The 60,948-nt window shown below is 36.7% G+C and overlaps 2 protein-coding genes across 3 annotated transcripts; one reads left to right on the top strand and one right to left on the bottom strand.

The window, feature by feature from the left end:
* The first annotated feature begins 1,276 nt into the window (after positions 1 to 1,276).
* Positions 1,277 to 9,334, top strand: b (glutamate decarboxylase-like protein black). The gene is made up of 4 exons (XM_074091348.1): positions 1,277 to 1,682; positions 1,802 to 2,095; positions 6,719 to 7,086; positions 8,492 to 9,334. The coding sequence occupies exons 1-4, from the start codon at positions 1,413 to 1,415 to the stop codon at positions 9,093 to 9,095; spliced, it is 1,536 nt and encodes a 511-aa protein (XP_073947449.1). The 5' UTR covers positions 1,277 to 1,412; the 3' UTR covers positions 9,096 to 9,334.
* A 3,042-nt stretch (positions 9,335 to 12,376) lies between these two features.
* Positions 12,377 to 26,509, bottom strand: LOC141430574 (multiple C2 and transmembrane domain-containing protein-like). Of its 2 annotated transcripts, XM_074091346.1 has the most exons (14): positions 26,017 to 26,509; positions 25,800 to 25,944; positions 25,294 to 25,442; positions 24,966 to 25,106; positions 24,666 to 24,855; positions 22,004 to 22,182; positions 21,456 to 21,660; positions 20,524 to 20,669; positions 18,336 to 18,487; positions 14,978 to 15,033; positions 14,733 to 14,839; positions 13,647 to 13,756; positions 12,905 to 13,002; positions 12,377 to 12,752 (listed from the first exon to the last, which is right to left on the bottom strand). In XM_074091346.1, the coding sequence occupies exons 1-14, from the start codon at positions 26,415 to 26,417 to the stop codon at positions 12,696 to 12,698; spliced, it is 2,136 nt and encodes a 711-aa protein (XP_073947447.1). In that variant the 5' UTR covers positions 26,418 to 26,509; the 3' UTR covers positions 12,377 to 12,695. The 2 variants fall into 2 exon arrangements, with proteins under 2 accessions (XP_073947447.1, XP_073947448.1); XM_074091347.1 differs by lacking the exons at positions 12,377 to 12,752; positions 12,905 to 13,002; positions 13,647 to 13,756; positions 14,978 to 15,033 and having other exon boundaries at positions 14,751 to 14,839.
* Between the last annotated feature and the right edge of the window lie 34,439 nt (positions 26,510 to 60,948).

The following is a 60,948-nucleotide window of genomic DNA, read 5'->3' as shown; positions in this document are numbered from 1 at the left end:
TTATTTATTTGTTGAACTGCCTTTGTAATTAATTAATATCCATACTAATATTATAAATCCGAAAGTGTGTGTGTTTGTGTGTTTGAATATTTGTCCGTCTTTCACGTCGAAACGGAGCGACGGATCGACGTGATTTTTGGCATAGAGATAGTTTATTTTATGTGCCAGAAGAAGTACTTTTTATCCCGGAAAAATGGACAGTTCCCAAAGGAACAGCGTGCTATAAGCGAATTCCACGCGGGCGAAGCCGCGGGCAAAATCAAGTATAATTATATTAGAATAGATATATGGCGTGCCTGACACTAGATATTGACAGACTCAACAAATGAGCAACGTAATGAATTTACTTTTAAATGGCATTCTTCTCAGAGTAGAAACTTTTTTGTTTTTTATTGGAAACTTCTCTTTTTGGTCTCTGTTCTGAATTCAAAGATGGTTACATTAATTTGGAACATTGAATGAATATTTTTTTTAAATTAAGGTTGTCAGTATACATTTCAGAGAAAATGTAGGGGGATACGTAAATATTGCACATAAGAGGCATATATGTTTCTGTCAGGTTTGGTGGATACCATGCTTGTCACATTCTATAGCTAATTAATTATGGCATCCGCAGGGATACATCATTTTGTAAGATTAACTTGGATACATCTCTTTGTAGTTGACTGTACCTTACATCATCCATAATAGGTTCGTAGCAACAAACTCGCGGATCATAAAAATAATTATAGTTTTAATTGTAATCCAATGCTAGTTACAAAGTTTTTACTATACGTTTGCAGTTGATCAGCCAAGTAATAAAGGTCAGGTCTGACCTCCGAACGGTACTAATTAGTGGTACGCAGGTAGGTACGGAAAAAGTAGGTAACTTTGTCAAGGCAAGAAAAAACGTAATTGAATTGATAAGGAACAAAATATAAGCATGTAATTTTAACCTTTCAAAAAAAGTGAATTTTCCGTTACCATTTGGCGAAACCATTTGTTTGGGATCCGAAAAAAATTATGGTAGATAATAATATTATATAAACGTTATGATGCTGTTATAATAACGACCTTTTATTAAAATTAGCGATATAATTACCTCCCAATAAAATTTCCATTTCAATTATTCATGCTTCGCCCGATTATGGCAAACATCTGAGTTGTTCCATTCGTAATCGTACTCCATGGTTTGGAATAGATCCTAATTTGTATAGATTTTAATAGAGCTAATAAAACATTTTAACCTTACAAAGTGAATTGATGCCGGTCAGTATTTAAGAAGGCTACGCAATGAGCGACGGGCTAAAACCGCTCAGCATTCGCGGCCACTCGTAACGTCGACCGACTCAAAAGTACTAAATGGTTTTATTTTAACTTTAATTTCCGTGAATGAAACGATTGAAAGTGAAGTGAAAGATAGACCGTGCACGATGCCTGCCGATTCGACCATCATCGTGGTTGGTGGTGAAGACAGAGGGAAAGATGATTCCTCGTTCCAGAGTATCGCAGACAGAACGAAGCACGAGGACTTTATTCGGCGCGCCGTGGATCTGTTGGTAGACAGAGTTGTCTTTGGAAGGTCTCAAAGGAGTTCTAAGGTGGTGGAATGGGCTGCTCCGGAGCAAATCAAGCAAGCTATAGATCTGAAGCCTCGAGAAGGACCGCTGTCTCACGACCATCTCCTTGGGATTATTGCTGATGTGAGTGTGCTAGTGATTTGGAAGAAACTGTCTGGTTAAATAATGATATAATATTATCTGGTGCTGCTCTAATTAGGTACTAATGATATTTAAATAATATATTATTTGTCTTAAAACAGGTTGCACGTTATTCGGTCAACACAGCCCATCCATATTTTGTGAATCAGCTGTTCTCCTCGGTGGACCCTTATGGTCTGATTGGACAGTGGTTGACGGATGCGCTCAACCCAAGCGTCTACACGTATGAAGTGGCACCAGTCTTTACTCTGATGGAAGAAGATGTTCTTCGTGAGATGAGGCGGTTTGTCGGCTGGTCCGATGGAGAGGGCGATGGAATATTCTGTCCTGGAGGATCAATTGCCAACGGATATGCTATCAGCTGCGCTCGTTATTACTTCTATCCTGAAGTTAAGGTTAGTAATTAGATGAGGTATATCGTACGAGTATTTTGTATAGTTATACGATTTGGTAAAGGTATTCTGTTAGTTTTTCTTTGTTGCATAGACGTATTTTATCATCAAGTATGTCCTAGAGTTTAATTAATTGCTGATTTCATATGAAAAAATCCCTACTATATATTTACTTGGCGTTTGAGCGAACTGGACATGTTATTTTAAGGGAACCTTACTTACATACTTACAGACATCTGAACGGCTACTTAATCAAACTTTTCATTAATGACAGGCAGTTGTAATCTTCTCCAGCTCTTGCGCAATTTTTATCTACATGCAATATGAATGTTCTGAACCAATTCACTAAATATGCATGAGTGTAGTGTTTAGATTGCTATATCTACATAAAGTCTCGACATCCATTTTCAGTCAGGGTAGTTTAGAAAACGGGGTTTCAGGAAAAAATTGGCTGATCGGATGAGTGTAAGTTTCCCATTATAGACTGACGAGAGTTCTGCAGGTACGGTTTAAAATCGGCCGTTGTTAAAATGAATCGTGTCGTGCCGTCGTTTGTTAAAAACTATGTTAGTTCCAAGACAATCTAGACTTTCTAGGCCATTGAAATAACTCAAATTAACCTATAATTTAATTAGGCGCGGGTATTATCTCAGGTAATCTGCAATTATTATACCAACTGAGATTGGTTGATTGTGGTTAGTGCAGGAAACATAGCATTCGGTAGTCACCTTAACCTCGATACACGATTGCGTGCAAGTTCTTTGAATAAACCTTGGTATACTCTATTATTTTCTTAGTTTAAATCTACTTTAAGATAATTAATATTTAAGTATTCTGTTAACTTCCTTAATATAACATTTTTATTCCGTGTCAATCGTTACAGTAGTTCCATATTTCAATATAGCCTCCAGCAGGGCTTGGTACTACGAAACTCGAAGTTCGTATCGTACCGTCCCTCTCGCTCTCGTATTAAATAGTATAAAGTGTCAGAGGGACCGCACGACACGAACTTCGAGTTTCGAGTTTCGTAGTAGCCCTGCTGGGTAACCCGGTCAAGTGAGGACATAAAACAATAATAATTTGAACTTTACTTGATTGATGTTCGGTTCAATTTGTGAAAACAGAAATTTTACGTCGGGTCTCAGGAGGATAGTTCCGTTAAGTTAAACCTTTTCGGAACTTTAACCGTTACTTCAATTAGCGGAAACTAATATCACGAGTTAAAAAACGAATGTTTGTAAACGACTGTTTGTTTCTGAATTAAATAAATAAATAAATATCACCTATTAATTGCCAGTATAAATAAGATGTCAATAAATAGGTTTAAGCCGTGATGGCCTAGCTAGTGGTTTGACATATGGCCTCTCAAGCAGAGGATCATGGGTTCGAACCCCGACTCACACCTCTGAGTTTTTCGAAATTCATGTACAAAATTACGTTTGAAAAACCACGAGCTTTACGGTGAAGGAATACATCGTGAGGAATCCTGCAAAAAAATCTTGAACTACAAAACCCAAAGTTACAGATAAGCTAATTACTTAAAATAAGTAGTAGACGATATACGTTTTACAAAATATACTTGGAATTATATCTAGACTAATATTAAAATTTCAAGCAATTTTAATCAGATATCCTGATAACGTTACCGTAAATGAAATGCAGAAGAAAATTAGCACTGAGCCACAAGCATATTGGAAGAACGTACCTATACCAATGTCAACGATTAAAAATATGTCCTAAGACATCTGTAGACTGTGAACGAACTTTTTCGACTGCCCTAAATTTACGTCGTTATGCACTCACAATTGAAAATTTGGAAACAATTTTAATCCTTCTTTTTAAATCGTGAAAGTGATTTTGCCCATAACCTAATTATATAAATTATGGCAAGATAAATAAAAAAAAATTTTTTTTATTAAAAATATAAGGAAGTCTCTATTGTACGGTACAGGGTTATGTTTTCAAAATGACGGGCGCTATTACTATATCAATTCTGCAGGTTGTCTGCTATTTTTCATAACACACGGTCAATGTTAGCTGTGGATTCCCTGAGGCCCCTGAGCAAAAACAGCGCCGGCCCTAGGGTTAGGGTAGCCAACTTTTTTTACAAGAAATAAAGTATATTTAGATCTGAGAAGGGAAATAAACTGTATTGTAGAAAAATGACCAGTATTTTTTTCATTTCATGTTTTAAAGACAAATTTTTGGATGTTTCTTGCACTACTTATCAATTTAGTATCATTTTTAAAAGCCTCATAGATCTCGTCAAACCAAACTAAAACTAAGATAAATTGACAGATTCGTTCTGAAACACCGCTATTCTGACTATGCGGCACTGACTTAGTGTGATGCTGAAAACAGTATTTTGCATGCTTTACTTTAGTTCAACAGTAAAAAGTATACTGTAGTGAAAACAGTATAATACTGTTTTTAACAGTATAGTTGGCAACCCTACCTAGGGTAGAGCAATGGGAGCGGTCGCTTTAGCCGCCAGATGGCAAGGAGCGCCAATCTCCAGTTTCCATGAAGATAAAATTATCATGGCGCCTTCTGAGAGGCGCGAAAGCGGTGAAGACAATCTCGCTCTATTTTCATCTAGGGCTGAGTTGGCGGTGCTTTTAAATTAACATTGCTTGTAATTCAGCAGAATTAGAAGCTATAATCTCACTATAACACAAATCACACAAACACACACACACACACACACACACACACACACACACACACACACACACATGCATACCCATCTATGCTTCGGTTAACCCCCCCCCAACTACTTTTATTAAAAAAAAATTGATATTTATAAAAATAATAATATTATGATTAATTTGTCTTTAGTTTTACATGCTGAAATAAAAATAATTAGGAGTAGGTACTTTAAATTCATGTTAAATAAAATGAATATTGTGGCAGCTACGAAAAAAAAATAAGATGTGATGTAAGCTTATATAGCAACTAAAGAGCAGAGGCTCAAAATAGCGTCGTAGCGGTCTTCGTTACAGTATTATGGTATTTAAAACGTGGAATCCCTTCAGTGACGTGATATAGTCATATAAGGTTGAAGACCAAAAAGTTGCACACCTGTTAAAGCTGCGTTAGCAGGTATTTATAATTACTGTTAATTTTTTCCATTGTGTCACGAAAATTATCCATACAAATGTATTATTAATTTATGTGTCACAATGGAAAAAGTTCATGGTAACTTAACTACCTGCTAACGCAGCTTTAACAGGTGTGCAACTATTTGGTCTTCACCCATAAACGTTAACGTTGTATATTACCAGCGAAATTTTGGTATTTTTTTTCTTTAGGTTTAGCCGTAAGAGACAATATATCGCTCAAACGTTTCTCTTCGCTCGTAGGCATTTTGTCTGCGAGAACATTCCATGATAAAAAGCTACCTGATTGTTAGTTAAATACGGATTGCATCTGTGGGACAGTTTTCGCGAAAAATTAACTGACGAAAATTAAAACATAATAATAATTCTAAGGTATAAGTATTATATGACGACCGTATAGCCAAGTGGTTAGAGAATCTGACCATGACGCTTGAGGTCCATGGTTCGATCGGGTATGAATAAAACGAATGTTAACCTGACCGAATGTGACCTGAATCTTGGATTTTTAATTATGTATTTATGTATTATTTATCTATATAAGTATATATGTTTATCCGTTGCCTAGTAGGTACCATTAGTACAAGCTTTGCTTCGTTTGGAACTAGGTCAATTGGTGTAAATTGTCTAAGGATATTTATTTATGTACATTTTTTAAATACATTCACTAGTAGCTACATATGCAGTAAAATTATATTGAAATTGTTAATTTGTCACAAGGACACAAAATAACATAGTTGTCGCTAATTACTGGCAATGAGACCAATACTTTCGTGACACTAATAATGATTTCTTGATCATAATACTTGGCACAATTTGACACCAAACATTATATTCCGTAGTACTTAAATGTAAGCCATCAATGGAATTAACCTCGCGATTTTTCTAGAATGTTCAAGCTGCTGTAGCCAACAGATTGTCTTAATAACTGGATAATTTGCGCAATCGTGACTGACCTCGTCTGGAAAATAAGACCTAGAAACACAAACAATAATCTGCTTTACTCGAGTTCGTTGATCTTGATGTCGCAGTGCATTTTCTTGCTGGGGTCAATGCCATAATTGCATAATTGTAGATGATACGTGCAGATTATTGAGATAATGTATCAATCCATGCCGTTATTACCATTTATCTCTTATTTTCTTACTTTATCAAGATAATTAATTAATTCCTCTAAAATTTAGTCGTATTTTTAATATTATACAGGGTGGACGTCACCAATCATGGACATGTTAAGCACAGTAGTATCCAGTAATGGACAGCAAGGATTCAATGCCTTATAGCTCACCATTCATGAACTTTACCAGTTATGATCATCAGTTATCTGCACATAAGTGTTATTAGTTTTAGAAAAAGTAGCGTCCGTTTCTTAATATTGGGTTAGCGGAAAAAATATTCCATTATTGGTTCCTGTCCATGACTGGTGCCCTCACCCCACATGTTTTTAATTTTGGAGTACGGAATGAAATTCGCATATTTTCTAAATTAAGCCTTGATTGAACGTTTTCAGAGCAAAGGTGTATATGCCGTGCCACGTCTGGTTTTATTTACATCGGAACTGGCCCACTACTCCACTAAGAAGCTAGCTGCATTCATGGGAATCGGAAACGACAACTGCATCTTAGTAAAAACTGACAAGCTTGGCAAGATCGACGTGGATGACCTAGAGAAAAAAATTGAAGAGTCCATTGAAGATGGAGCAACTCCGTTCCTGGTTACGGCAACTGCTGGAACCACAGTTTACGGTGCTTTTGATCCTATAGTCCCGATATCTGCGTTGTGTAAGAAATACAACGTTTGGTTGCATGTGGACGCTGCGTGGGGAGGCGGTGCTTTAATGTCTAAGAAGCACAGACATTTATTGAATGGAATTGAGCTGTGAGTGCTTTTACTTTAAACAATATTTCTGCTTATTATATATCCTGTATTAATGTTCAGTCTCAGTCGTAAATATACTTTAACAATGAAGTACGTCTCGTTCGTTTCTCGTCTGTCGGTCTAGGCTTTGGAAATCGAAAAGCGACAGAAAGGGAATTGATAGGAATAATATTCAGAGCTCTCACAATGCACTAAAAGCACTGCGAAGTCCGGACGTAGACAAACGACTGGCGGAGCGGATGAAAATTGACGGCATTGCCCGAATGCGGACTACCACTTCATGCGCAATCAATTCCTGTGAAAACGATTACAACGCGTTTCACAGGCTGCTGTTAGTCAGATTTTTCAAATCTTTTTTTTGTTTTGCTGCTACGAGTTTGGCGGCTCCATGGGTTGACATATTTCTTCAAATTAAACCCGGATTTTTAATTCCACGGAAAAAATTTAAACAAAGTTTCGTCATTGTCAAAGTGACATTTCAGGAGATTTCAGGGTATGGGCCCGCTATAAATATTATATAAAGTGCTGTTGTTGCCATGTTTTCTTCTATTTTCGATAAAAGAGCCGTTTTTATGAGAGACAACTAACAAATCGTCTATTGACCAAGAAGTACACGGACCGGAGTCCGTCCTTTCATACAAAAATGAACGAAAAACATCGGAAAACGTAACAATGAAGAACTCAACTACAATAAAAATATAATAACAGTGTCGCCAGTAAAAAAAAAAAACCAAAACAAGAGTCACTGGAAAACGATTACGAATTCAGTCTTGAATGTTAGTGCATTGAGTGACGTCTCGCGTCAAGCGGCCCACAGCTTAAAAACCCGGATAATACCAGGCCAATAAATAAATTATGCATACGAAAACAGTACTCTCTTTGTATATTAATATATCAAAGCGTAGTAAATACCAAGGTAAAGATTTTCATCAGTAAATTAAAATATTTTATCTTGATTAAGAAATACAGTTTTTTAATGGGAAGTCGATTTCTGGCAAATGTAGAAAGAATAAAATATCTTGAACTCTGCAAATGTTTTTTGATAACGGCAACACCTTTGTTTACATTTTTCCCATGGTATTAAAAATCCGGGTTTAGTAGAATTTACATGATCTAAAATCAATTATCACATTTATTTCTACAGGGTCATGCGGTGGGTCACGGTATCGGGGTGACATTTACGGTACCGCTTGAGCCAACATCGCGCTAAATCTTAAACGCTAATTTGAATTGTAAAAAATATTCATTTATGTATTCAATAGCGTCATCAAATAATGAAACATTGGTCAATATGCCCTTGGATTTAAATTAAATATAAATTGGATTTAAATCAGCAATTTATTTGAATACTTAACAAAGAGTTGTGATGACGAGATAATTTTAAGCGAATGTTTTCAAATTTCAGGGCGGATTCTGTGACGTGGAACCCCCATAAGCTCTTGGCAGCCCCGCAACAATGCTCCACGTTTCTAATTCGACACAAGAACGTACTCAAGGAGGGACACTCTTGCAATGCCAAGTACCTCTTTCAGAAGGACAAATTCTACGACACTTCATACGACACAGGCGACAAACACATCCAGTGCGGTCGAAGGGCGGACGTCCTTAAATTCTGGTTCATGTGGAAAGCAAAAGGCACCGAAGGTTTCGAAAGACACATCGATAAGATTTTTGATAACGCCGCGTTCTTCTTAGAACATATCCGTCAGCGCGACGGCTTCCGGCTGGTGCTCGACCAACCTGAGTGCACCAACGTCATGTTTTGGTACGTACCAATTTGCCTTCGCGGCCGCGAAAACGACACGGATTATAAAGAAAGATTGCATAAGGTTGCACCAAAAATAAAGGAACGTATGATAAAGGAAGGAAGTATGATGGTCACTTACCAGCCGCAAGGTGATCTGGTCAACTTTTTCCGCATCGTTTTCCAGAACTCTGCCTTAGACCATAAGGATATGGTTTACTTCGCCAACGAATTTGAAAGACTCGGAAAAGATATCGCGGTTTGAATTAATTATACGATTAAATTAATTTCACTGTCTTGTGATGAAATATTGTACAAGTAGTGTGTCATGGCCTGTGATTAAATAAAAAATATAATTTATATCAATGTATAAACCTAAAAATGTAATAGTTGCAGTGTTGTAGAATAGTATGTATGAATAAAACGTGATGTAGTTTGTAAGGTTTATTTAGTCGTTTTATTTATTTCTGATATTTACTTACGAATTAATAAACATTTTTTTTTTTGAATTTTATTTTGATATTATATATTGTTGTATATATTGTTGATATTCACCTTCAAATTAAGGACTCATAATTACGTAACAAAAACTATAACATTTTAAAGAAATCAAACATTATAATTGTTTGATATTTGGTTTTATCAGAATTGCTAATGATTATCTGATAATAATTTACGTCTTTGCATTGCCTATTCAGAGTATTTTGATAAAATAAAGATTAAAGTTAATGTTTCAAAATGACAGCATTTGACACAAAATTGTTCAGAACAGTGGTACTTATCTCTACGTCCAGTACTCATATTGGCTTATATAAAATACATATATATTGGATGACAATACAAATACATCTTGGGTTCGATTCCCAGCGCTGGTCTCTTTTTCTGGTTTTTCTGTGCATCCATGTCTCAGTTTGTATTTTCAATACAAATACAGTCAACAAATAACTAAGTACAGTCAGCAAAAAACTTAAAAACTAAGTTTACTTGCATTTTGTCGAATTATAACCTAAGCAACAAAAAGTTTGTCACTTCAAAGTTCAATATTTAAAAAACCGCTAAACCGATTTTGATAAAAAATGTCTAAGAACCATCGCTAGAAAACCTGCTTTCAATTGAAAAAACCGTATTCAAATCGGTTCACCCGTTTAAGAGCTACGGTGCCGCAGACAGACACATACAGACACACATAGCGGTCAAACTTATAACACCCCTCTTTTATCGTCAGGGGTTAAAAAATAAACCAGTGTGTATGTATATAACAATAAAGGTATGGTATGTTTTTAGACTCTTCGTTGCACATAATATTTTCAATTTAAGAATACAAACAGAACAAAAAGTAGTAGGTACCTACAAAGGAAAATCGAAAGTAAAGAACTCAAATCTAGTGATGCATTGTTCACAGCTTGTTCTTCGACTCTGGTTTATCACTGATACTAAATGAAATAGAGGCGCAGTCAGTCGACAAATAATTCAGTGATATATATTGTCGTGTACCTAGGTACACCCAACGGTTAGCATATTGTCCTAGTTCACGTCGAATTGACATATGGATGGTTCCCTTGTTAACATGCAGTACTTGCAAATTAGCCACAAGCGTAGCATTATAGATGAACAGGAGACCTAAGTAAGACTACTTAAATTAATCTTTGACACTAAGTAGGTATGTATTACTTTTAATTGAAATTCCGCAATTTTACATAATTCCCATGACACTTCCCAACAATTACATCTTAATCTTCATATTAGTCGTATAAAGAACACTACTAGAATTTTAATGTGTCTTCTCTTAGCGGTTAAGGTTTTGAGATTCTATCCCGTGGGGATATCGGGATACAAAATAGCCTACGAGGTTCAAGCATACATAGTGTCATCGACATACCAATTTTCATGCAAACCCGATCAACAAAAGTAAAAAAGTAACAACACACACACACGCACGCACGCATGCACGCACGCACGCGCGCACGCACGCACGCACGCTGGCACGCAGGCACGCACACACACTCATACACATATGCACGCACGCACGTAAGCGCGCACGCACGTGGTAAGTAAGATTTATATGATAAACAATTTATTGCTATTAAACGCGTTAAGCTATTTTTAACCGACTTCAAAAAAGGAGGACGTTATGATTTATGTTTGTTACCTCAGAAATCCGTCGTTTATAAACCGATTTGTAAAAAAATGTTTCGTTCGTAGGTCGGTAGGACCTTGTGCAAGGTCCGCCTGCATTGCTACGACCATCTTGCTCGCTAATCCTGCCGTGAAGCAGCAGTGCTTGCACTGTTGTGTTTCGGCGTGGAGAGTAAGCCAGCCGGTGAAATAACTGGCACTTGAGGTATCCCATCTTAGGCCTCTAGGTTGGCAACGCATCTGCAATACCCCTGGTGTTGCAGATGTTTATGGGCGGTGATGATCTCTTACCATCAGGAGACCCACTTGCTCGTTATATAGGAATGCCTTGAATTAGGTCCCATAAGCACCAAATCAGGATCTGATGATTGGATCCTAAGGAAATCGAGGGAACTCTTCAAATATTATAGGGACACCTATGGTAATTTGGATACATTTAGTAGTAACTCGCGCATTAGTAAGAGTACTTGAAAAAAAAATCATTTGATGAAAAAAATATACTGATGATGAAGACCACATTTGACCAACGTAGCCGCTACTCAATAACAAGTACTTCACGGGCTGAATTTCAATTACTTTAACACAGTTGCTAAGCAATTTATGCTCGTCATAATGTATATAGTGAAATGGAACGGGTGGTGAAGTACCAGGACTCCTCAATAATGAATGTCTCTGCATCGGAAAAAGCAATCTTTCGTAAAAGGTGACGAGCAGTTGACATTAAACTATTGTATCTTAGATTATTTACACTTAAAAGCGCGAAAAAAAATATAACAAAAAATTTAACCGACTACAAAAAACCATGAAAATATTTGTCTACCAGTCTGAACTCGGTGCATAAGCATGAGCCGGTAAGAGTGATTGAAACCCAATATATAAGTACCTAGTATGTAGGTGAGGTAGACGACTATAGGTCTACTCCTGCTGGCTCGTGCTGAGGCACCGACTTCAGACTGTTAGAAAATTATTTTCGTGGTTTTTTTTTAGTTGGTTAAATTTCATGTTATAAATTTTTTTACGCTACTCGTGGGGTGTATCATTGACATTATTTTAATGGTAAGAAAAATATCTAAATGGTAGGTTTTATTCGTTTCTCCGAAGAAAAGGATCCATTATCAATAAACTGAACTAATTTACCTAGCTAAACCAAAAATTTTTTAGCGGAAAGAGGTTTTTAGCAGAAAACAAGATAAGTACATTAATGTAGTTCATGTGTGGTTTTATCTTTAATGACGAAGACGATGGATGCATTACTGGACAACGATCATGTCAGGGGGAAAAATTAGAAAACTAATTATTTATAAACAGTTCACATGTTGATGACAAGTACCTAGTAAGGACAGCGGAGCTGTTAAGTTAATCGCCATACTCGTAGCTGTTGTTCTAATTAAAACAATAATTGGTAATTATAAAGTATTATTTATTACTAAACATTTAATTTAACTAAATAATTAGTATTCATCCAACAGTTTTCATCGCTAATAGGTACAACCATCACCCAAAGTGGTCTATCAATTTTTAAACAATTTCCTATCAAATTAATATGTCGCTAAGTCGAACTTTCAAGTTAACAGACACGTCTATTGGCGTTATTGTTTTATGGCATGCAAACAATTATCAACTTTAGGGTGGTAGACCACATATTTGGCTGATGATGGTACAAGTATCTTTCGGTTAATGTAATATTAGGGCTCGTACTTTAAATAATCGTAAAAAGAACCAGATCATTTTAAAACTTAACATTGTCATCCGAAGTTTCTTCTAAGGGTAACTCTCGACAGTCAAGCTGGAAAAGAAAATAACATTTAAATAAATAAATTATTATTATTGAACTTGTTTCTGTGATGATATATTTAATCGATGGTTAGCGGTCGTTTAAAAACTTTGTCATGATGTAATTTTTAGCTGCTTGCAGTGAAATTAATTAAAATTCCTTACCAAAATTTCGTCATCAGGCACTCGAGAGAGCAAATCTAATATCTCGTTATTCGGTATTCTGTTCGGACGAAGAATTTTTCGCGTGAACTTGTGGATACCTGGAAAGGATAAATAAACTTAAATAAAGGTAATTAAAGGTTAAGGTACTTAATTGTTAATTAAAATTAAGTGGGTTTCGTAAAACCGATTAAACTAAGAGACCTGTGCGAGTGAGTCAGTAGCGCTTTTTAGTGTTAACTACGGACATTGGACTCCAGCTCTATGGTGCGGAAGGCAAAGGGCAACCTCCAAATTATTTTCTTAAGAAAGTTATCAAGAAGGTTAGTGACTATTCCTTAACCAACGGCCACAACCAACCGCTCTGTTAAGAATTAAGATTGGTTTTTGGAATCTTTTTGTATTTTTTATTTTAATTCCAATTTTTTTGTTTTTTTTAGTGGTGTAGCGGTATAGCACGCGGTACGGAATACCGAGGACCTGGGTTCAATTCCCAGTGCTGGTCTTATTTTTCTGGTTTTTCTGTGCATCTATATTTCAGTTTGTATTTTCAATTTCTGTTAAGAATGTTGCGATTAAGAATAAATATTGAAACCAAACTATTAAAACAGTTATTGTCGCAAAGTGATAGAGCGTATGTACATGTAAAAAAAAACTCTTTTTCGGTAGTTTCTGTGAGCGCGCTATGACGAAGTTATCGGAAATGAGTAAAACACGGTTACGATAACTATTTTTAGGAACTTACCCCAGAACATGAAAATATATTTGACTGGAATGAGATACATCACCAACGAAATAACGAGGAGAATGGCGATGGTGAGGCAGCTAAGGAACGGTACAGTAAAGTTGAATAAGCTGGAAAACATAAGAAAATTTCATATGTTAGTTGTTAATTTCCTTTTTCATAGGTACAGTCACCTGCATCAATATCTGCCTCAGCGGAACGTGCAAATATATCGGAGACGTCCTAACGGTCTTAGAAATAGAGTCGTTCTGATATTTATGCACGCTTGGTTATGTCATATATTGGCGCTGGTGATTGTACACCTCTATTGATGATGTCAACATGGCATTAGTAGCACAAACGTTCCAACCTGGGTCATGATTCAATTTGTTCGAATACTTCCGGAATTCGCAAAGTAACTTAATAATTCGAAATTCTTTTTTTGATTAAATCATAACAGAAGCAATAAATAATACAGTCGAGTGGAAACATTCGGGGTCACTACTTTTATGTCCTCCACTTTTCTCGAAGACGGCTAGACCACAGACCTATACTTGACCGATTTTGAAAATTCATTTTTTGCTATTTTTTTGTTGTTTCTTTAGTTTGACCCATTGTCGTCAAATCAGGGTGTGATGATCCCTGAAGAAATTGAAGGAATTCTTAAAATATTAGTGACACGCACGCCTATCGAAATTTGAGTTTTTTTTAGACTCCCGTGCAGTTGCTCTCGGAAAACATTATTTAGTAACGTGTATCTTCAATAAAGCCGATAGTTTTATGGTCAAAAGTTAAATTTTCAGTAGTTATCGATTTTGTAAATGATTTTTCGCAATCTTTCGAATGAGTTAACTGCCTTAGTTTTCATTTTAGATATGTTAGTGACCTGTAGTATAAGTAATTGCTCTTGAGTGTACGTGTTTACCTTTTTATGCTTAAACATGTTCATTTTAAAATCAGGAAAATAGTAATTTATCTACTAAAATTCAAAATCGGAAATATTACTACATGTATTATACTTGTCATATACCTGCTAAAGTAGGTAGTTTGGCTATAATTACAAGAAGCTTAATTTCATTTGTTTAACTCAATAGGCTATGGACTTACTTCTTAATATTTTCACCGTAGCTAGCAAATTGTCCAATGAAATTCTGCACGTACTGAACCATTTCTTGTAGACTGTTTATTTTTTGTCTCAATGATGTCTTTTCTTCCTAGAAATAGCAACAATAAATCTTTATAAGCTGCTTTCACTTATTCCTTTCATTTTCATATAATAGATAGAACCATTTTATAGTTAAATTACGTTTTTGCGTTTAAGTACAGTTCTTTAAAAAGCGAGTTTTATACACCTTTTCGTTTTTTTGTTCTGCCAGTGCTGTTTCGTCTTCTACGAAGTATTTTCTCCCTAAAATGTAACAAAAAACATACTTAACGCATTCACTGCCACCTGACTTCCACAGGTGCCACCGACGCACATGTGCGTTCAAAATGTATGACTAATTATGACAGCGGCACTGGGCGAAGTTCTGAAAACGCATATATGCGTCGGAGGCAGTGAATGCGTTAAGCACATTTATAATTTCACATAAAAGCCGAACAAAGTAAAAAGTATAATTTTCCTTTGATTCTACTAATAATAAATAAATATCATGGGACACTTGACACCATTGACCAAGTTCCAAACTAAGCAAAGCTTGTACTATGGGTACTAGGAAACGGATAAACATACTTATATAGATAAATACATACTTAAGTACATATTACACACCCAAGACCTGAGAACAAACATTCGTATTATTCATATACAAAATATCTGCTCCTGCCGGGAATCGAACCCGGGACTTCAAGCCTCGTAGTCAGGTTAACCACTTAGCCATCCGGTTGTCAATAATAATAATAACAGTAATGCGAGATTTTGTGTATGCGTACACTTCCCCGCAAAACGGCTTGACGGTTTTGTATGAAATTTGGTGTACGACACTTAAAAAAAAATCTTCGATTTGGTTGAGCAAACGTTTTGCTAATAAAGAACGTTAAAAAACAAGTTCTACATAATTTCTCACGTCACTCTAATGCATTCTGAAGGAGTCGTGACCGTTAAATTCCAAAATCCTGACCGTAACTTTTTTTTTTTTTATTCGACTGGATGGCAAACGAGCAAGGAATGAAATTTCGCATGCATACGAGTATATTTCATGTAGGTAATGTAACTAAAGGCCATGATGTAATTGTTGTAAATTTTATAAAACTCCGAAATTTAAGTTGAAATGCCACAGGTAAAGGATATTTTGTTCATAAATACCCCCATAAATAATAGATTTGCGTATTGTAAAGATAAATAACGTAGTTTAGATGTTAGAGAGCAGATGTCATTTCCGCAGCGGACGGATTTATCAAAATAGACGTACAATGGGGCCATTTGCGGCGAATTCGCTGAATGAATAATTTCATCTGATCATTGAAAATTTGCAACGCTCCGTAAATTGCCGAGTTTATTGGTTTATTTAGAGAGCTAATAAACAATGGGGATTTGTTTGAAGTGCGACGGACGAGTGGAATTATGAAAGTTTTGTTGAAAAGGTTATCAACGTTATTGTGGTAGGTAATAACTTGAATGTAAATTTATGTATGTGAAAAGTATTGCAAACGCGATAGGAATGTTTACGAGTACTGCCTTTTCGCAATGTAACGTTTGGCAACCTGTTTCATTTCGCAACTTTTCATTTCGAAAACTCTAAAACTGTAAATATTTCATGATTTATTTCAGGGCCATCGTGTAGAACCCTTTAGGTTAGGTTAGGTTAGTTTTATAAAAATCCTGAAATATTTACAGTTTCAGATATATTAAACAGTTGGGAAATGAAAAGTTGCGAAATGAAACAGGTTGCCAAACGTTATTCGCCGAAACATTAGTAAACCGAATGTTTAAGACCCTTCCGAAATATTATCTTTTTTTTTATCGACTGGATGGCAAACGAGCAAGTGGGTCTCCTGGTCAGAAAAAATCAAGTACAGAAATTAAGGTAAAAACAACAGTAAAATTAGAACTAGCTGATTCGCTTAAAAGTCGCCGAACTAATGTCGTTCAGCTTGACGAGTACGATCTATGTTTTAATTATTTGCTCCTGTTAAAGGGCCCACCCGTTATGTAGGCAAATATAGTTTTTTTTTTAGATTTCGAAGAAGTTAGTTTTAATTTTCCTTTTGTCATAATTTACTTATTTGTGGCCTTATTTACTTAAAAGTGGTCATTAGTTCATTTTTTTTTTTTTTTTTATACGACTGGATGGCAAACGAGCAAGTGGGTTGATGGTAAGAGATCACTAAACATAAAAGTTTGCGTTAGTAAGAAGTGCATATTAGCGAGCGCATTTGCACAAAGTATTTTTTAATAGCATATCACGCATTCACAAAGTATTCCACATTGTTTAATTTTTAAACCTCTCGTGAGCGTTTTGTGCAGCCACCGATATATGAAATAATGCAGTATAGTGCCGCTCCGTGATTTATCATCTGTTGGAATGTATACAATTAAAATAGTTGCGTTGAAACACGCAATCCGGCAAATTGCCGCACTAATACCTACTATATCAGGTTTCAGAGACATAGGTACAATATAACTTGGCAAATAGTAAGTAGATATACTTCGTTTTTTAGCATTAGAAAGAAGGTAAGCGATCTTGAAGTGTCTTTTTATTGAAAAACACACACATACACAAACATCACGCCTGTATTCTCAAATGGGGTAGGCAGAGCACACATAACGTTATCGCTTTCAGTAATTTAAGGTTTTAATTTTGACAAAAACGGTACCTACAATAGTGACCTCTATATCCCCAGTCGCCTCTTACGATATCCACACGGAAGATATGGAATGGAATGGATGGATGGATTGAAAAACATTTTTGAAAAATAAGTCACTGCAAATATGTAGCAATTAGCAAGTACATGTGATACATGCTTTTGGTATACTCGTCAAGATTGTTTACCTTTTTTCTAATGCTAAAAAAAACGAAGTATTTAAGTCTAATATTTTATTTGAATTTGATTTTTAAGTGGTTTGACCTATGGTCTCTCAAGCAGGTGCAGGTTTGCAAGTTTTTGCACGTGGTAGGACCTTGTGCAAGGTCCGCCCGGATTGCTATCCATCTTGCTCGCTCGCAACAGTGCAAGTACTGCTGCCGTGAAGCAGCAGTGCTTGCACTGTTGTGTTTCGGCGTGGAGAGTAAGACAGCCGGTGAAACTACTGGCACTTGAGGTATCCCATCTTAGGCCTCTAGGTTGGCAACGCAACTGCAATCCCCCTGGTGTTGCAGGTTTCTATGGGCGGTCGTGATCTCTTACCATCAGGAGACCCACTTTCTCGTTTGCCATCCAGTCGAAAAAAAAAGCAAAAAAGCAGAGGATCGAGGGTTCAAACCCCGGCTCACACCTCTGAGTTTTTCAAAATATGTGCAAAATTACATTTGAAATTTACCACGAACTTTAAGGTGAAGGAAAATATCGTGAGGAAACCTGCACATACGTGCGAAGAAATTCAATTGTGTGTGTGAAGTTCCCAATCCGCACTGGACCCGCGTGGGAATTACGGCCCAAGCCCTCTCGTTCTGAGAGGAGGCCTGTGCCCAGCAGTGGGACGTATATAGGCTGGGGTGACTTTGTCTGAATTGGGCTTCTGATGCATTTAAAAAATTAAAAGCGACTTACAATGAAACAAGAAGTAGTTTTCTGGCCGATACCAGATGAATGGCACAAGGAGTATCAGAGGCAGCATCCATACTCTGAAGATGGAACACATGACCAGCCACACTGTCAGGGCTATAAGGTTCCAATTTCTTGACTCCCATTCGAAACAGGTCCTAGAAGAGATACATGTTAATGGTTCTGTATATATAAATAAATAACATCAAATACAGTAGTTACAATTGAAATTCCGGGATATTACAAAATTCCCCTGGGAATCACCAAAATTGATATCATGATCATTATTGAGGTTGTGTCCAACTGTCTAAAATTTCAAGATTGAAGAACTAGCGGTTGAAATTTCAAGATTTTATCACTATCCCGTGAGAATGTCGGGATAAAAAGTAGCCTATGTTTTAATCCAGGTTATAAACTAACTTTTTGCTAAATTTCATCCGAATCCGTCCAGCCGTTTCAGTGTGAAGAAGTAACAAACTCACTGTACTCACTCACAAACTTTCGCATGTATCTATTATAATAATCCTTCTAATACTATTATTGGGAGGGTCCGAAGTACTAGGTGGAGGTAATGAAATCTATCGCAGCGCTCATAGTGGCCAAAAGAAGAAATAATCTTGGCTCTGTCATCTGTCATACTCATATGAATCTGTCATTAACCAATTTATATAGACTTTAACTACCTAATTTTAGAAATAGATGTTTCTGTTATGATGCGAGCTTGAATTATTGAACACTGTCCCTGTTTTGTTCTTAATTCCTCTACATCTCGGATATGTCCAGCTATAATTTTTCTTATGAAACGGTTTGTGGTTGAAATTTTATACTGAGTGATACTCACAAAACCGGTCTTCAAATGATACTTATTTTGATCTGTAAACGATATTGAATTTATTACTAGCGATATAAGAACAATTATATAATTTTACTGTTATTCAAAGAAACCAATAAGATAGCTTTATCTTTTCGTTTTACAGTAAAAGTAGGTACAACTAAACATGAAGTAAACAAACCCTGACATAACGAAAATAAAACACACTTTTTTAATAAATTCTACTTACCTCATTTAATTTTAATGACCAAAAATGAATGTCCACCCAAATCATTGTATCAGTAATTTTGTATTATAAATTACCTAATTACGTTATAGGTTTGATTTTTGTCACAATGTCGCGATGAAATTTCAAAACGTCAGAGCATCAGAGCCAAAAAAGTTGCGGACGCTAGGTGGCACTAATGTCGTGCACAGAGCCAATAAATGTGAAAGTTTGTGAAGATGTTTGGAGGTTTGTATGTTTGTTACTCGATCACGCCTAAACCGCTGAGCCGATTTAAATGAAATTCAGTATACCGATAGTTTGAATCCCATTCAAAATGGTAACTGTCAAACATTTAAAGTTCATCCTGTCGATACGGTAAACTCTCCCCTTACATTAAAAAAAGTGTTTAAATAAAGGTTTCGAATCGACAATATTTATCCACATGTAGATTAATGTAGAATAATGTAAGTAAGTAATGAAAAAGGATTGATATTTGTATGTTTGTGTGGTTGTCCGTCTTTCACGCCGTAACGGAGCGACGGATCTACGTGATTTTTGGCATAGAGATAGTATATAGGCCAGAGAGTGACATAAGCTACTATTATCCCGGAAAAATGCACAGTTCCCGAGGGAACCGAATACCACGCGGGTGGAGCCGCGGGCAAAAGCTAGTATATGATAGCAAAAGCTATATATATGGTATTAGTTTATCACGTTAAACACACGAGTAATATGTACCTCAACCTTTCGACCGCATTGCAGTGGCCACTTGGCCAGTATAGATAACGTTCCATCTGACTCTTAGGTGTCTATTAGGCTGTCCACCCGAGATGTGCGAGGATGTGTTGGAAGAAATGTATTTTTCATGATTCATTTACCCATCCTCGCTCCGCTCAGCTGTTTCCAATAGAGTTGTGGTAAAAAAAATATATAAGAGGGGGAAAACGGGAATGCGGGTCACCTGATGGGAAGCAATCACCGTCGGCCATGGACACCTGCCAATTCAAATTTGTCTGTCGTGTCGTGTTATGATGGTCATCTCTCTCTCTCTCTCTCTCTCTCTCTCTCTCTCTTTAGCTTGTGATGCAGTGATGCGACTCAACACAAGCCGTCAGAACACACTACAGTGAAAGTCGTTCATGTTGAAAACTCACTTGATAACTTTGAAAGCATCCAAAATCCAGGCGCACACCGCCTTTGCTCGTGACAGGTTCTTGCTGAATATGTGCCTGTCTAATTTGTCTGTCGGCTCCAAGTATTTAGCTTCTTTCGGATTTATTACTCGTATAGACGCCCGCGCCTGGAGAGTAATAATAGTAGTTAATTCATCGAGGGGAGTAAAGTAGAATCGATTGTTCATTTAAGAGCAACCACGCAAGTTTAGTAGTCTGTACTAAACCTCGAGTGATATAAACTGCTTTATATTACTGAAGTAGTATAAAAGAAAGTATATAAAAGAATATACAATATAGTTTCAAAATAAAATTTTACACAGCATCAAGTGGGTACCTTTTATTTTTCATACATTGCTGTATATGTATAAATTTAGTTTTGTTGATTTATTATTATTAATTACGAATCATTAAAAAATATATACAAACTTTTTTGTTTGTGGCTGTTGGCACTTGATTTCCTTGGTCTTAGAGGAAGATTTCACTCAGATTGCGAGTAAATGAAATAGCAATAGTGGAAACAATAATTGTTCACTTTCTGTGTACCTTATATTTTTCATGCATTAATATATTATTAAATATTTTTAGTTTTATAGATTTATTTTGATTGGCTGGATTGATGTTTAGTTTTAAATAAATTGAAAATTATAAAAAAATAAAAACTTTTTTATTTTTTTTCGTTGACACCTGATTACCTTGGTCTTAGACGAAGATGCACTAGAGCACTAGAGCATAAAAGTCATTTTATGTCGCCTAGATTCAGCATAAACACGAACTTTACGAGCATGTGAAATGAAAAAGTAATTTTATGTCATTTGTTTAGCCCAGCATAAATACAGTTAAAGAGCACGAAAAGTGAAAAATTTATTTCTAGTTTACGTACTCGTATAGGTATAAACGAAAGTAACACTTACGAGATTCCACGTAACTCTCATTTCTAAAAGTATCCTCGGATTATTTCCTTTAGCTCTTTCCCTCTGTGTGCTATCTTTAAGAGCATACCACTTTTTTTCGCCATTTTTTATTTGGAGAAGAGGAATGGAAATTTTTCCTATTATTTCAGACTTCTTTTCTTCTTGAACTGTAACTTCTAAAAGTGATGTGATATCGGTCACTGTGCTAAAATTCAAATAAATTCAAGTGATAATAATGAAGCATGTATGAGTTGGATAGAATTAGGTACATAAAGTCACAAAATTAAGAAAATAGATTGCATTCTTAGCAGTTGGGCCCTATCTAGTACCAAGTTATTATATTTGTTATTGAACTTTATATTTAGTAAATCCGTGGAATTTTTCTGTTGATAAGTGAGAGTATACACTTATATTTACTTATAAAGTCATTGTTCGCAAATGTAAAAAAATAACTTGTTTAAATTGTAACAATAGCAAGTGGCGTCAGTGGAAATCTCAAATATTTATTCCTCAATATCTTAACTTTAAACAGTATTGAACATACTAACTAGCTCATTATTCTCATCCAATTAGGTTCGTTCGTTTTGAACTCCGTATGTGTTTGTAGTCGGTCGTTGTTCAGTTCTAAGACGCAGTAAGTATCATTTACTGGCAATCCTTTCGCTCCGTATACGAAGATAGATAGGCAACCGACGTCACTGTAGTCATCTTTTAGACGATACCATGCCTGAAGTTGAAAATAATACTAATTTTGAAGGACAATTAAACTAAAGTATTGTCAGGCCGATTGTTCGAGCGTTTGAACCGCCTCATTTATCTGTACCCTTAGTGTAAGTTTTCGGTTACAAAATACGTCTCGATCGCGTTCGCGTTAAAATCTAAATTTGTATGCAAACACGAACAGCGCCTCTAGCGGAACGTTTGCGATGTTCGTGTTTCCATACAAATTGAGATTTTAACGCGAACGCGATCGAGACGTATTTTGTAACCGAAAACTTACACTAAGGGCACAGATCACATTTTTTACGAATTGGCTGTAGATTTTAATGTTGTTTTCGATTATTTGTTAGAGTTCCTGTATTTCTATCAGATAACTAAAAAACTGTATCAGAACATTCGGCCATTTTTACAGAAAAGTGTCCGGAAAAATGAGACGGTTGCAACGCTCCAAAAATAGTCCGTCAGCCTGTAAGAAATTCGTAATTATGAGTTTTAAATATTACTTTTACGTTTAATCACAAACGTCACGTGTTGCGTATCAAGTCAAATATTTTTTTTATTCTACTTGATGGCAAACGAGCAAGTGGGTCTCCTGATGGTAAGAGATCACCACCGCCCATAGACACCTGCAACACCAGGGGATTGCAGATGCGTTGCCAACCTAGAGGCCTAAGATGGGATACCTCAAGTGCCAGTAATTTCACCGGCTGTCTTACTCTCCACGCCGAACACAACAGTGCAAGCACTGCTGCTTCACAGCAGGATTAGCGAGCAAGATGGTGGTAGCAATCCGGGCGGACCTTGCACAAGGTCCTACCACCTATACCAAATGCGATGGGATAGCACTTGTTTCACATATTTGTATAGTCACCTGCGTTAATATCTGCCACAGCTGAGCGTGCAAAAATATCTGACACGTCCTACCGACCTTAGAAATAGAGTCGCATTAGATATTTATGCGCGCTTTAGGCCCACTTGCAGTAAACACATAAATCTCGAGTTAGCGTTAAGCTCAGTTTAGTAGTGTCAAATTGTATGGAACTGTCAAGCTTAAGCCTGAATTCACTACTAAATCTAGATTTATTTTTTCCTACGAGACGGCCTTAGGGCCTAAATACGCTAGATGACGCGGTTTGCACGAAGTGGGTGGACGCCTATTGAAAATTTTTACGACACGAATTTTACCTGTACCCGCACCTGCAGGCGTGCACCCCAGGGATGTGAAAAAATAATCGATTATGGAAATAATCGATTAAAATCGATTTATTTAAAGTAAAAATTGATTTTTATACACGCGATTTTAATATTACAAAATAATAGATTAATAACCGTTTTTTTATAATCAAAAATCAATCATAGTCATTTCATTCATCTGCCACCCCCCCAACATTAAGTATGTATGCATGTAAACTCTTTATTGTACAAAAAAAGTAAACAAACACAATTGTCAAACAATGAGATAATTGTACAAAGGAGAACTTAGGTCTGGTCTTTTATAACCCGGAGCGCGAACTATAAAACAATACTATTTCCATGGAGATAATATCACATTTAACGTCATCATCTGTTCGTCTACGATGGCAGCCCTTCTGTGCTTTTGAAACAGTTTACTTCATTAATTTTGCTAATCAAACATTTACTATTGCGTTTATTTTGAAATTAAAAAAACAATACAAAAAAAATCGATAAAATATAGCAAAATCGATTATTTTTTAAGAAAAATCGATTATTCATTAACCGATTTTTCATGCTTAAAAAACAATCGATTAATTAAAAATCGATTTCTTATGTAGAATATCACATCCCTAGTGCACCCGCGCCAGCAAGCGTAGGCCCTTACTGTATCAGATATTTGAAGCTGGTGACTATAGCCACACTTAATCGTATTTTCCCGCGTGCTATACCGCTACACCACTGATGGTCAACATCTATGCCGTAGCCCTCATCGAGAAACTTTTTCGGCACTCCATTGGAACTAACCGCTCACGCGGACAAGAGATATCGTTACTAAGCAATCAAATTAAGATTGGTTTTTTGGAATCTTTTTTACTCGCGATCTGTCAAATTTCGGATGGGTGCCAGCCCAGCAGGGCTACTACGAAACTCGAAACTCGAAGTTCGTATCGTACCGTCCCTCTTGCTCTCGTATTAAATAGTATAACTTTCAGAGGGACCGCACGACACGAAGGTAGTTTTTGGTAGGATTGGTAGCAACAATTTTATGTAGGTATCTGTCAAATTTCATAAGACCGCCAGGTTGACCAACCTAATATTAGACTTTTTTACACTATGCAATTGCATGCTAATTTTATAGCAAAAATACTTGTGTTACCTCTTTGGTGGTGCAATTAAAAAAAATCAATAACAATGCAATAAAGGATTTTCATATATTTTTTCTGCTCTAGAGCAGAAAAGTCCCGTTTTGCGCCGGGTATTTATTGCGGTTATGATGAAATTAAAGCATAGTTGGATGAAAAAGTACATAATTACACGTTTTTGTCTAAAGCATTCCCGCTTCTTTTGTTTATCATATTCTTCAAAATCCAAGATCACGTTGTCCAGATTCGTGCCGCTTATCGTAAGCAGAATGAATAATTGCGCATTCGCCGCGGCTCCTTCCAAATCCAACCGCAATTTGTGCGTCTTTTCCTTCTCAGTTTCCGACAGATCTATGATGCTCCTGAAAAATTACAATTCCACGTTTCCCGTTGTTCGTCAAAAACATTCCTATAAAGGAATCATAAATATTTTGTCATTTCAAATTAAATTTATGGTTGCAAAATAAGTCACCTTCCAAGGAAAATGTCTTTGTCCCATAAGGAGATTTCCAGCATATTTTCCTCGTACAAATTAATATTGAATAATTCCTGCCATTTGACAGGTGACGTGCTGCTTTTAACAGTTTTCGATTTGAACTTTTCAGAACCTAACCTGTGAAACAAGAATATCTTAATAAAATATACAACGTATTCTACGAATTCAAATTGTATTTTAACGTGGTAACGTGAACTTAGAGAACACTTAGGTAATACTAGCAACAAAGTTTGCGTAATAAAGTTGTGAAGGTTAAATAAAAATTAATAGACAAGGAAGTATTTTCGCGTCAACTTATTCTTACTTAAATCGGCAAGATAACAAGCGTGGCTTGTCCTCCGTTGTTTCGGTTTCCAGTGCTGTGGCCTCGATGAGTGCAATGGTGACTGTACCTAATTTAGTCTTTTTGAATATTTTTGTGATCTCTTGTCTGGTTGTATTACTCAATATCAACTGCAACAACAAGAATACAAATGAGAAATCAAATAGGTAAATCTCTCGCGACAAGTATGTTAATTTGGGGCACGAAGGTACTAAGCTGATCATTGATGCCGCCCTTCCGCATGACTGGCTCACTTTATTTTTGTTTATTAATATAAAGAGACAATAAAGTGCTTTATTAAATTACAATCTATCCTATGTAGGGTAATTAATAAGTAATTTATCTTTAACTTAAACTATATTTTATTATTATTAGACTGACTCACAAATTTTTTTTTTTAATTAATTAACACAGACATGATAAAGCGATATCTTCAAAGAAGTCTCATAATAATATTATATTTTCAACTACAATACTCAGAAAAGGACCTTTTCGACTTTTGCCTCTTTTTCTTTCTTCTTGTCTTTACGTTTTTCTTTTGCAGCCGTTATCCGAGATCCAATTTTGTTACGTATTGAAATTTTTGGCGTAGGCGATGGTGGTGGCGTGCTCTCAATCGGTAATTCATTTAACCTGTCAATTTAAACATTAAATCCTCAATAATCGACTTTCTGATAAAGGTTTTAAAATATTATAAATACTTACGACTCGATGCTCGCACTTAGAAAACTGTCATTGTGATTATCAAAAAACCTTTCAATTTTCTTTTCTGTTTCAGACGGTGTTTCGGAGTATGAATACGATTCGGTGGCATCTTGAACTAAGCTATCATAACCCTTTACATCCTCGATGACTACGTTGAAGGTTGGAAGTGGTTTTTTGTCATCAGAACTGACCGAAATTTCACTGTGTTGGCTTGCACTATCAGCATCTTTGTCTGTTTGCACAAACACAAAATCTCCGTTCAACGCGGTTATCGAGTCAAATGATTTTGATTTTTCTAGTCTTCTTTGCATCTGCTCGTATTTGTTTTGTATCCTGGAATGTATCGAGGCAAAATGTCTTTTAGTTAGACTATCGGAATCATTCTTTTTGAAAGTTTCCATTGTTAATTTGCAACACTGCACTTGTTTTATTGTTTTTCTTTTCCGCAGTAGGTTGACGTTTTTGCACGATTACCTAACCAATACTAACACGGACAAATAGTAGACTGACATTGTAATACCGATAAGCATGGGGAGTTTTGTGTCTGTATCTAATCTCCGAGTTGCTTATTGATTATTAGATACCAAAATTATCTACGTTTCGAACAGCTATTTGTGCACTGGCAAAATTAATAAGATAATAACAATTGCTATTTAAATTTCAACTTTTATGCATGAAAGTTTTTCTTATCTATCTAATATGTTTAAATGAGCAATTGTGGCATATTTTATTTATTTCGGGGATCTTGAAAACGGCTCTAACGATTTTGTTAAAATTTTCTAATTGGGGGGTTTTCGGAACGAATAATCGATGTAGCTTGTTCCTATTACTATGCACATAACTTTAATCTAAATTCGTTCAGCCGTTTTAGCGTGAAACAAAACAAACCTTCGTTTATAATAAATATCACGGAGCACTTGACACCAATTGACCTAGTTCCAAGGTATACAAAGCTTGTGTTCTGGGCACTAGGCAAGGATAAACATAATTAAATATGCAGATAGGAAAGATACATACTTATATAAATAATTAGTGGTCATAATATGTTCAATTTCGCAATTGGATTGCCAATTTGTTTAGCTATTTTAAGTCTTTTACATTAGTGAGGTTCCCTGTTACCAACTAAACTAGCATTAGTCATTTACCTATTCCTATTGTTAATGAATCATTTAGACCTGTTTTATCTCTCGGATATCTTTCTTTATTCCGACGGACTTGCAACGATTGATGTTTTTAAGTGTTGGTAATACTTAAGCGATAAACACAGGTGGTTGGTGAGTCGCTTAATAAAAGCGGGCGATAAAGTGCCGTAATTTGACGTAACTCATAAATCTGCATGATTATTAAGGTTAAGTAACAACAAGGTAACAACACATTACTTAATATGTTATTTATTGCATTCTTTCCGACATTCGTTAACCAAATACTACTAGGTATAAAATGTACCGCGTTACAGGCGAAGCCTAGTGCAGGGACTTCTGGTAGTTCTTTCCAAGTAGGTACTGTAGGTATTTCTTAAAATAAATACTTTTTTTAACTAAAAATCAGTGTACATTGTACTTATACTATCGTGTACAGAGATTTTAGTGACACAAGAGTTTTTACAAAATAAAATAAGTTAAAATAAGTTTTGAAAATATTTTTTTTTTTTTTTTTATTTATATATATATGTGAGCACGAGAGTGTCCTCGTTAAGTTCATTGCAACTGACCATTTCAATTTCGGCGTAGGTTTTAGTGCCACTTGTCCCATGATGGGACTACTCAATGGGACTAGTGGGACAGACGGTATTTTTCACGCTTCTGTCTTGCGATATCATAGAAGGCTGATATCTCAAGACTGAGGGTAAAATCTGCTTTTGTAGGATTCCTTATGACTTAGCCATTGTTGGTAAATTCAAACTAAAAAAAAAACATGCAGTGAGCAATAGTAACAATGATTCCTACAGCATTTTAATTTTTGAATATTCCATGACTGATTCAGTAGTCCCGCAATCTAAAACTACTCGAAAGCACTTTACTTGTATTGTGAAAACGCAGCTTTAATAAGGGTGCATTCAAGACTTCATTTCAATAAGGTCCCTGGAAATGAGAAGCACTTGAATAGAGGTACATTTCATTCCTTGTGTTGACTGAGCTAGAGGAGTATCTGTCGGCTACAACAAATAGCTGAGAGTGTGTATTAAAACGACGTTCTCAGGGTTATGTAGTCCTACAAAGAACGCTTGTACAATCATCATGTCAGTCTTAGGAGGTCCACTGTTGGACGTAGCTTCCCCCATAAACCACCAGTTGCTTCGTTTGGAAGCGGCCTATCCATTAGAGATCTTTTCGGCCCCAACGCCCATCTGTTCTCCGTGCTATATTCGATACCTTGGGGCTCAAAGGGCGTAAAGCACAAAACACATCTTTTCAAGAGAAGCAAAAGACTGGAAAAAAAATATATAGTTCTGTTGTTGTAATGTTATGTAAAAGTCTTATACTAATGAAGAGCTTAGAATTTTGTGTAGGATTCGAAGACGAAGACGGAGTCTCTCAGCAGGTCAGACTAACCACACCGTGCACCACTAGCATGTAACTATATATGCCTGGTGTCTACAGTGTGACCTCAACTCAACGCAGCTCATCGCAGCTCACTCAACACAGCTCACCACAGCTCATCGCAGCTCACGCAGCTCAACGCAACTCAACTCAACGCTCGCCAACAAGGCTTCGAGCAACACACTCAAGAAACTGGCACCTGCAAGCGCCCACATGACGCACAGACTGCACCGCACTCCACGCCGACCTCTGGTCTAAAAAGGGGGGCTGATGTAGCGACTCCTAGCGCCATCTAGTGAACAACAATAGAAACTCCGACCATGTTCTACATCGCGCTATCGAAGTTTCTCAACGCGGTCGCATATATACAAGTTCCGACGCTCGTCCTTCGGACTTCGGTCCCCAGGCATAACACCTGCCTTGAGAGAGATCTACTAAGTACCAGAAAAAGAGCGTATCTTCACGGTACTTACGTCCTTTTGTTGAGAAGCGCAATTTTTCGGCAATAACTCAAAAACGGTATATCCGATCATGTTGAAACCAATTTTCGTTGAAAGTATTTATTAAGCGTTACCTTTCCATATTTTTTGGACAAACGGTTTACAAGATAGAGGGAGGAGGGGGGGGGACACAATTTTTGCTACTTTGGGAGCGATTATTTCCGGAAATCTTCACTTATTCAAAAAAGTTTTTGAGAAACCTCACTATCTTTTCAAAAGAGCTGTCGAACTATGTGCCACACGTTGATGCGAGTTAAAAATATATTTTTTCAATTTCTGTTACGTGTATTTTTGTAATTTAACTACAAACTAAATAGCGGCTTTGACAAGACATCTGTACTCCAAATTTCATTGATATACATCTTGTAGTTTTCGAGTAAAATGCCTGTGACATACGGACGGACGGACAGATAGACAGACAGACAGACGGACTTGACGAAACTATAAGGGTTTCGTTTTTGCCAGTTTGGCTGCGGAACCCTAAAAACGGTATAAGATGCCATAGAGAGTGCCTTTACACCCAAATGTCCTTAACGCCCTTTGAGCCTCAAGGTATCGTATGGCCTGCCCATATCATTGCCACTTCCACGAGCTGCCACAAAATACTTTATTACCAACATAATAAAAAATATTCTCTTTTTACTTTACTTTAAATTTGTTCCGACTTATTGTAGTGATCTATTGTGCAAACTGGAACAGAGGGCCATTTTTAAAACTAAAACACAGCTCTTTGTTCTGGCTCTTTTGAAAACTCTTTAGATCTGAGATAGGTTACAATGAAAGATAAAGGGCTAATTACCCAAGAAAAAAGTAATTGGGTCCTCTTGTAATGGCTTGTTTTGTTTTCCTCGGAGGCTAGCGGATTTATTGCTGCTAGCATTATGGCCACAACTTGATTTGTCGATAAGAGTACCTGTTTTTGTTGATGACAGAGTGCCTTTTTGATTAAAAAAACATGAATTAACTGTTATTTTAATTTTTCAGATTGTTAGAAGTAGTGAATGATAATATTAAGTAGGTTCTGAATTACAGCTATTAAGATTAAAAAAAAATAGTCAAAATATACCAAAATATACCTACTAAAAACGTATAAACAATGTGAATATTTTCATGTTTTATTAAACCACGAGCCGTTACCCGCGACTCCGTCCACGTAGAATTCGTTTATGACTATGCAATTTTCCGGAATAAAAACTATTCTGTGTCCTTCTCCGAGCCTCAAACTATCTGTATACGGAATTTCATCTAAATCGGGTGGACTGTTTAGACGTGATGAAGTAACAAACAATCAGACTTACAAACTTTCGCATTAAAATAATATTAGTGGAGTAATCTTTACTGAATCGAAATCAAAATGTTTATTCTGTTAGTATACCAGAAGGCACTTTTACAAAACAATACATACAGTGACTATTTATTGTACACCAGAAAAAGTAAGCACTATTAGTTAAAAACTTATAATATAATATAAATTTTAGGGTTTTAATTTATGTATTAGTGCCTGTTACAACCGTGTTGCTTCAAAATGATGCACCGTGTAAAAATGCGTTCAATAACAAGACTTGTCAAACAGATTCTCGTAACGAAACTGAAAAATGTTTGCGTAGAGCATAACTGATCAGAAAGTCTGAAATATTCAAATGCATCTCGTTTCCTTCTAAGCAAGGTTGATATATCGCAACGCCATCTTTAAAAAGAACGTCCCTAGTTTTTCATGTCACGGAAAACTTATGAGGCCGAGCATACTGCAGCGAAGTTTTGAGTAATGCAACGTTTTAAAGTATTCTTTACTTACAGACGTTTTGTAGATACCTACATCGTAGAGTATAAATAAGACGTGTACAGTTGGGTCTATCAACTTTTTCTTGTACCTCGTTGCCATGGTTATGTCCCATGGACAACTATGAAATAATGGGCTTGTTACTACATTATTACAAGGTGGGAAGGGTTATCCTGACAAATTTTAACCACGCATTCCTGAAGCCATATTGAGTATTAAATGTTATATATATGAACCTAGGAAGAATTATACTTTGTTTTTGAGATATTTCCATTTTTATGTAAAAAAGTATGAAAAAATAAAAAAGTTAAAAAGCATAATTCGACCTACGATCATATAACATTTATTACTCAATATGGCTTTAGGAATTCGTGGTTAAAATTTGTCGGGATAATCCTTCCCACCTTATATAATTACAACCATTTTTTAAGGAAATTCTGCACAGTTGTCTCTTGGACAACGGGACAGAATAACAAACACGAAAAAGTTGATTGACCCAGTTACACCACTGGAATGTTATTGGGTACCACCAGGAGCGGATCTACTTAAGGGCTTGTTTGGCTGCAAGCCGAGGGCTCGTGGACACAAGAGGCTCCCAGCCCTCATTGAAAACAATAAACGATATGATATTTTTTAAAATAAAAATGTAAAAGAGTCTATCAACTTTTTCTTATACCTATCGCGTTGCCATGGTTATGTCCCCTGGCCGCTGTCAAAACAAGCAAACTGTACAACAAGTATCAGAAATATGTGAATTTTTATGCTAAAGTAATGCAGCCGTTGTTTTATCGTTATAGAGAATATATCAACGCAACGCATCTGCAATACCCCTGGTGTTGCAGATGTTTATGGGCGGTGGTGATCTCTTACCATCAGGAGACCCACTTGCTCGTTTGCCATTCAGTCAAATAAATAAATAAAAAAAAAGAATATATCAAGATATACTCTAGTATAGTTAATTGTATTTTAAACCGTACCTTTACTTATTTCTAATATTATCCGCAGGTTTCAGTACAAGTTCAATTCGGTTTCACAGATCGTTTGGAATAAAGTTTCCGCCGCTGCAAAAGGTTGGAGTTTTATGATTCCAAGACGAACTTGCGCCGCAAACTTGGAACTTTTCATAGAGTTCTTTAAAAAATGTAGTTTTTAAACTTAGCTGGTTAATTTATTTATGCCTTGGTTTGTTAACAGTCCCGCAATAACTTTGGCTAGTCCTTAGTAACTATATTTTAGATAGGCACTGTTTGAGCTGCCGTTTTTTGTAATTATTGCTTTTTATTGCGCGTTATTATCATCTATATACATCGCAGTGAATACCGAAAAAATCTGATGCCAAACCAGGTTCAAACTCACGGTTCTAGCTACCTAGCATAAGCTACTAAGTATGACTCTTTAAGTTTGCCAGACATAATGATAAAATGAATAACAATATAAAAATGTGCTCTTTCCCTCAACGACTTCATTTCCTCAAACAACTCATTTAAGTAACTATCAGAGCTAGTTATCAATCAAGATAAGTAAACGGATACCAATTTTAGGGCTGTTCGCGTTTTATGGCCCAAGGGCTTTGTAGGGTTAGCGTAAAAATTCTTCTCACGGCTCTGATCTCGATTTGATTGCTGCAGACGATGACCCTGCAGTCCTGTCCCGAAAGAAAGGACGTCTCTCGAATTTATGACGTCCATTCACTTTTATTACGATTGGATAAGCGGGCGCAGATATGCTGGCCATACCACGCATAAGTAGAGTTATGTTTTTGAATTGAAAAGGGTTTCCTTTGTTTTTCCTTGATGATATTTTATTTTATTACTAGCCTTTACCCGCGGCTTTGTCACTTAAACTATTGGATTAGATTAGATTAGATTTATTTATAACCTTTTGAAAAATACATTATAAAAACATGTCAGTTAATTACAAGAAATTCACAAAAGGATCGTCAAGTGTATACAAAATAATAAATCTTATTACAATAAATTGTCAGCCAGAATAAAAAATAAAAAAATAAATTTAGAATGTCAAATTAGAATTCAATTCAATAATAGAAATCCACTAATGGAACCTGGCATCTTGGCCGTACCTTTTGCGTCCATTTATATGTAGGTTGATGTTCTGAGGTTCCAAAAATCAATACACAGGAACAGCGTGCACTTAACTTTTATTATAGTTTTAACACAATCACTTGCTTAGGGAGAAAGTCAGAATTAAATACAGGAAGACAAGCAGAGAATAACACAGCACACAGATGGAAAGGAACAACAATAACAATTATGAGCGCGAGAACAATTAAATAAATAACGAGACACCAGTTGCGCGTGCGGTTCTGTTTTAGTCTTAGAAAATATCAAAAAAACATCTAAATAGGGATAGCAAAAATCTAGGCCTCTAGTCATTTCGTCGACGAATCTCTGAAAGGTTTGTCCCGCATTCCTTAATGCCATGAATGGAATTCGAATTGTTGTAATAACGGTCTTTGGTATGGATATGGGCAAACCTTTCAGGGATTCGTCTTTACTGGCACAGAGTTGTAGGCTTTTACGAGGTCTAAAGTGGAGAATATTTTGCAACCTGATAAGTTATGAGCAAAATCTTGGATGTTCCGAATGGGATATTTGTCCGGTATTGTCCTAGCGTTAAGTTGTCTGTAATCGCTGCAAGGGCGCCACCCGTTGTCTTTCTTCGGAGCGAGGTGTAATGGGGATGCCCAAAGGCTATCAGACGTCCGAGCTGTACCGGATGCTAACATTGCGTCGAACTCTAGTTTGGCTATCTTATGTTTGTCGGGGGCTAGCCTGCGGGGTGAACAAGAAACTGGGGGGCCAGGTGTGGTTCGTATGTGATGTACAGTTTTATGTTTTGCGTTATGTGGTATACCTGCTGGCCGTGTTATTTCCGGAAATTCAGCTAGGATTTTGTGATATATACTGTCGCCAGTCACGATTTTAACGCTCGAGATTATTATATTAGATGAAGCGACAGAAGCTAAAGTTGATTTGTTTGTAGTCTGATCAATTAACTTTTGACTGCGGACGTCTATTAGTAAATTATAATATGAAAGAAAATCTACACCAATAATAGCCTTGGTTACATCAGCCACTAAAAATCTCGGCGCAGACCAAGGTCGAGATTAAATTGCACATAACCGTAAGAGTCTATTGGTGTCCCATTGGCCGCGCACAATTGATAGCTGGTCTTCGTTCGTCGTTCTCGAAGGACTGATCGGGGAAAAACACAGAGGTCACTCCCTGTGTCGACTAAGAGTTGTAACTTTGATCTGCAATCGGTGACAAACAGGCGACCAGTATTGATTTGGCAATCGTGAGTCGCCATTATCGACTGCCTTGTCCATTTCCCGGCGTATAATCGCAGGGTTTGATGCATCTTTTTGCCCGGCTACCGTATTTTATGATGATACCAGCATATTGGGAACTTGGCGTAGTTGGAGCGGGACCGCTTACTCCTGGCTGGTGATGGACTCTGTTGGCGTCGTGAGCGATAGACTCGGGAACGGGAATGCTGGTGGTCTCTAGTAGTAAGGGCACACACTTGTTTAGTCAGTTCCGTCATTTGTTGAGCCATAACGTCCAATGTAGATTCCATTTTTGATGAAGATGAGGCCGTTGCAGTGGCTGCTACTTGGGGGGTTGGAGTCGCTATGTCGTAAATTTTATCAGCCATTTCTGCAAGTAATTCCAGAGGTAGAGCGTCCTGGGATACAAGGGTGGTTTGCATAGAAATAGGCAAACGACTGATCCACATAGTCTTGAGAATGTCTTCCGGAAATGTAGGGTCAGCTAGGGTCTGTAGATGGCGCATGAACTGGTCTGCGGTCTCCGAGCTCTTCGTGTCTCAATAGTTGATTTAATTCCACTTGACGGGGTATCGGGGTATCGCGTGTGTGGCATACTGATTTTCAAGTTGCGCAATGTCATCATTAATGCGCGATATTGCAAACTGAGCCTCAATTTGAGCAAACCAAATCGCTGGCTTCTCCGGCCAAAATGATGGTATGCGTACACCGACACGGCAAATCTCGGATGAAGCTGATGCAGTGGAAACAAATTATCTTTGTGATTCGTCGTGTATTGCTTGCTTTCCTGATTGTTCTTGCTCGGGGTCACCATTTATGATCTGGCGGTTGATTTTCCAATTCAATGCGGCGGGAATTCCCAAAAACCACACCGTGGTTTTCATTAATGTTGCACATAAAACAACTATGCCAAATTTCATGACTTTAAATCCAGCGGTTGAGATTTTGAGATCTTAACCCGATCTTGTGGGAAAATAAGTCCTTTTTGCGATAGGAATTTACCTAAATACAGCTCAAAAACTAACCCTAGCAAGTGGCGAAAGTGTAAAAAAAGCAACTAAAATAACCTTCTATACCGACAGACATAAAAAATATTCCACGACACATAATTACTTTTCGCCAAAAAACTATAATTTTCCGCGTAGTGAGAAGGGAATTTTTCTAACGCTCGTCGCTGGCAGGTAAAAATGTCCCGTCAGCACCCGATGCCCTGATTGCTTTTTGATTACGCCGCAGAGACTCGGACATATTGATTGAGAAGGATTGCCTTTCTGTTTGTTGTGAGGCTTTTGTCTCGGAAAACGCCTTTGCGCTAATGTTTACTCACTTAACATCGGTTCGGCTGTTTATGTTATTACAAGATTATTTTCTGGCTGCGATTGTATTCCTGTAAACTTTAAAAATGAAACCCCACAATTAATTGTGTTTTTTTTTTGTAATATATAAAATAGTCACAGTTCAAAACCTGGGTGTTCCCTTGTTTTTTCCTACAAATCTTGTTTTTTATTCTTTTTCTTTCTTCGCTATTTCGATAAACTAGTTATCCTTTGCCTTTAAATGTAAAAGAGAATTTGTTGAATCTATCTTTTATCACCGGGCTAAGTAGGTACAGTACATCGCAGCTGGGTTAAGAGACTCCACTGGAATGAGAAGAACTGGGGCTGTGCTTTCTATGCAAGCCTAGTGCGCGTTGGTAACTTTATGCACAATGACATGAAAGACATTTCTCTTGTTGTTTTTTTCCTGAAAATTTTATAAAAATCTATACTTATATCTATTCTATACATACATTATAATAAAACTGTAACAAGTCGATATATGCCATTGAGAATATTTGAGAAAAACTGCTTGTTCACGATAATCGCAGAAGACGGGGTTTTCACTAAGGTGTTTTTATTATTTGGATTAACATTTAGTGTTTATTTTATTCGAATTGGTTTACGGTGTGGTAAAATTGCTCTTCATAAATAAAGTCACCAAATACAAGATCTCCTTTTTGTTTTTTAATAAAAAAAAATATTAAATTATTTAATTAAGGGGCTGTTTCACCATCCATTGATTAGTGTTAACTGACGGTTAAATGTGATGCCGTCCCCGTCTATTACAACAAAACAAATAGAGACGGCATCACATTTAACCGTCAGTTAACACTAATCAATGGATGGTGAAACAGCCACAAAATGTGCTAAATATAGTCACAACTAAAACATTCCAGCTAGAGTGAACAGTAAATGAAATTCCCAAGATTTTTTAGAATTAATCCTACTAATATTATACATAAATGCGAAAATTTGTACAGTTTGATTAATTCGAGTTAACACTTGACAGGATGGGCGTGCCTTCAGTTAATTTTCAACTTTGACATCATACAAATAAAGCCATTTTTAGTATACCGCTACCCACGTTTATAGATTACCTATGTAAAAAATATTTTATTTGTATGACCTCACAGTTGAAAATTGACTGAAGGCACGCCCATCTGTCAAGTGTTAACTCCAAGTAGTCATGCTGTAAGTCTGTTTGTTTCTTGATTTGTTTGTTTTTTACTTCATCACGTTTAAACCTCTGAAGCGATTTAAATGAAATTCGGTAGGTATACAGATAGTTTGAATCCCGGAGCAGGACATATCAAACTTTTTATCCTGGAAAATTGCATAGTTCCCGCGGGATAGCGGTAAACGAATTTTGCGCGGACGAAGTCGCGGGTAACGGCTAGTTCTTAATTAATTACAGGATGAGATCCGTTTAGTAATTCCATATTTACTGTTCCCTTTCAGTAATAATTGGGGCTGGTCCAATTAAATACCGTTGATGGCAAACGTTCTCAGTTTTAATCATCAGGGATTCGGGGGCACTAATTGAAAGGTCGTCCATCTTGTGTCCTGTCCTGAGCCAGTGTGGGAACTATTCTAATTCGAATTGAGCTCTAGAATGAAATTAGTTTTTCACACTAACACATTACGGAGAGTAATAAAAATAACTTAATTATTTCAGTACAGGGGTCTATAACTTTTTGAGAGGACAGAGTCGGAAATATTTCTTTTAAATAAATGGTCGGGATTTTTTTCCAATTTATAATATTCTTTTTTATTCGATGCGTATATATTGTGTCGTGTTTTATTTCTCTATGTGTACCTATTCCATCCGAATCGTATGGATGTTTGCCATACACTTTAAAACACGATTGATACCTGTGTTGACAGTTTTTACGTACCTAAATGTGGATGCAAGTACGGGTTTGAAATTGCTGTTTGGTAAATATGTTAGTAACTGTTACGGAGAATGGTTGCGTTTCAATGAGTTCTATGTGTATAAAGGTAGTAAAAATTACGTATAATACATATAAAAAAACTATATTATAGTCGTCGCTCTATCTTTTTGGAGGCCTACCGACAGCTCGTCTCCCGGTCCGTGGACGCCATTCGAGAACCTTCTGGCCCCATCAGCCATCAGTCCTGAGAGCAATGTGCCCCGCCCACTGCCACTTTAGTTTCGCAATTCTCAAGACTTGGTTAAGATCACGGGATCGCGGTGGATGCGGAAAGCACAAGACCGGTCTGAGTGGAGAGCCTCGGGGGAGGCCTATGTCCAGCAGTGGACGTCTTTCGGCTGACATGATGATGATGATGATATTATAGTCCAAACCGTTTATAACGACATTGACAATATTTATCCGTTAAACTCGGATGTTCGTTAAAGCCATTGTTATTTTGGTATATAAGATCGTGTCGGGATTTTTTTCTTGGTGGTTACATCTGATATGTTGATATTTCAGTAGTAGATAAGAAACCCATGACGTATCGCCAAAAATATTCCAATGATAGGTCTACGAGTAGGTACGTACTCGTATGTATAATATTTTATGTACTTAACCCAAAATTTTGTTTTTCATTACTTGTTCTAATTTAAAGTCGTAAAAAATCTTAAACGCTGTTCTCGCCTCATACTTCTCATTGCCGTTTCGTCATGGAGCTTCGCAACATAATTCAACGCATGTTCTAAGCTGCGACAATAAAACAAAATTGCAGGTTATAAAATAGAACGACACCCGGGATTGTTCCCACGTCGTTTCTCGGAGGTTTCGCGTAGACCCGAAATTAAAACTAACCTAAAAACTCTTTGTTTGAGGATGCGATTCAGTTTAATGCTGTTTTATTGATGTTTATCAGATAACTTGATTTCTGGACAATTATAAGAGAGACTACCACGTTTGTTTGTTTTGGATAAATAATTATCTACCAATAGCTGCGGCACTTTCAACGGGTATCTTCATTTTCAGACATAGTGCCACCTTCAATGAATAGCCAGATAACTAACACTTTGTCAATAGCTTATTTTTTGACATCATTTCCTAATAATTAAGATTCACATCTTTAATAAAAATATATTAGTCCAAAAAACCTTAAAAATTCTTAATCAACAGTAAAATATGATTTTTAGTACATAACTTTGACACAAACAAATTATTATAGTCAATTTTGACGATCAATTGTGTGTGCGTGCGTGCGTGCGTGCGTGCGTGCGTGCGTGTGAAGTGGCGCCATAGTTCAGTATTATCCTAAAATCTATGGGGAAATCGCGTTCTGACAGCTCATGAAAAACAGGTGTTATTTAACAGTCTATTTCACGTCAGGTTAATTTCACGTACCCATTCTACGTCAACTTAGAATAGAAACTATGGAATGGATTGTTCTCTCGCGTCTCACCCCATCATTGTTTTGCAAGTAAGTGTATTTTTTTAAGATGCTTATTTTTCTATTAATAGCTTTACTTTAGTTTATTAACAAGTAAAACTATTATTATACTTGTCTAACGAAATCTTTGGAGTAGATTTTCAACCACTTTTTTATCTTACCTATCTATTGACGCGAAACTTGACAATTATGCATAGTTCTGATGATCGAGCTGATCTGATGATGGAGTCTGAAGGTAGACACTGGAACTCCAAGATAGAACGGCGTCCCTAGTCGTGATTGTGTTTGTTAAAATAATAAGGCGGTTTCTATCAAAAAAGCGTGTTTTTTAGTTTTTTTAACTATAATTGTTATGACAGTTCCTTTATTAGAATAAAAAAACATTAAGGCCCACATTGAATTGTTACTGACAATAGTGACAATGGTCTTTAGTGTTTCACATCGTGCAACTGACATTAAGCTTTTGGGTGGTAAAGAATTGTTTTATTCGACTCTACATTATTTGACAGGCATAAATTAGGAATAATCTGTGCCTGAATACATATCTCTCATGGTAGGTACTAATTCTTTATAACTTGCCGTACCCATTCACAAAATTCTTCACGTCCCTGACTTCCAGGAAACGTACACGTATCGTCTCCCATTTAATTATTACATTAAAAGTTAAACATGAGTACACAGAAAGCCATGGCAGCTCCGGAGCGGGTGTTAATAACTTCTCGAGAACTCTGCCGGTACCAAGCCGATTATACTTAGTTATAACTTAATGTTAGAATTTTAGTTAAAATTTATAAAAGTCTTTGTTGAAGTTTTTATATACAGTGCCAGGTTGGATAAAAATATGCTTTCCTTATTTTAAGCCAGAAGCACAGTTTTCTTTGAAATTTCCTTAGAATTCATACGCTCCTTTAACAATTTTGTTTAAAACTGTGTCCAAGCAAAAAAATAGAATCATCACTCCCTAATTTACATAAACGATAACTTAAAAAACCAGCCAAATGTAAGTCGGACTCGCGCACTGCGGGTTCTATTTAGAAGAATGAAGAAAGTTGTTATTTTGGGACTTATTTATTGATTTACTTGTTCTTTTATGTTTTTTCCGAAAGCGCTGGTAGTTAAAAATAGTACATTACTGTAGAGGCCGGCAACCCCACGTTTCGGCCGAGGCTTGTATAGTGCTTTTCTAAAACATGACATGAAATAAAATAAAAAACGAGAAATCAAGCTGGCGGGATGCTGGTCTGGTCGCCCTGTTGTGTGCGCGCGTGTCGCGCTGGCTGCTGGCTGGCGCGGCGGACAAGGGCGGTGCTGCGGCGTAGGCCGTGCCTGAGAGCACGCGTTGAAACAAAAGACGGTGGCACTGGCGGCTACCGGCCTGCAAAGTTGTATGAAATCTCTTTGCAGGCCGCTATAGAGTGACCGCGGGCAGGCAGGCGAGCCACAGCGCGATACTTCCCGGCTTATTATTTGTAACACAACGTCAATATTTCATGTCATGTTTGATAAAAAGTGATTTGTCATATAAAAGAGCCCTTTATGGCGTACTTGCAGAATAAACGTTTTGAATTTTCAAATTAGGTACGGCATCCTAAGCGAAGCCGAGCCACGCTTGTTATTTTACTAAAACTCGTTATTTAAAACCGTACAGTAGGTACATTCATCAACCCGTTTACCGATTAACCTATTCAAGTTAACACACGGATCGTCACAACACGACTCGTGTGTGGGTACTGTGTAAGTGCCCACTCGTAGGGCTCAAGCACTCGCCCATAAGGACTTAGGGACCTCCCGCCCGGCCCTTATCGCCCGGTCGATTGCATCCGCCAATTTGTATGGAAGTCGTTACTAGAATGACAGTTTCGTCCACAATTTGAGATAGATAAAATTGATTTAACACATATTAACTTACTAGTGTTAACTCGTGGCTTCGCACGCGTAAATCGCCTATCTTTAAGTTTTCCTTTTCAAAGTTTAGGTTAACTTGAAAAGATCTCTTTTAGGGATAAGTTCGCCTTTGTACTATTTTGTTTTGTTGTTTTCTTTTTGTATTATTTTGTGTTTTATGTATGTCGCCTAAATCGATTTATTTAAAATGCAAATAATTTATTTCCCTTGCTAGTTAATTCATACACCAGCCATCTAGCCTTTATATATGGTTTCAGATCACTGTTTTCAGGATTCCGTAGCCAAAATGGCAAAAACCCTTTAAGTTTCTTCATGTCTGTCTGTCCGTCAGCGGCTTTGCTCAGGGACCATCAATGCTAGAAAGCTATAATTTTGCACGAATATATGTGTAAACTATGCCGGCAAAATGGTACAATAATAAAAAAAATTTTTTTTTAGAGTACCTCACATATTCGTAGACGTAAAGTGGGGTGATTTTTTTTTCTCATCCAATCTTGTAGTGTGGGGTATCTTTGGATAGGTCTTTTAAAACTATTAGAGGTTGCTAAAACGATTTTTCGATTCAGTGATTTGTTTGAAAAATATTAAACTTTGAAGTGCAAATTTTCATTAAAATCCAGCGTCCCTCCGCCCCTCTAAAATCTAAACCGGTGGGTGGAAAAATTTGAAAAAAATCAGGATGGTAGCAAGTATATCAAACTTGCAAGGAAAACTATAACGGTTAAGTTTTCTTGAAAATTATTAGTAGTTTAAGAGCAAATAGCAGCCTAAGGTATAAAATATACCTGAACTTGGAATATTCCGTACAAAATACGAAATCCTTAGAAAAAATATTTCTTAATTTTTTCGTAATGGCTACGGAACCCTATTTCAGGCGTGTCCGATACGCTCTTGGCTGGTTTTTTGAGTTCTGATTTATGTTTATTTGTCTTGAGCGACGATGGAGGGACCTGAGAACTTCACCGTCTACTCCTAGTTTATCAGAATCCCCTATTCCAGCTCGAAATCCTATATGTACAATAAAGTATTTACATAAATACAAACGTAAATCATGAAATCCAGCAGTTGAATTGAAATGCCGGGATTTTACTGAATTCCTATGGGAATTCCCAAAAATCATGTCTTTATTGACGTTGCATTATAAACAACAGTGCCAAATTTCATGACTCTATTCTATACCCAAAGAATGAGATTTAGAGATTTTATCCCGATTCCGTAAGAATATCGGGATAAAAAGTAGCTTATGTGTTATTCCAGATGCCGCGGGTAAAGTCTATTCTCTTCTTATTTAAGAATTACACTCTTGTCTGTGTAGCCGATGCATGACTCTCCACTTCTCTCTACTCAAAGCTGGCTCCTTAAACTCCTTATACGTCATTACGGCTACCTTCGAGTAAAGTGTATTCGAAATAACTCTACTATACAACATTATTTATTTACACTCTAAAACACCAAACTCCAGAACTAGTTAATTCCGTCTGTTTGAGGCGTTATTTGGGGCAACAACAGCACAAACGAAGTAGATACACGAAAACTGTTTCAACGGGACAGGCGGGCATGATTCCTTAACTTATAGTTCAGCTATAAATTCTTAATCTGAATCTAGAACGGGAGCTTTGAGGGCACTTTACGGTCTGTAACTCCCTGAATTAAATCTTCTATCTTTAAACCGCAGTGGAATCTAACTTAATTCAATTAAGGAGCCGGGATCCGTCGCAGATAACTTTTATAGGACATCTTGACGTTGTTTCTTTTTGGAAAAACTAATATTAAAAACTGGCCAAGCGTGAGTTGGATGCGCCCATCGAAGGTGTCCGTACAAGTTTTTAGCCACAGAAAAATATCGTTGGTATACTTAGTACGCTTTAAACGGCCGAATCTATAAATATCAAGAGTTAGCACAACAGATTTTCCACACAAACCTCTATACATCTGCGAAGAAATCAATGATGGACGGATCGGATGGCCAAGTGGTTAGAGAAACTGATTACGAAGCTTGAGGTAACGGGTTCGATCCCCGGCAAGGGAAGATACTTGTATGAATAATATGAATGTTTGTTCTCGGGTCTTTTAATATTGTATTTTATTGTATTGTAACTCATTATTGTACATAAAACATATGAAAATTACAGTTAACAAGAGAAAGAGATGTACAAAGGCAACAAAATAAACAAGGGAAGGTACAAAGAGGTGTAAATAATGTATTTAGGTAAGTATAGTCAAAATACCACAAACGGGACTTATCACGCTAAAACACACGAGTAATATTTACCTCGACGTTTCAAACACATTACAGTGGCCCTGGTCACGTGTAGACTAAAGTGTAGGGTGTCAAGTCTGCCTAGCAGCGCGAGTCCTTCGAACTAAACGCACTTGGTAATTTTTATTTGTCACTCCATCACACCGACACAACGCTAACGTCCGATCACAAAACAGATAGGTACAGAAGTCAATCTCATGTAAGTATGTACCTTCACTTTTCATACCTACGCTCGGCGGTCGCTCTAGGGTTGTCAACTATATGGGTTATGCACAAAAAACTTTTGTGGTAGTGCCACTCGTATGTAGTTGTTGGATTTATTGTTGAGAATGAAACGGGAAGAATGGAAATATAAATTTATAATAACTAAAATATTTTAATGTTAATGTCATTGTTTTATATTACTAATTTGTTACAGAAAATATCTTGCGATGATTTCGACATTGGCGAAATGCACGATTATTATATTTTTAAGTGTAACAAATTCGCATTTTGTAACTTGATGGTGGAGCAAAATAAATAAACTTATTATTATCCCTCCTGATAATTAATCGGGGTAACATACCAGAATGATGATACATTTCAAGCAATCGCAGTATAATTAACCTAAAACTTCCGTCTCCCGTCATCCAATTCGCGGAGTAATCATTGGGATGAGCGCAACAATGAGACAACCCGCTCCTTCGGGACCCGATATCGCTTTATGTGGAACAAAAGTCGAGTTTAGGCACTTGTCCCACCGCCGACGATGAGCGAGAAGCGAGCAGAGCGAGTAACTAGAAACGAGTGGGCGAGCAGCAAGAAGCGAGTGTAGTTTTGTCGCTGGCTGTAAGCGAGTGTTCGAGTGCGACGGGCGATTACTCGCTCCACTCGACTCGCTCGTGCGGGGCGGCCGCCAAGCTGACATCGCTGAGCGAGTATCTATAGCACTGCGAGTTTTATAGCTCTTGTCGCTGCGACAAAAGATGTAAGAGCGAGGTCTCGCCGACAGTGTGAACAGCCAGCGATCAACTATTAATATATGTGTATCTTTTACTCACACAGGACCTTATTATCTTTTGTTCGTTTCTTGAGCGAGAAAATAGTCGATAGCCAATCGTTTTCTCGCTGGCGGTGAGACAACTACCTTAAACACATCAGCAAAGCGTTATCTGCTGCGTCGGCACGAATTTTGACAAGGCAGCATGTGTGAACTATTAAATGAGGATTCCGTTAATACCTCAGACCAGTAGCGCGGAAAGAACATTTTAAGGGAATGTAACACCTTTGCCATCATCATCATCATTATAAAAGCCGTAGTGCTTCCACTGTTGGAAATAGGCCTCTCCTATAGAACTCCAACCAGTTGCTTTGGTTGGAAGCGGATTTAATGCCATACTTGTTTCCGAAACTTTTGTCATTAGGGCATATTTAAAGTAAAATAAATACATATTTAAAGCCATATACATTATTTATTTCCCTAACGTAGTGTGTAACAAGGACAATTGCTAAAAAAAATATTTATTGTGTAGTCAAACAGGATAACAATTAAGATAAAAAAATGTTATCTCCTACATTTTTTTCGTCACTTCCGATAATCCCTTTATTAATGAGCTCACGATTTATCGTGATTTCATAGGTTTGAACAACACAGCTTAGTAGTACTCACATTTTCTCAACTTTCCTTCTAGCGGAAAATGGCTATGAAAGCTGTGGGTGATTTTATGGTCACTTATTAAAAACACAGTTTTCTTAATATTAATGGTTCCTTCAGAAATAAAAGCTGCACGCGTACGGTGAAAAATGAAATCCTTCTCCACGAGTGAGAACGACCAGTAGATATATTGTTGAACATAGAACACTCATTACCTATTCAAAATAAATGATACTTAGCATCCAGCTTATACACACAATGCCCTGTAGCCGAATTTACGGGTAACAAGGAAAAATACCGAAGTTTTCTATGAAGCACCGTGGCTCAATTATCAAGCAGGAAAATGCACACGAATGAATATTTTATTTAGAAAGTACCGGTGGAAAACAGACCAACTTAGCGTTTTACCTTGTTAAGCTATTTCGACGGAAATTGACCGCAGGGTTCCACAGAAATATTATATAAATTAGACATCATAATAACTTAAGTACCTTTTTATCAAAAATGGCCGGAAAAATTAGAAGGCAAAAGGAAAAACAAAAAGGTTACAGAAACAATAATAAGGGTAATAATATTATTATTTACGAGATAGACGGATGACCTGGTTGAAGCGGCGCGTTCAAAGCGGATGCTTATTATACTATCCCTCAAATACGAGTAAATACAAGATTCCCGCGAGAGAACCTTAGTCCTTGTTATCTCAGCGTCAGTTAACCTAATAAGTGTTAACAGGTCCAGTTTTTAGCTGAACCCCGAAAACCCTTTTTAATCACGGGTAAAGCGCTCAGCGTACGTATCAAAAGTTGGTCTCGTCTAATGTGGGCTCGCATTAGCCTAATGAAAACCGTCCCAGTGAAATACTTTTGCAATTAAAGTAAGCGTTGTCGGGCAAGAGTGTATTGTGTGGGCCCCAGGGAAATCAACCGCAGGCGCACTGTAATACCTAATCCCACACAAGTCAGTACCGACTCATTAATTGACGTCCCCCAACTTCTGCTTTTTGTCCCTTTCTGAGCGAAGAGCCGTCGCCGTCGTTTTGTTTACGTGTGACGGTAAAGGGTTTTGTAATTAAGAATCTCCTTTGATTTGTTTGGACAGCGTAATCACTTCGTTATTCAAATTTCCTGTTTAATAAACTGGCGGCCGTGGTTTTACCTCACGAAATTACATAAGCCAGTAACTTTCCATTACTAGAGGGTGTACTGAAAATCAGCGCTGTGCCAGCTCGAAACTCTTACGGGAACTTCAATCACAGTAAACTCCAAGCTCTAAAATAGTTGTAGATATTTTTTAAGGGCTATTGATTAGAAGTATATCTGTTTTTTGGAGGTACATTTTTGTGTTGTGGAAATATAATATTAGGTACTTAAGCTCTTGTTGAAAATATTTGAAATACAAAATTAAAAGGTTCAACTCACGATCACGCACAATCTATGAAAAAGATCTTCCGAAAAGATCAAAACTAGTCGGACCGTTCCCGGTATAAGTAATTGTGAGTTAAACCAGTAATTATTGTATTTTTTGTGTAAATAATTATCTCTATGAGACTTGTCAATAATAACGATAACAGAAAAAGCTTCCACAATGGTAGGTACGCAATTCATTGCGTTATGTCTAGATTCTTGCCAGAAAGTTCTCAGGAAAAAGGAGGAATGAACGGCATTCCATTGTATTAATCCTTACCTTGAGCTATTGAAACGGCTAAGCCAGATACTTTTTTATTGCGATTTTGTTGAAAACAAAAAGCACACAGGAGTTATTACACTTAATCTGTCATCATCAGGTATGTCAGAATATACCTACTTGACTGTCACTGCCTGGAAACGTCAGCTCAGGTTTTATAGATGCTTTTCAATGCCTTTGTTCCTGCAAGAAATCCTCGATTCCGCATGAATATTATGCCAAGCAAAAAGAATGCCTTTCCATTGCACTGGTAAGCGTTGTCAAAGTTCAGAGTTTTCGTAGCACAAAACGACGAAAGCGTACCATGCAGTCGACATTACTATTAAAATTCGACTTTAAAAAAAAAGGTTCACACTAGCGTTTTTACCGACGGTTTCCCGGTGGAGCGGGAATGGCGTGCACGCGTCGTGCACGCGGCGAGCACGCGACGAGCACGCTCCGCCGAGAAACCGCCGGAAATAATGCTAGTGTGAACGAGCTCTTAGGTACTCATGCTCAAACCCGTTAATTTAATTTTATTTATCAATTACATGCTAAATATTAAACCGCTTAGAAAAGCTGTAAACCCCCACAATGTACTTTCAAAGTTTAATATCTTAGAAACGTTTCAACCGATTTTAATGAAAAATATGGTTACGAACCACAAGAAAATTAATTTTTACGTAAAAATGCATTGAAATCGGATTATCTGTTTGGTAGCTACGATGCTTCAGACAGACCTACAGACAGACATTTAGCGTTAAAGTTATAACACCCCTCTTTTTGCGTCGGGGGTTGAAAATAGTAACTGTAACCATCGTATTAATACAAATATTTAATTTGGTCTGCGATATCCCATTAATTTTAACTAAATGAACGAGAGCTTCGAAATCTTGACATGATATGACGTAAATAATATCCAGTCAATCATTATATTTCATGAAATGTGTAAATTGTGGCGAGTTTTTTCATGTTTCAATAATATAGCACACTGTGCTCGCGTGAATTCGTCTGCGAAGAACTCGTTTATTGCGAAAAACTACCTATACGATATTCTGGGATAAAAATCTACCCCATGTCCTTTTCAGGGTTAAAATCAAACAAAATGCAAATAGCTAAATAACATAATACATAATAACTGTTGACTGAGACTTTCGGGGTAAAAACTATCTGATGTCCTTTTAGGGGTCCCAAATTATCTCCATACTAAATTTCATTACGATCGGTTGATTACTTTAAGCATGAAAGCTTAACAAACAAACACACTCACTTTCACAATTGTTATATGTATTCAATTTTGTAAGGATTAGGTACAACGCTAACAAATAGTCTGTATAACTGGGTATACCTACCAAAGATAGAACAGTTACCTCTAAGAGTTTGTAATTTTAATATTTTATAATATAACTAAAAGCTATACTGAAAATGCCAATAAAAACTTTTTGAGTTAAATAAATAACGAATAAATATGAGTAAGATAAAAATATTAATATTGATATCGACTCCACGGTTCGCTTTCGTCTGGCCGTGCTACGAAAACTCCGACCCTTATGTTTCGCTCTATCCAATTTGCTTTGACATCCCTTATCCACGAGCATCGTTATCAGTTCGGGATTACTTGCTGTGAGTCCACCTTAAAACCCAATCAAGTTTAAGTGCACCAAGGTTCCAGAAGCAATTGTTCTAATCCTGAAGATTTAAATTTTATAGTAGGTAACTATGTTATGCACCAGTTGTACAGGAAGTGTCAAAAAAGGCGAGTGGCGTGGGTTACGATATGAGCGAACAACAACAACAACAACACACACGAAACAAGAAACAAGAACAAGCGTAACAACAAAACGCCACGAGCTTTTTTTTAGCTTAAAACAAATAATCACCATTGAATAACTTGGTACTTTAAATGGTATGACGATATGACTGCCAACCTTGTTCAAAACGAATTTTATAACAGATTCGAAGAGATTTTCGTAGAAGGGGACAAGTCGCAAAGCGGTTTAGTTTTCACGCTTTGGCCGGCGCCCATTCAAACTTTTGTAAGAGGATTTCATAACAAAACCAACTGTACTTCTTTAGTTGGGACAACATGGCTGTTTAAAGCAGCATTGTCTGTAAATATAGAAAGGACTATTTAAGTTGAGACCATTGATATAATAGCTGTCATTTATGTTTAAGAAATACGCAAAAAAATTGGAATTTTGTAAACAAATTGTTTGAAAATTTGTATCAAGTTGATTGTATCATGTTGCTTGAGAAAAAAAAATAGAGGCAGTTTCATTTGGTAGGTAAACCGCAAAGACAACTAAAATAACAAAAGACTTCCATACATAAATATGTACTTAAAATAAGTTGTCGATGTCCATGTCTTATGCCGTTAATTGTTGAAGAGTTCCGTCTTGTGAAAACGATTCTGACCAGACCACCAAGAATCTCACGGTCACCGGACTTAGATAAGTGCCAAATTTCAGCTCAACCCCATAGCAAAAAGTGCTTGAATAAAATGGTTTGCAAAATTTTAAACTACAATTAAGGTAAACTTCCGAGTGCTGGCTCTCTGACACACTAATGCCCAATAGACGACACCCTACTGTCATCTCTATTGCTAATGACATAAGATTAAAGATGCCAACTATTGTGACAGTGACGAGCATTCGTACGTTTACCTTAACATACGATCATTTGAAGGTTAAAAAAAAAGCTTGTGAAAACAAAGCAGTTTACACGATCATAGAAAGTGCAGATGATGCTACTTTAATAGATATCACTTTTAACTATTAAGCTGTGTAAGAAATGTAAATTGAAGCAGAATTAAAAATATTTTAAGCTGTCTACGAGTAACCTTCTTAAACGTCAGCCTTTGAGTACAAGAACTGTTTTCTTGGTTCTTTTGAAATGTTGATAGTTTTGTTTGTTATATTATCTTAGTACAAATAAAACAAGCTGATGAACGAGTAGTAACAAAATGTTATAAGTTAATAATAATTTATAGTCAAAATACCACAAACGTTATAAAAATAATTTATCACCAAACTATAATCCGTCCTTCCTTTAAGTTAATAATGATTTTTGGCTTAAAGGAAGTGAATTAATTAAATAGGACAATTTGAAGATCATAAGCGCCAAACACCTTATTTGCTGTTAATTGTAGATGTTTAATTGTTAATCATAATAATTATTCATGCAAGAATTCAATAAATCAAATGAATAAAGATACCTTTGTTTGTTTTTTCATTCAATATGCCTGGGTGTAACATTATATCAATTTGTAATGACTAGATAGTGTTAGTTAGGTATTTAAAATTCATGCACTTTGATAAGTTCTATGACATTAGTGTAACCGGAAAGTCGTCCGACGAATGGATTGTATTGTATAATTTATGATAACACCAGACTGACGCATATAAATTAACATTGTAATAAAAAAATGGATACCGTGGTGACAACTGAAGTACGTTACAGAAAATAAACAAATATTTTCGCAATTTGCTAGATGACAACGAAGGCCTTAGACCGGTACCAAAAATACTAATAATAGCGTTTAAAATTGACAAAAAAAAAAATATTTTTGTAATTAACTAATTTTAAACGTCTTATTTACGACCAAACTGACCAGTTGACGACCAGATGGCCTAGTGGTTAGATAACCTTACTATGAAGCTTGAGGTCCCGGTTTCGATTCCCGTGTCGGGGCAGATATTTGTATGAAAATACGTATGTTTGTTCTCGGGTCTTGGGTGTTTTATATGTAATTAATTAAGTATGTATCTGTCTACATAATTATAATTTATCCGTTGCTTTAGTACCCATAACACAAGCTTTGCTAAGCTTACTTTGGACTAGGTCAATTGGTGTGAATTGTCCCGTAATATTTATATTTTATTTTATTTATTTACCCATCCTTGCACAGCACATCTCTGGTGGAAACAGCTGAACGGAACGATGCGAGGTAAATAAAGTGTTTCTGTTGGTTCATAATAAACCCATTCCTCGCAACACATCCTCGCACATGTCTGGTGAAAACGGAGCTTAATGTATCCAGGTTTTTGTTTAATGTATTATTATATAACAAAGTTAAATGCACCCCCAAAACACAAGGAAAAACAGTAGCGAAACGCCTAACGAACGATTGACAGCGATATATAGACGACTTTATCGCTATATTAAAAAATCATTGAAGTGACTATGAAGTTAGACTTGAACGGTTATTTCGTGAAACTTTTAGGACTTTGGAACATCAAAATGTTTAGAAATATGTTGTCCGCGACTCCGTCCACGTAGAATTCGGTTATCGCTATCCCGCGGGAACTTCGTAAATTTCCAGGATAAAAACTATTCTATGTCCTTCCCTGGGATTCAATCTATCTGTAAGTATACCGAATTTCACCAAAATCGGTTCAGCGGCTTAGACGTGAATAGGTAACAAACAAACAGACTTACAAACTTTCGCTTTATAATATTGGTGGGATTGGCTCAATCGTCACAGTTGTTTCGTGTAGGTAAAGCTAATTTAAGTTAGTTATCCAATAGATCATAATCCCAATTGTATCCTTCCGGGGCTCTTCAATAACCAAGCGCAACCCCTAATTAGGGGAATTAGTGAATAAGTCAAGCATTTCATTGATTGATTGTGCTCATGGTGAGATCAAACGTAATTTCCAAATTTACAAACTAATTTTAAATAATATCATGGAGACGTTAGATGGTGAGTTAAATACGCTATCGTAGAAATAAGTCTAAAATATAACAAACACTGTTCAAAAGCAAGTAAATATTTTAAAGTTACCTAGGAATTTAGAACTGTTAGCCAGAGAGCGTTGTTATCCATAATAATGCTTATTAACCTAACAAATCTGAAACTTGTCACTTTTTACAGCCTTTGATTTAACTCGTAACGTTTGTGTCTGTTTAAATTAATAAACAAATAAATAAATAAAATAAAATAAACAAGTATCATTGGACACTTGACACCAATGGGCCTAATCCCAAACTAAGCAATGGGGTACTAGGCAACGGTTAAACATAGTTATATAGATAAATACATTCTTAAATATATATTAAACATCCAAGACCCGAGAACAAACACTTGTATCATCCCAGCCTATATACGTCCCACTGCTGGGCACAGGCCTCCTCTCAGAGCAAGAGGGCTTGGGCCATAGTTCCCACGCGGGCCCAGTGCGGATTGGGAACTTCACACGCACCATTGAATTGCCATTGTTTGTGCAGGTTTCCTTACGCTGTTTTCCTTCACCGCAAAGCTCGTGGTAAATTTCAAATGTAATTCCGCACATGAATTTCGAAAAACTCAGAGGTGCGAGCCGGGGTTTGAACCCACGACCCTCTGTTTGAGAGGCGATAGGTCAAACCACTAGGCCACCACGGCTTACAACACTTGTATAATTCATACAAATATCTACCCCGGATGGGGATCGAACCCGGCACCTCAAGCTTCGTAGCCAGGTTCTCTAACCACTTGGCCATCCGGTCGTCAACTTGTAAATAAATTGTGGTTTAAAATTTGGTTTGCGCCAGGTGCAGCGCATTTGCACCATTTTTCAACCACTTCTCTTGGTAAGTATTTGATTGAGCTGTTGTAGGTACCTATACTTAGTATGCATTCTAGTCAGGTCAGGTTAGTCTTCACATTAGGGAACTCTTCAACGATTTTTGATATTCACTTGAAATTTGGTACAGATATTGCAGTTTGGATGACACTACGAATGCAGTCAATAAAACGTGCCGTCAGAAAAATAAGCTAGTATAAAGAATATTTTTTACAAGAACTTATTATTTCTTAACCGCTACTGTCTCCAGCCACTAGTCTGATAACTTTTATTAAGTCACTAGTTCCACAGAAGCAATCAAGTTCTATTTTTTTAATGGACTCGGCAACGTTGCAACGTGGAATAAAATTCTTTATCGTTTCACAGCAAAGTCATATCTTATTTTAATATGCAAACTTTTCTGTTCGATAGCCAAAGCTTGTGAAAAATACAGGCATCCGCTTTAAAGTGATTTTTGAATTTCAACTCATCCCAATCATTTTTTCATTGGGCAACGTTTGAAAAATGCTTGACACCACATCTTTTTTAGATTCCGTATATTCCTTCCTTTCCTTCATAAGATCATTTTGTTGTCCATCTTTTTTTTATAAGAGGGGGAAAACGAGCATGCAAGGTCACCTGATGGGAAGCAATCACCGCCGTCATTGGACACCTGCCAACACGAGGGGTATCACAGGTGCGTTGCTGGCCCTTTGAGAGACTGATAGGCTCGTTTTTTAAAGATCCCTAAGTTGTACCGCTCCGGAAACACTGTCCCAGGAAGCTGGTTCCATACTTTAGTCGTGCGTGGAAAAAGTTTCGCTTAAAGCGGACGGTGCTAGATTGCCAATCATCAAGGTGGTGAGGATGAACTGACTGACGCCTGCGCGAAGTACGGTAGTGAAACCTACCTGCAGGCAACAATCCGAATCATTCATTCAATCAATCCTCATGATATATGCGGTACAAGATGCAGAGAGATGCAACATCCCTCCGCATTGCCAGAGGATCAAGCCGGTCAGAGAGTGCCCGTTGGATGCAATCAAATGGAAGAAGCTGCTACTGGGGTGCTCCAGACCAGAGATGGGAACAGTACTCCATAAGCGGCCGAAATCTATTTTTCTATCTATCTGTCTAAGTATTTAGCTGGAATTAATAGCAAATGCTTAGGTCTGTTACCAATAAAAAAAGGTGTTCTATACAAATTACGGTGACCGAGGTTCCTCAATATATTGACATGTAGGTATGTAGATATGAGTTATGTTAGATTAAGTAGAATATAATAGTAATGTAATATAATATTAAGTAGACTAAGATAACAAATTATGTAAGCAATAAGTCAGAATAAAGTAACGGCTACAATTATTTACCCTAAAAATACACAAAGCTCACAAAGATGAAGAAATTAGAGTAGGTCCCACCTATAAAAAGCAGCGAAAGATGATGGAAGCAAGTAAGAAAAAGCATGAGGAATAAAAGTAAGAGAAGAATAAACGCGAGAACTGGTATGAATGAGAACAAAATAAACATAGCCTCCGATTATGTTGGAGGTTCACGTAAAAAAAAACTGAGGTACCTACTTCCGGTTGTTCTTCAAACTCGTGGTGTGAAGGTTGCTTTTATAGTGTAAATTACCTATAGTGTCTATACCAAAATAATATTACGGTATACTAAATGTGTTTGAACGAAATTTTAAACGGAAACAAAATATTACGTCGTAATTAAGTGGCGTGTTTTACGGTGTAAGTCTGACTTTTACAGAACCAGTAAAGTGTCTAGAAGGCAATGGTGAATTGATTTTTAAATAATAAAAAAATTAAAAGAAAAAATTGAACCGACTACAAAAAAACCATTAAAAATTTCATTAAGATTGGTTTTTTGGAGTCTTGTATTTTTTATTTCAACTCCAAATTTGTTACTTTTACGGTCATCCCGTAAAACCATATTTACAGAAAAACCAGAAAAATAGACCAGCGCTGGGAATCGAACCCTGGTCCTCGGCATTCCGTGCCACGTGCTATACCATTACACCACCACTGGACAGAGGTACAGATACGTATTTCTCCTATGCACCACATATTTCAGCTTGTTTGTTTCTTATTTAGTCACTTACGCAGCGACACTAGTGACATCTATGCTGTCGCCCTCATCGAGAAACTTTCAGCACTCAATTGGAACTAACCGCTCACCCGGACAAGAGATGTCGTTACTAAGCAATCAAATTAAGATTGGTTTTTTGCAGTCTTTTTGTATTTTTTATTTCATCTCCAAATTTGTTGACCGTAACTGTGGCCTTCATCATCAGTTCCACTTCACCAAATGATGATTTTCAAGAGCAAATGCAAGAGTTACTACTAAATATATCCAATTTACTATAGGTGTCCTTACATACAACATTTGAAGAGTTCCCTCGATTTTCTTAAGGTCTAATCATCAGATCATGATTTGGCGCTTATGGGAACTAATTGAAGACATTACTAAGACGAACGCAAAAAAAAAATCAAATCGGTTTATAAATGCCGGAGTTCTGAGGTAACGAACATTAAAAAAAAATACAACCGAATTGATATGATATGACTCCTGTTTTGAAGTCGGTTAAAAATTGATTTGATTTTTATTTAAACCAATAATTATTAGTGTCTAGTGATCCACGCCACGACTACTCGCTTTTCGAAACAGACTCATTCCTCAACAAAACCAAAGCGCTAAAACGTACGAGCAAGAAATGAAAAATGTAACCTGCGTTAATACTTACTGACAGGCGTTTATTTGTGTTCGGTATACGAATTTATTTCCTTAGTATGGCGTCTTCGAAACAAAGGAAACCACTTTATGTTTACAATGGTTTAACGTGGGTTTAACAAAGTGAGATTCATTGTTCCGACGGGAACCCATGGCTTGAGTTTATTAAAATGTAATTTACTTTAAATTTTATTAAATCACCAGGAATTAAAGGAGCCGTTGTTAACAAGATTTGCTTTAATTTGGTGTTCTTGCGGTTTGGAGAAAATACAGAATAGCAGTGTTTGTTTTCAACCAAGACTGTATTGTTAGGGTTCCGTACACACAAACTGGAATCCTTGTACCTCGTGTGTCTGTCTGTTTGCTTGTCCGTTTGACAAACCAAATTTGCAAAATAAAAAATATAAAAAAGTTTTGCAAACTGTATGTAGTTACCTACTATCGCGTGATATATACTAGTCAAAGAAAAAAAGGGCCACTAGAAATTAAAAATACGTTTGCTTTTTTATTTAGATACGTTTGAATTCAATGAAATTATTTGTATTGTGTTACTATGTAGTATTAATAAGTCTATTTTTGGGCAAGGAATGTTATAAAGAATTAGTAGTATTTTCGTTTATTTTCTTTTCAGTAGTAGGTATATATTTCAAAGTATCTGAGCAAAGTATCTGGTTGTTAGCTTTGCTTTATCATATGTCAAAGTTAGTCTTTTGTATTTTTTTGTTTTTTATTATATTCTGCAGCTAGGATAGTAAAATACCTAAAATGTAATCAGTACGTACCTACATTTGACTTTAGTGTACATTAGGTTATTGTGTTTGTGAGTGCGGTTCAAGTACGATCCCGTATTTTTCGATTCAAAATGAATTAAAATCCTGATGGCAATAAAATGTGGATTTGAAATTATTAGGTCGTAAATTATCGTCATTCATTTCAGGTCGACAAATACGGTTGAACTTTACTCCACCCCTAAGTTTTTGATGCCGAATTCGTTTCTCGGCTAGTACCGATTAGTTAGCGCTTTAATTAAGTTCTTAGTAGTTTTTTATTAGTACAAGTAACACCTTTACTTTGTTAAACCCGTAAAGCTATTGTTACGTGCCCCGCTCGTAAGTTTAGCTAAAGATTACTCTGAGCTCAATAAAATTCTTTGTTGGATTTATCGAGATCTAGATAGTGACTAATAAAATTGGAACCTTTTACAGTCTAGGGTTTGAAAGTTTTTATGCAGTCCGCTGTAATGTTACGTGATGGACGTGATAAATGAAAAGTGTACTTTACAGTAGGTGTACCTTTTTTCCTAACTGTACTTTTTCTTGACTGTAAAAGGAAATAAAATAAAATAAAATTAAATGTAAGGTCTATTGTGGCCTAGACAAGTCACAAACGGGTATTTACTCGATCTACGCGGCCATAAATCAATTTCACAAAATGCACGACAGGTATAAAAATTCGGCCAAGAGCGTGTAGGACACGCCCGAAATTGGGTTCCGTAGCCATTACGAAAAAATTAAGTTATGTTTTTCTAAGGATTTCGTATTTTGTACGGAATATTCCAAGTTTATGTATATTTTATACCTTAGGCTGCTATTTACTCTTAAACTACTAAAATTTCTCAAGAAAACTTAACCGTTATAGTTTTCTTTATAAGTTTGATATTCTTACTACCAGCCTGAATTTTTTCAATTTTTCCACCCACGGTTCAGATTTACGTATGTATGTATGTATGTAAACTCTTTATTGTACAAAATAAAAGAGACAAAACACAATTGACTAACTTAAGATTAAAGAGGGGGGGGGGACGCTCGATTTTAATATATTTTGCAAACTTATCACTGAATCGAAAATTTGTTTTAGCAACATCCAACAATATCCCGCACTATAAGATTGGATGAGAAAAAAAAATCACCCCCACATTACGTCTATGGGAGGTACTATAAAAAAAATCGTTTTGAATTTTTTAATGTATTATTTTGTCGGCATAGTTTACATATATATTCGTGCAAAATTACAGCTTTCTAGCACAAATAGTCCCTGAGCAAAGCCACGGACGGACAGACAGACAGACAGACATGGCGAAACTAAGGGTTCCGTTTTTGCCACCCCAACCCCACCCCACGGAACCCCAAAAACGACTACTTGCAGTAAGGGTACTAAACAGTAGACAATATCAGCTATAGGTACCCTCCCATTATTCTCACATGCAACCTGTGCCCTAACAAGCAGTCGGAATTTGATATTTACGCGTTGTGTTTTTCTGTTCTTGGGCATTCGTGTGTAATCACTAACTTTGATATTGAATATTTGTACGTTTTAGGTGATTAATCGAAAAAATAGTTTTGGATCCTGATATAACAGGTAAACTATTAATTTAAAACATATTTTCATCATATTCATTATCTATTGATTAGGTTTATGGGTTTTGAAAGTTAGTTGTAGTACACATATTTTTTTGCGTTTTATTTCTTATATTTTTTAAAAACTTGAAACCTTTGTGAAAATAACTATTTAAAATTTAGACAAGGCTTTCCTTGTCTAAATTTTAAATAGTTATGTTATTTTTAAATAGTACTTTTCGCGGATAATTGTTTTTTAGGTCTCTGAAGTTTTGACGAAAAGAGTACTAAAATTATGATTTACGTTAATTTCATTTTTTGTTGCTTATTGTTAATTATTAAGTAGATTGCTTCTCAGCTCGGACCTTCTCTTGAAGGTGAGAACCGTAAAAAAGAAGAAAATCGCTGATTATCAAAAAATGCGTCACACTAAGAAGAATAATATTATTTCTTCTAATAAGTAGTCTAACCGGTATTTTAATTTGTTGATAGCATTTAGAAGTAGAATCTGCACGAAAATAATTTTGGGCGCGTAGATCGATTAATATACGGGTATATACAAGGATGCTCTAAAATTAATCCAGTTTAAAAATGTAGTGAAATAACACATGCTGCCAAGCCTAGGAGTTAGATGTAACCTAACATACATTACATTACAAGTTAATAAAAACATATCACCAAAATGTAAGCACTAGGTGCAAGTATTTTCAATAAAGATCAATTTTAAATTCTTATCCACTTTGGCTGTCGCCCTGTTGGAGGCTGAATAGCGCTTTAGACTCTTGCCATGCGCCGCGGCAGAAAAAAAATGGCTGTCAGTGTTAGCGCGGTTGGGAGACACTCTTTCACACCGACATGGAAATACCGGCCCTGTTTTTTGTGTACACGCCCATAGAAACTGACAGGATTTTCTATGGGTGTATACACGAAAAACAGGGTCGGTATTTCCATCCCGGTATTTTCCGGGCCGGGAAAGAGTGTCACCCAGCGCGGTTCATTCGCGGGATATTCAGCGGACTTCGTATGTTGTGTAATTAAATAATAAAAAGCTCGACTAGTGTGAATAAGTTTTAGACTGTATAATAAACCTTGTAAATAGTGTTAAATACTTAGTATATTTTTTTAGTTTAATAAACAATAGGTAAACATAGTGATTATACGGTGTCGGCTTCATTGAGGTTTGTGGTTCATAAATTGATTTATTAATTTTGCACAAAAACGAATAAACTACACAATCAGACAGTCACTATAATATATTATCGAAGCTTTTATAAAACATCATTAAAATCGAAAACTTAAAAGGTAAATATTAGCAACGGCTAATAACGCCTAGCAACCAAAAAACGCTGAAAAAACACGTTTCTTGTAGGACGACCCCCTTTAATTTTTAACTTTATTTTATTTTTGAAAAAATATGAAACATTGACTTTTAAATGATATTCGATTAAAAGTATGTCGACATTTCAAGGGTAACCCAGGGTAGGGTAACTAATGTGACTAACCCCCTATTTCACCATCCATTAGCCCAAAACCCTAGAGCCCTAGTCTAGTCGAAAGACAAAAAAAATAGACCAGAAAGAATACAGTGACGTGGTCATGGACGTGGCTCAGTGTGTAAAAAAAAACTTTAAAAACTTTGCACTTTTAAGCAGTTTTTTTTTGGGATTCAATCTTCATGGAAAATATGCCTGTAATTTGTCAAAAAAAGGCAGCCTACAAATCACATGTATCCAAATTGAGATCAAAACTAGACATCAAACAGAAATGGAACTAAAGTAATAACCTGTCAGTGAAGTAAGCAGTCGGGTAAAGTAGGGAAATCAATTAACCTGCCAATTGCACACTAGCTACGAATTGAAGTACGTGAGCTACAAACCTTTGGTGCTGTCAATTGGTTTGATACTGCAGTCATATCATAATGGAACAGAATTAGGTTTACCCGATTGACATGAGTACTTTAATTGCTTTGCACCTGGCCGAATTAAATAAAATCTGAAAATCTTAACCACTGGATTTTGAGTCGTGACAGGGCTTGGTTGTTTTTAATGTAACGTCAGTGAAAAAACCGGTCAAGTGCGAGTCGGACTCGCGCACAAAAGGCTCCGCATCATTATCTATACAACATCAGTAAAAAACGGCAAAATAAATCATGTTTACTTGCCGTATGGGAGCCTCCCTTAAGTATTTATTTAATTATGTTTTTAGTATTTGTAGCGGCAACAGAAAAACATCATCTTTGAAAATTAATTACGCTCTGGTAGTTAATTTTAAATTAAAAATTTGTTTTGATATCGGTTCACAGCACTTAAATCTTTGTCTAGTTACAGTTTGAGGTAGTATCAAAAATACACGCTGCATATATTACTGTAGCGCTATTACAAAAAATACTAAATACAGAATCCATCCATATCCATACTAATATTATAAATGCGAAAGTGTGTGTGTTTGTGTGTATGTTTGTCCGTCTTTCACGCCGTAACCGAGCGTAATTTTTGGCATAGAGATAGTTTATGGGCCCGAGAGTGATATAGGCTACTTTTTATCCCGGAAAAATGCGTCCCGAGGGAACAGAGCGCGATAACCAAATTCCACGCGGGCGAAGTCCACGTCATGGTCACGGTAAAACGCTTGAAATATTCACAGAATCTTTAGTTGTATAACGTTAAAAATAAATGAAATAAAAATTAAGGGGAGCTCCCATACAACAAACTTGTTTTTTTTGCCGTTCTTTGCTAATGTCTATGTTCAGGTGAAGTGGTACTGGGCTGGTCATGTCTGTCGCATGCACTCACAGCGATGGGCCCAAATTGGGTTCCGTCGGATGGCCATCGTAACAGAGGCAGACCGAAAAGGAGATGGCGAGTTGGCGAGATGACTTAGACGCATATCAAATAGAGTGGCAGGAACATGCTCTCGATAGAGACGAGTGGCGGAAAGAAGGGGAGACCTTTGCCCAGCAGTGGGACACTTTATCAGGCTAAAAAAAAATGTTCAGTACACAGTTTTTATTTATTGCAACGCTTTTTACAAAAAGTTGTATAGATAATGGTACGGAACCCTTCGTGCGCGAGCCCGACTCGCACTTGGCCGGTTTAATTATTTAAATTCCCATGGGGATGCAGTAAAATCCCAGAATTTCAATCCAATTGCAGAGTCTAATGATTACGCGTGCGAAGCCGCGGGTAAACTCTAGTTGAATAATAAAATCAGATATATCATTAAATTAACAAATTTTATTATGTTAGTAGGTCGCATTGGACCTGTTTGACTTCACAGTACGTTTGTCTTTTTTTACGTACGTAATTCTTACGTACGTATTTACGTAATTCTTGGTCTGACCTTGTATGTACCTATTTTTAGTATATTTTGGTAATCAGTATAAAGGTTTTTTGCAACTATGATATAAAATAAAAACACATATATATTTATTAACTAAGTATGTAGATGTGCAGCAGTCGCTAAGTATAATACGCGTTTAGTCCGTCATATAAATAATTAAAAAATCATCATCATCATCATCATCAGCCTACAGCAGTCCACTGCTGGACATAGGCCTCTTCTATGGCGCGCCATAACACTCTGTCTTCAGCCCCTCGCATCCATCCGCCACCAGCGATCATCTTAAGGTCATCCGTCCACCGTGCCTCAGGACGCCCTACACTACGTTTTCCCGTCCGTGGTCTCCATTCGAGGACGTCGTCTGACCTAAAAATAAAATACTTACTGATACGGATATGGTACGATTTTTACCTAATAGTGATGTCACAAGCCCCCACTCCGGAAGTTAGATGATCTATAATTAAATAAATATCCCAGGACAATTCACACCAATTGACCTAGTCGCAAAGTAAGCTTAGCAAAGTTTGTGCTATGGGTACTAAGCAACGGATAAATATAGTTGTATAGATAGATATATACATAAATACATAGTAAACACTCAAGACCCGAGAACAAACATTCGTATTTTTCATACAAATATCTGCCCCGACACGGAAATCGAATCGAATCTATACCTTCGTCGGTATTT

Source organism: Choristoneura fumiferana, chromosome 8 (assembly GCF_025370935.1).
Source record: "Choristoneura fumiferana chromosome 8, NRCan_CFum_1, whole genome shotgun sequence".
In the NCBI taxonomy this organism is placed as follows: domain Eukaryota; kingdom Metazoa; phylum Arthropoda; class Insecta; order Lepidoptera; family Tortricidae; genus Choristoneura; species Choristoneura fumiferana.
Note: the sequence above shows the minus strand (reverse complement) of the source record. Positions and strands in the feature narration are given on the sequence as shown.

Coding starts and splice junctions, on each gene's coding strand:
- b (XM_074091348.1), top strand. CDS start 1,413: ATGCCTGCCGATTCGACCATCATCGTGGTTGGTGGTGAAGACAGAGGG. Junction 2,096..6,718: donor ACTTCTATCCTGAAGTTAAG/GTTAGTAATTAG, acceptor GAACGTTTTCAG/AGCAAAGGTGTATATGCCGT. Junction 7,087..8,491: donor TTATTGAATGGAATTGAGCT/GTGAGTGCTTTT, acceptor TTCAAATTTCAG/GGCGGATTCTGTGACGTGGA.
- LOC141430574 (XM_074091346.1), bottom strand. CDS start 26,417: ATGGAAACTTTCAAAAAGAATGATTCCGATAGTCTAACTAAAAGACAT. Junction 21,661..22,003: donor TGGATGAGAATAATGAGCTA/GTTAGTATGTTC, acceptor TTTGAATTTTAG/CACAGTGACCGATATCACAT. Junction 12,753..12,904: donor TGCCTGATGACGAAATTTTG/GTAAGGAATTTT, acceptor TTTCTTTTCCAG/CTTGACTGTCGAGAGTTACC.